Source organism: Ovis canadensis, chromosome 23 (assembly GCF_042477335.2).
Source record: "Ovis canadensis isolate MfBH-ARS-UI-01 breed Bighorn chromosome 23, ARS-UI_OviCan_v2, whole genome shotgun sequence".
NCBI lineage: Eukaryota > Metazoa > Chordata > Mammalia > Artiodactyla > Bovidae > Ovis > Ovis canadensis.
The window spans coordinates 6,820,030-6,890,850 of record NC_091267.1 but is presented as its reverse complement, the minus strand read 5'-3'; positions in this window follow the sequence as shown (position 1 = coordinate 6,890,850).

Here is a 70,821-nt window from a genome sequence, read left to right as displayed (position 1 = left end):
GCATGCCCGCAATTGAGACGAGGACTGACTCCCCTGGGGAGACTCCAGAAGTACCCCAAGATCCATGTCAGCACTGGAGAGGAATCCTCAGGTTCCGGCCCCGACTCCACACAAGGTCTTGGCCCCGGCATCGACGGGAGAGTAATCCCGAGAGGCCGCTGAGGAATTCGCATGGGGACTGGGCTTTCCTGAGGCCACCAGAGCGGGTCCCTGAGGTCCCCGTCGTAAGTCGAGAGCACCTGCCGCAACTCGAGAAAATCCAGGAGGTTTTGCCCTCCAGGCGACATGAGGCCCATTTCCGCTGAGGCTTCTCGAGGCCAATCACATCTAACCACTGGAACTTCCAAAGGGTCCTTCACACCCTTGCTGCAACTCAAGAAGTTCCCCGACATACCCGTCTCCACTCGAGAGGAAGCACGTGGGGTCCCACACACATCCAGGGGAGCCCCGTTTCCGCCTCCTAGCTCGAGATGAGGGATCCTTTCCCTGTTTCGTAGGGAAAGAATTCCCGGCGTTCCCGTCGCATCTCAAGAGGAGGCGCTCTCCACAGGAAAGGCGAGAGGAACTCCAGGGTCGTGACACCATTCCAAGAGTCCCCCAGATGTGTCAGTCCATTCCAGAGGAACCTGTTTTCCCTGCACTGCCTTGACGTTCAAGCCGAGGATCGACTCCCACCACGTGTGCACGTGGGACAGCCCTGTGGGAAAGCCTCGTGGGAAAGCCTCGTGGGAAAGACTCGAGGGAAAACCATAGATCCTTTGATCCACGCGGCGGACTGCGTGACACTGCTGCTACCGCTCTGGAGGAAAGCGCAAGTGCATGCCCGCATTCGAGACGAGGACTGACTCCCCTGGGGAGACTCCAGAAGTACCCCAAGATCCATGTCAGCACTGGAGAGGAATCCTCAGGTTCCGGCCCCGACTCCACACAAGGTCTTAGGCCCCGGCATCGACGGGAGAGGAATCCCGAGAGGCCCCCGAGGAACTCGCATGGGGACTGTCCTTTCCTGAGGCCACCAGAGCGGGTCCCTGACGTCCCCGTCGTAAGTCGAGAGCACCTGCCGCAACTCGAGAAAATCCAGGAGGTTTTGCCCTCCAGGCGAGATGAGGCCCATTTCCGCTGAGGCTTCTCGAGGCTAATCACGTCTAAACACTGGAACTTCCAAAGGGTCCTTCACACCCTTGCTGCAACTCAAGAAGTTCCCCGACATACCCGTCTCCACTCGAGAGGAAGCACGTGGGGTCCCGCACACATCCAGGGGAGCCCCGTTTCCGCCTCCTAGCTCGAGATGAGGGATCCTTTCCCTGTTTCGTAGGGAAAGAATTCCCGGCGTTCCCGTCGCATCTCAAGAGGAGGCGCTCTCCACAGGAAAGGCGAGAGGAACTCCAGGGTCGTGCCACCATTCCAAGAGTCCCCCAGATGTGTCAGTCCATTCCAGAGGAACCTGTTTTCCCTGCACTGCCTAGACGTTCAAGCCGAGGATCCACTCCCACCACGTGTGCACGTGGGACAGCCCTGTGGGAAAGCCTCGTGTGAAAGCCTGGTGGGAAAGACTCGAGGGAAAACCATAGATCCTTTGATCCACGCGGCGGACTGCGTGACACTGCTGCTACCGCTCTGGAGGAAAGCGCAAGTGCATGCCCGCATTCGAGACGAGGACTGACTCCCCTGGGGAGACTCCAGAAGTACCCCAAGATCCATGTCAGCACTGGAGAGGAATCCTCAGGTTCCGGCCCCGACTCCACACAAGGTCTTAGGCCCCGGCATCGACGGGAGAGGAATCCCGAGAGGCCCCCGAGGAACTCGCATGTGGACTGGCCTTTCCTGAGGCCACCAGAGCGGGTCCCTGAGGTCCCCGTCGTAAGTCGAGTGCACCTGCCGCAACTCGAGAAAATCCAGGAGGTTTTGCCCTCCAGGCGAGATTAGGCCCATTTCCGCTGAGGCTTCTCGAGGCGAATCACGTCTAACCACCGGAACTTCCAAAGGGTCCTTCACACCCTTGCTGCAACTCAAGAAGTTCCCGACATACCCGTCTCCACTCGAGAGGAAGCACGTGGGGTCCCGCACACATCCAGGGGAGCCCCGTTTCCGCCTCCTAGCTCGAGATGAGGGATCCTTTCCCTGTTTCTTAGGGAAAGATTTCCCGGCGTTCCCGTCGCATCTCAAGAGGAGGGGCTCTCCACAGGAGAGGCGAGAGGAACTCCAGGGTCGTGCCACCATTCCAAGAGTCCCCCAGATGTGACAGTCCATTCCAGAGGAACCTGTTTTCCCTGCACTGCCTTGACGTTCAAGCCGAGGATCGACTCCCACCACGTGTGCACGTGGGACAGCCCTGTGGGAAAGCCTCGTGGGAAAGCCTCGTGGGAAAGACTCGAGGGAAAACCATAGATCCTTTGATGCACGCGGAGGACTGCGTGACACTACTGCTACCGCTCTGGAGGAAAGCGCAAGTGCATGCCCGCATTCGAGACGAGGACTGACTCCCCTGGGGAGACTCCAGAAGTACCCCAAGATCCATGTCAGCACTGGAGAGGAATCCTCAGGTTCCGGCCCCGACTCCACACAAGGTCTTAGGCCCCGGCATCGACGGGAGAGGAATCCCGAGAGGCCCCCGAGGAACTCGCATGGGGACTGGCCTTTCCTGAGGCCACCAGAGCGGGTCCCTGAGGTACCCGTCGTAAGTCGAGAGCACCTGCCGCAACTCGCGAAAATCCAGGAGGTTTTGCCCTCCAGGCGAGATGAGGCCCATTTCCGCTGAGGCTTCTCGAGGCTAATCACGTCTAACCACTGGAACTTCCAAAGGGTGCTTCACACCCTTGCTGCAACTCAAGAAGTTCCCCGACATACCCGTCTCCACTCGAGAGGAAGCACGTGGGGTCCCGCACACATCCAGGGGAGCCCCGTTTCCGCCTCCTAGCTCGAGATGAGGGATCCTTTCCCTGTTTCGTAGGGAAAGAATTCCCGGCGTTCCCGTCGCATCTCAAGAGGAGGCGCTCTCCACAGGAAAGGCGAGAGGAACTCCAGGGTCGTGCCACCATTCCAAGAGTCCCCCAGATGTGTCAGTCCATTCCAGAGGAACCTGTTTTCCCTGCACTGCCTTGACGTTCAAGCCGAGGATCGACTCCCAACACGTGTGCACGTGGGACAGCCCTGTGGGAAAGCCTCGTGGGAAAGCCTCGTGGGAAAGACTCGAGGGAAAACCATAGATCCTTTGATCCATGCGGCGGACTGCGTGACACTGCTGCTAACGCTCTGGAGGAAAGCGCAAGTGCATGCCCGCATTCGAGACGAGGACTGACTCCCCTGGGGAGACTCCAGAAGTACCCCAGGATCCATGTCAGCACTGGAGAGGAATCCTCAGGTTCCGGCCCCGACTCCACACAAGGTCTTAGGCCCCGGCATCGACGGGAGAGGAATCCCGAGAGGCCCCCGAGGAACTCGCATGGGGACTGGCCTTTCCTGAGGCCACCAGAGCGGGTCCCTGAGGTCCCCGTCGTAAGTCGAGAGCACCTGCCGCAACTCGAGAAAATCCAGGAGGTTTTGCCCTCCAGGCGAGATGAGGCACATTTCCGCTGAGGCTTCTCGAGGCGAATCACGTCTAACCCCTGGAACTTCCAAAGGGTCCTTCACACCCTTGCTGCAACTCAAGAAGTTCCCCGACATACCCGTCTCCACTCGAGAGGAAGCACGTGGGGTCCCGCACACATCCAGGGGAGCCCCGTTTCCGCCTCCTACCTCGAGATGAGGGATCCTTTCCCTGTTTCGTAGGGAAAGAATTCCCGGCGTTCCCGTCGCATCTCAAGAGGAGGGGCTCTCCACAGGAGAGGAGAGAGGAACTCCAGGGTCGTGCCACCATTCCAAGAGACGCCCAGATGTGTCAGTCCATTACAGAGGAACCTGTTTTCCCTGCACTGCCTTGACGTTCAAGCCGAGGATCGACTCCCACCACCTGTGCACGTGGGACAGCCCTGTGGGAAAGTCTCGTGGGAAAGCCTCGTGGGAAAGACTCGAGGGAAAACCATAGATCCTTTGATCCACGCGGCGGACTGCGTGACACTGCTGCTACCGCTTTGGAGGAAAGCGCAAGTGCATGCCCGCATTCGAGACGAGGACTGACTCCCCTGGGGAGACTCCAGAAGTACCCCAAGATCCATGTCAGCACTGGAGAGGAATCCTCAGGTTCCGGCCCCGACTCCACACAAGGTCTTAGGCCCCGGCATCGACGGGAGAGGAATGCCGAGAGGCCCCCGAGGAACTCGCATGGGGACTGGCCTTTCTTGAGCCCACCAGAGCGGGTCCCTGAGGTCCCCGTCGTAAGTCGAGAGCACCTGCCGCAACTCGAGAAAATCCAGGAGGTTTTGCCCTCCAGGCGAGATGAGGCCCATTTCCGCTGAGGCTTCTCGAGGCTAATCACGTCTAACCACTGGAACTTCCAAAGGGTGCTTCACACCCTTGCTGCAAATCAAGAAGTTCCCCGACATACCCGTCTCCACTCGAGAGGAAGCACGTGGGGTCCCGCACACATCCAGGGGAGCCCCGTTTCCGCCTCCTAGCTCGAGATGAGGGATCCTTTCCCTGTTTCGTAGGGAAAGAATTCCCGGCGTTCCCGTCGCATCTCAAGAGGAGGCGCTCTCCACAGGAAAGGCGAGAGGAACTCCAGGGTCGTGCCAACATTCCAAGAGTCCCCTAGATGTGTCAGTCCATTCCAGAGGAACCTGTTTTCCCTGCACTGCCTTGACGTTCAAGCCGAGGATCCACTCCCACCACGTGTGCACGTGGGACAGCCCTGTGGGAAAGCCTCGTGGGAAAGCCTCGTGGGAAAGACTCGAGGGAAAACCATAGATCCTTTGATCCAAGCGGCGGACTGCGTGACACTGCTGCTACCGCTCTCGAGGAAAGCGCAAGTGCATGCCCGCATTCGAGACGAGGACTGACTCCCCTGGGGAGACTCCAGAAGTACCCCAAGATCCATGTCAGCACTGGAGAGGAAACCTCAGGTTCCGGCCCCGACTCCACACAAGGTCTTAGGCCCCGGCATCGACGGGAGAGGAATCCCGAGAGGCCCCCGAGGAACTCGCATGGGGACTGGCCTTTCCTGAGGCCACTAGAGCGGGTCCCTGAGGTCCCCGTCGTAAGTCGAGAGCACCTGCCGCAACTCGAGAAAATCCAGGAGGTTTTGCCCTCCAGGCGAGATGAGGCCCATTTCCGCTGAGGCTTCTCGAGGCTAATCACGTCTAACCACTGGAACTTCCAAAGGGTCCTTCACACCCTTGCTGCAACTCAAGAAGTTCCCCGACATACCCGTCTCCACTCGAGAGGAAGCACGTGGGGTCCCGCACACATCCAGGGGAGCCCCGTTTCCGCCTCCTAGCTCGAGATGAGGGATCCTTTCCCTGTTTCGTAGGGAAAGAATTCCCGGCGTTCCCGTCGCATCTCAAGAGGAGGCGCTCTCCACAGGAAAGGCGAGAGGAACTCCAGGGTCGTGCCACCATTCCAAGAGTCCCCCAGATGTGTCAGTCCATTCCAGAGGAACCTGTTTTCCCTGCACTGCCTTGACGTTCAAGCCGAGGATCGACTCCCACCACGTGTGCACGTCGGACAGCCCTGTGGGAAAGCCTCGTGGGAAAGCCTCGGGGGAAAGACTCGAGGGAAAAACATAGATCCTTTGATCCACGCGGCGGACTGCGTGACACTGCTGCTACCTCTCTGGAGGAAAGCGCAAGTGCATGCCCGCATTCGAGACGAGGACTGACTCCCCTGGGGAGACTCCAGAAGTACCCCAAGATCCATGTCAGCACTGGAGAGGAATCCTCAGGTTCCGGCCCCGACTCCACACAAGGTCTTAGGCCCCGGCATCGACGGGAGAGGAATGCCGAGAGGCCCCCGAGGAACTCGCATGGGGACTGCCTTTCCTGAGGCCACCAGAGCGGGTCCCTGAGGTCCCCGTCGTAAGTCGAGAGCACCTGCCGCAACTCGAGAAAATCCAGGAGGTTTTGCCCTCCAGGCGAGATGAGGCCCATTTCCGCTGAGGCTTCTCGAGGCTAATCACGTCTAACCACTGGAACTTCCAAAGGGTCCTTCCCACCCTTGCTGCAACTCAAGAAGTTCCCGACATACCCGTCTCCACTCGAGAGGAAGCACGTGGGGTCCCGCACACATCCAGGGGAGCCCCGTTTCCGCCTCCTAGCTCGAGATGAGGGATCCTTTCCCTGTTTCGTAGGGAAAGAATTCCCGGCGTTCCCGTCGCATCTCAAGAGGCGGCGCTCTCTACCGGAAAGGCGAGAGGAACTCCAGGGTCGTGCCACCATTCCAAGAGTCCCCCAGATGTGTCAGTCCATTCCAGAGGAACCTGTTTTCCCTGCACTGCCTTGACGTTCAAGCCGAGGATCCACTCCCACCACGTGTGCACGAGGTACAGCCCTGTGGGAAAGCCTCGTGGGAAAGCCTCGTGGGAAAACTCGAGGGAAAACCATAGATCCTTTGATCCACGCGGCGGACTGCGTGACACTGCTGCTACCGCTCTGGAGGAAAGCGCAAGTGCATGCCCGCATTCGAGACGAGGACTGACTCCCCTGGGGAGACTCCAGAAGTACCCCAAGATCCATGTCAGCACTGGAGAGGAATCCTCAGGTTCCGGCCCCGACTCCACACAAGGTCTTAGGCCCCGGCATCGACGGGAGAGGAATGCCGAGAGGCCGCCGAGGAACTCGCATGGGGACTGTCCTTTCCTGAGGCCACCAGAGCGGGTCCCTGAGGTCCCCGTCGTAAGTCGAGAGCACCTGCCACAACTCGAGAAAATCCAGGAGGTTTTGCCCTTCAGACGAGATGAGGCCCATTTCCGATGAGGCTTCTCGAGGCTAATCACGTCTAACCACTGGAACTTCCAAAGGGTCCTTCACACCCTTGCTGCAACTCAAGAAGTTCCCCGACATACCCGTCTCCACTCGAGAGGAAGCACGTGGGGTCCGCACACATCCAGGGGAGCCCCGTTTCCGCCTCCTAGCTCGAGATGAGGGATCCTTTCCCTGTTTCGTAGGGAAAGAATTCCCGGCGTTCCCGTCGCATCTCAAGAGGAGGCGCTCTCCACAGGAAAGGCGAGAGGAACTCCAGGGTCGTGCCACCATTCCAAGAGTCCCCAGATGTGTCAGTCCATTCCAGAGGAACCTTTTTTCCCTGCACTGCCTTGACGTTCAAGCCGAGGATCCACTCCCACCACGTGTGCACGTGGGACAGCCCTGTGGGAAAGCCTCGTGGGAAAGCCTCGTGGGAAAGACTCGATGGAAAACCATAGATCCTTTGATCCACGCGGCGGAATGCGTGACACTGCTGCTACCGCTCTGGAGGAAAGCGCAAGTGCATGCCCGCATTCTAGACGAGGACTGACTCCCCTGGGGAGACTCCAGAAGTACCCCAAGATCCATGTCAGCACTGGAGAGGAATCCTCAGGTTCCGGCCCCGACTCCACACAAGGTCTTAGGCCCCGGCATCGACGGGAAAGGAATCCCGAGAGGCCCCCGAGGAACTCGCATGCGGACTGGCCTTTCCTGAGGCCACCAGAGCGGGTCCCTGAGGTCCCCGTCGTAAGTCGAGAGCACCTGCCGCAACTCGAGAAAATCCAGGAGGTTTTGCCCTCCAGGCGAGATGAGGCCCATTTCCGCTGAGGCTTCTCGAGGCTAATCACGTCTAACCACTGGAACTTCCAAAGGGTGCTTCACACCCTTGCTGCAACTCAAGAAATTCCCCGACATACCCGTCTCCTCTCGAGAGGAAGCACGTGGGTTCCCGCACACATCCAGGGGAGCCCCGTTTCCGCCTCCTAGCTCGAGATGAGGGATCCTTTCCCTGTTTCGTAGGGAAAGAATTCCCGGCGTTCCCGTCGCATCTCAAGAGGAGGCGCTCTCCACAGGAAAGGCGAGAGGAACTCCAGGGTCGTGCCACCATTCCAAGAGTCCCCAGATGTGTCAGTCCATTCCAGAGGAACCTTTTTTCCCTGCACTGCCTTGACGTTCAAGCCGAGGATCCACTCCCACCACGTGTGCACGTGGGACAGCCCTGTGGGAAAGCCTCGTGGGAAAGCTTCGTGGGAAAGACTCGAGGGAAAACCATAGATCCTTTGATCCACGCGGCGGACTGCGTGACACTGCTGCTACCGCTCTGGAGGAAAGCGCAAGTGCATGCCCGCATTCGAGACGAGGACTGACTCCCCTGGGGAGACTCCAGAAGTACCCCAAGATCCATGTCAGCACTGGAGAGGAATCCTCAGGTTCCGGCCCCGACTCCACACAAGGTCTTAGGCCCCGGCATCGACGGGAGAGGAATCCCGGGAGGCCCCCGAGGAACTCGCATGGGGACTGGCCTTTCCTGAGGCCACCAGAGCAGGTCCCTGAGGTCCCCGTTGTAAGTCGAGAGCACCTGCCGCACTCGAGAAAATCCAGGAGGTTTTGCCCTCCAGGCGAGATGAGGCCCATTTCCGCTGAGGCTTCTCGAGGCCAATCACATCTAACCACTGGAACTTCCAAAGGGTCCTTCACACCCTTGCTGCAACTCAAGCAGTTCCGCGACATACCCGTCTCCACTCGAGAGGAAGCACGTGGGGTCCCGCACACATCCAGGGGAGCCCCGTTTCCGCCTCCTAGCTCGAGATGAGTGATCCTTTCCCTGTTTCGAAGGGATAGAATTCCCGGCGTTCCCGTCGCATCTCAAGAGGAGGCGCTCTCCACAGGAAAGGCGAGAGGAACTCCAGGGTCGTGGCACCATTCCAAGAGACCCCCAGATGTGTCAGTCCATTCCAGAGGAACCTGTTTTCCCTGCACTGCCTTGACGTTCAAGCCGAGGATAGACTCCCACCACGTGTGCACGTGGGACAGCCCTGTGGGAAAGCCTCGTGGGAAAGCCTCGTGGGAAAGACTCGAGGGAAAATCATAGATCCTTTGATCCACGCGGCGGACTGCGTGACACTGCTGCTACCGCTCTGGAGGGAAGCGCAAGTGCATGCCCGCATTCGAGACGAGGACTGACTCCCCTGGGGAGACTCCAGGAGTACCCCAAGATCCATGTCAGCACTGGAGAGGAATCCTCAGGTTCCGGCCCCGACTCCACACAAGGTCTTAGGCCCCGGCATCGACGGGAGAGGAATCCCGAGAGGCCCCCGAGGAACTCGCATGGGGACTGGCCTTTCTTGAGGCCACCAGAGCGGGTCCCTGAGGTCCCCGTCGTAAGTCGAGAGCACCTGCCGCAACTCGAGAAAATCCAGGAGGTTTTGCCCTCCAGGCGAGATGAGGCCCATTTCCGCTGAGGCTTCTCGAGGCTAATCACATCTAACCGCTGGAACTTCCAAAGGGTCCTTCACACCATTGCTGCAACTCAAGCAGTTCCGCGACATACCCGTCTCCACTCGAGAGGAAGCAGGTGGGGTCCCGCACCCATCCAGGGGAGCCCCGTTTCCGCCTCCTAGCTCGAGATGAGGGATCCTTTCCCTGTTTCGTAGGGAAAGAATTCCCGGCGTTCCCGTCGCATCTCAAGAGGTGGCGCTCTCCACAGGAAAGGCGAGAGGAACTCCAGGGTCGTGTCACCATTCCAAGAGACCCCCAGATGTGTCAGTCCATTCCAGAGGAACCTGTTTTCCCTGCACTGCCTGACGTTCAAGCCGAGGATCGACTCCCACCACGTGTGCACGTGGGACAGCCCTGTGGTAAAGCCTCGTGGGAAAGCCTCGTGGGAAAGACTCGAGGGAAAACCATAGATCCTTTGATCCACGCGGCGGACTGCGTGACACTGCTGCTACCGCTCTGGAGGAAAGCGCAAGTGCATGTCCGCATTTGAGACGAGGACTGACTCCCCTGGGGAGACTCCAGAAGTACCCCAAGATCCATGTCAGCACTGGAGAGGAATCCTCAGGTTCCGGCCCCGACTCCACACAAGGTCTTACGCCCCGGCATCGACGGGAGAGAAATCCCGAGAGGCCCCCGAGGAACTCGCATGGGGACTGCCTTTCCTGAGGCCACCAGAGCGGGTCCCTGAGGTCCCCGTCGTAAGTCGAGAGCACCTGCCGCAACTCGAGAAAATCCAGGAGGTTTTGCCCTCCAGGCGAGATGAGGCCCATTTCCGCTGAGGCTTCTCGAGGCTAATCACGTCTAACCACTGGAACTTCCAAAGGGTCCTTCCCACCCTTGCTGCAACTCAAGAAGTTCCCGACATACCCGTCTCCACTCGAGAGGAAGCACGTGGGGTCCCGCACACATCCAGGGGAGCCCCGTTTCCGCCTCCTAGCTCGAGATGAGGGATCCTTTCCCTGTTTCGTAGGGAAAGAATTCCCGGCGTTCCCGTCGCATCTCAAGAGGCGGCGCTCTCTACCGGAAAGGCGAGAGGAACTCCAGGGTCGTGCCACCATTCCAAGAGTCCCCCAGATGTGTCAGTCCATTCCAGAGGAACCTGTTTTCCCTGCACTGCCTTGACGTTCAAGCCGAGGATCCACTCCCACCACGTGTGCACGAGGTACAGCCCTGTGGGAAAGCCTCGTGGGAAAGCCTCGTGGGAAAACTCGAGGGAAAACCATAGATCCTTTGATCCACGCGGCGGACTGCGTGACACTGCTGCTACCGCTCTGGAGGAAAGCGCAAGTGCATGCCCGCATTCGAGACGAGGACTGACTCCCCTGGGGAGACTCCAGAAGTACCCCAAGATCCATGTCAGCACTGGAGAGGAATCCTCAGGTTCCGGCCCCGACTCCACACAAGGTCTTAGGCCCCGGCATCGACGGGAGAGGAATGCCGAGAGGCCGCCGAGGAACTCGCATGGGGACTGTCCTTTCCTGAGGCCACCAGAGCGGGTCCCTGAGGTCCCCGTCGTAAGTCGAGAGCACCTGCCGCAACTCGAGAAAATCCAGGAGGTTTTGCCCTTCAGGCGAGATGAGGCCCATTTCCGATGAGGCTTCTCGAGGCTAATCACGTCTAACCACTGGAACTTCCAAAGGGTCCTTCACACCCTTGCTGCAACTCAAGAAGTTCCCCGACATACCCGTCTCCACTCGAGAGGAAGCACGTGGGGTCCGCACACATCCAGGGGAGCCCCGTTTCCGCCTCCTAGCTCGAGATGAGGGATCCTTTCCCTGTTTCGTAGGGAAAGAATTCCCGGCGTTCCCGTCGCATCTCAAGAGGAGGCGCTCTCCACAGGAAAGGCGAGAGGAACTCCAGGGTCGTGCCACCATTCCAAGAGTCCCCAGATGTGTCAGTCCATTCCAGAGGAACCTTTTTTCCCTGCACTGCCTTGACGTTCAAGCCGAGGATCCACTCCCACCACGTGTGCACGTGGGACAGCCCTGTGGGAAAGCCTCGTGGGAAAGCCTCGTGGGAAAGACTCGAGGGAAAACCATAGATCCTTTGATCCACGCGGCGGAATGCGTGACACTGCTGCTACCGCTCTGGAGGAAAGCGCAAGTGCATGCCCGCATTCGAGACGAGGACTGACTCCCCTGGGGAGACTCCAGAAGTACCCCAAGATCCATGTCAGCACTGGAGAGGAATCCTCAGGTTCCGGCCCCGACTCCACACAAGGTCTTAGGCCCCGGCATCGACGGGAGAGGAATCCCGGGAGGCCCCCGAGGAACTCGCATGGGGACTGGCCTTTCCTGAGGCCACCAGAGCAGGTCCCTGAGGTCCCCGTTGTAAGTCGAGAGCACCTGCCGCACTCGAGAAAATCCAGGAGGTTTTGCCCTCCAGGCGAGATGAGGCCCATTTCCGCTGAGGCTTCTCGAGGCCAATCACATCTAACCACTGGAACTTCCAAAGGGTCCTTCACACCCTTGCTGCAACTCAAGCAGTTCCGCGACATACCCGTCTCCACTCGAGAGGAAGCACGTGGGGTCCCGCACACATCCAGGGGAGCCCCGTTTCCGCCTCCTAGCTCGAGATGAGTGATCCTTTCCCTGTTTCGAAGGGATAGAATTCCCGGCGTTCCCGTCGCATCTCAAGAGGAGGCGCTCTCCACAGGAAAGGCGAGAGGAACTCCAGGGTCGTGGCACCATTCCAAGAGACCCCCAGATGTGTCAGTCCATTCCAGAGGAACCTGTTTTCCCTGCACTGCCTTGACGTTCAAGCCGAGGATAGACTCCCACCACGTGTGCACGTGGGACAGCCCTGTGGGAAAGCCTCGTGGGAAAGCCTCGTGGGAAAGACTCGAGGGAAAACCATAGATCCTTTGATCCACGCGGCGGACTGCGTGACACTGCTGCTACCGCTCTGGAGGGAAGCGCAAGTGCATGCCCGCATTCGAGACGAGGACTGACTCCCCTGGGGAGACTCCAGGAGTACCCCAAGATCCATGTCAGCACTGGAGAGGAATCCTCAGGTTCCGGCCCCGACTCCACACAAGGTCTTAGGCCCCGGCATCGACGGGAGAGGAATCCCGAGAGGCCCCCGAGGAACTCGCATGGGGACTGGCCTTTCTTGAGGCCACCAGAGCGGGTCCCTGAGGTCCCCACCGTAAGTCGAGAGCACCTGCCGCAACTCGAGAAAATCCAGGAGGTTTTGCCCTCCAGGCGAGATGAGGCCCATTTCCGCTGAGGCTTCTCGAGGCTAATCACATCTAACCGCTGGAACTTCCAAAGGGTCCTTCACACCATTGCTGCAACTCAAGCAGTTCCGCGACATACCCGTCTCCACTCGAGAGGAAGCAGGTGGGGTCCCGCACCCATCCAGGGGAGCCCCGTTTCCGCCTCCTAGCTCGAGATGAGGGATCCTTTCCCTGTTTCGTAGGGAAAGAATTCCCGGCGTTCCCGTCGCATCTCAAGAGGTGGCGCTCTCCACAGGAAAGGCGAGAGGAACTCCAGGGTCGTGTCACCATTCCAAGAGACCCCCAGATGTGTCAGTCCATTCCAGAGGAACCTGTTTTCCCTGCACTGCCTGACGTTCAAGCCGAGGATCGACTCCCACCACGTGTGCACGTGGGACAGCCCTGTGGTAAAGCCTCGTGGGAAAGCCTCGTGGGAAAGACTCGAGGGAAAACCATAGATCCTTTGATCCACGCGGCGGACTGCGTGACACTGCTGCTACCGCTCTGGAGGAAAGCGCAAGTGCATGTCCGCATTTGAGACGAGGACTGACTCCCCTGGGGAGACTCCAGAAGTACCCCAAGATCCATGTCAGCACTGGAGAGGAATCCTCTGGTTCCGGCCCCGACTCCACACAAGGTCTTACGCCCCGGCATCGACGGGAGAGAAATCCCGAGAGGCCCCCGAGGAACTCGCATGGGGACTGGCCTTTCCTGAGGCCACCAGAGCGGGTCCCTGAGGTTCCCGTCGTAAGTCGAGAGCACCTGCCGTAACTCGAGAAAATCCAGGAGGTTTTGCCCTCCAGGCGAGATGAGGCCCATTTCCGCTGAGGCTTCTCGAGGCCAATCACATCTAACCACTGGAACTTCCAAAGGGTCCTTCACACCCTTGCTGCTACTCAAGAAGTTCCCCGACATACCCGTCTCCACTCGATAGGAAGCACGTGGTGTCCCGCACACATCCAGGGGAGCCCCGTTTCCGCCTCCTAGCTCGAGATGAGGGATCCTTTCCCTGTTTCGCAGGGAAAGAATTCCCGGCGTTCCCGTCGCATCTCAAGAGGAGGCGCTCTCCACAGGAAAGGCGAGAGGAACTCCAGGGTCGTGCCACCATTCCAAGAGTCCCCCAGATGTGTCAGTCCATTCCAGAGGAACCTGTTTTCCCTGCACTGCCTTGACGTTCAAGCCGAGGATCGACTCCCACCACCTGTGCACGTGGGACAGCCCTTTGGGAAAGCCTCGAGGGAAAGCCTCGTGGGAAAGACTCGAGGGAAAACCATAGATCCTTTGATCCACGCGGCGGACTGCGTGACACTGCTGCTACCGCTCTAGAGGAAAGCGCAAGTGCATGCCCGCATTTGAGACGAGGACTGACTCCCCTGGGGAGACTCCAGAAGTACCCCAAGATCCATGTCAGCACTGGAGAGGAATCCTCAGGTTCCGGCCCCGACTCCACACAAGGTCTTGGCCCCGGCATCGACGGGAGAGTAATCCCGAGAGGCCGCTGAGGAATTCGCATGGGGACTGGGCTTTCCTGAGGCCACCAGAGCGGGTCCCTGAGGTCCCCGTCGTAAGTCGAGAGCACCTGCCGCAACTCGAGAAAATCCAGGAGGTTTTGCCCTCCAGGCGACATGAGGCCCATTTCCGCTGAGGCTTCTCGAGGCCAATCACATCTAACCACTGGAACTTCCAAAGGGTCCTTCACACCCTTCCTGCAACTCAAGAAGTTCCCCGACATACCCGTCTCCACTCGAGAGGAAGCACGTGGGGTCCCACACACATCCAGGGGAGCCCCGTTTCCGCCTCCTAGCTCGAGATGAGGGATCCTTTCCCTGTTTCGTAGGGAAAGAATTCCCGGCGTTCCCGTCGCATCTCAAGAGGAGGCGCTCTCCACAGGAAAGGCGAGAGGAACTCCAGGGTCGTGACACCATTCCAAGAGTCCCCCAGATGTGTCAGTCCATTCCAGAGGAACCTGTTTTCCCTGCACTGCCTTGACGTTCAAGCCGAGGATCGACTCCCACCACGTGTGCACGTGGGACAGCCCTGTGGGAAAGCCTCGTGGGAAAGCCTCGTGGGAAAGACTCGAGGGAAAACCATAGATCCTTTGATCCACGCGGCGGACTGCGTGACACTGCTGCTACCGCTCTGGAGGAAAGCGCAAGTGCATGCCCGCATTCGAGACGAGGACTGACTCCCCTGGGGAGACTCCAGAAGTACCCCAAGATCCATGTCAGCACTGGAGAGGAATCCTCAGGTTCCGGCCCCGACTCCACACAAGGTCTTAGGCCCCGGCATCGACGGGAGAGGAATCCCGAGAGGCCCCCGAGGAACTCGCATGGGGACTGTCCTTTCCTGAGGCCACCAGAGCGGGTCCCTGACGTCCCCGTCGTAAGTCGAGAGCACCTGCCGCAACTCGAGAAAATCCAGGAGGTTTTGCCCTCCAGGCGAGATGAGGCCCATTTCCGCTGAGGCTTCTCGAGGCTAATCACGTCTAACCACTGGAACTTCCAAAGGGTCCTTCCCACCCTTGCTGCAACTCAAGAAGTTCCCGACATACCCGTCTCCACTCGAGAGGAAGCACGTGGGGTCCCGCACACATCCAGGGGAGCCCCGTTTCCGCCTCCTAGCTCGAGATGAGGGATCCTTTCCCTGTTTCGTAGGGAAAGAATTCCCGGCGTTCCCGTCGCATCTCAAGAGGCGGCGCTCTCTACCGGAAAGGCGAGAGGAACTCCAGGGTCGTGCCACCATTCCAAGAGTCCCCCAGATGTGTCAGTCCATTCCAGAGGAACCTGTTTTCCCTGCACTGCCTTGACGTTCAAGCCGAGGATCCACTCCCACCACGTGTGCACGAGGTACAGCCCTGTGGGAAAGCCTCGTGGGAAAGCCTCGTGGGAAAACTCGAGGGAAAACCATAGATCCTTTGATCCACGCGGCGGACTGCGTGACACTGCTGCTACCGCTCTGGAGGAAAGCGCAAGTGCATGCCCGCATTCGAGACGAGGACTGACTCCCCTGGGGAGACTCCAGAAGTACCCCAAGATCCATGTCAGCACTGGAGAGGAATCCTCAGGTTCCGGCCCCGACTCCACACAAGGTCTTAGGCCCCGGCATCGACGGGAGAGGAATGCCGAGAGGCCGCCGAGGAACTCGCATGGGGACTGTCCTTTCCTGAGGCCACCAGAGCGGGTCCCTGAGGTCCCCGTCGTAAGTCGAGAGCACCTGCCACAACTCGAGAAAATCCAGGAGGTTTTGCCCTTCAGACGAGATGAGGCCCATTTCCGATGAGGCTTCTCGAGGCTAATCACGTCTAACCACTGGAACTTCCAAAGGGTCCTTCACACCCTTGCTGCAACTCAAGAAGTTCCCCGACATACCCGTCTCCACTCGAGAGGAAGCACGTGGGGTCCGCACACATCCAGGGGAGCCCCGTTTCCGCCTCCTAGCTCGAGATGAGGGATCCTTTCCCTGTTTCGTAGGGAAAGAATTCCCGGCGTTCCCGTCGCATCTCAAGAGGAGGCGCTCTCCACAGGAAAGGCGAGAGGAACTCCAGGGTCGTGCCACCATTCCAAGAGTCCCCAGATGTGTCAGTCCATTCCAGAGGAACCTTTTTTCCCTGCACTGCCTTGACGTTCAAGCCGAGGATCCACTCCCACCACGTGTGCACGTGGGACAGCCCTGTGGGAAAGCCTCGTGGGAAAGCCTCGTGGGAAAGACTCGATGGAAAACCATAGATCCTTTGATCCACGCGGCGGAATGCGTGACACTGCTGCTACCGCTCTGGAGGAAAGCGCAAGTGCATGCCCGCATTCTAGACGAGGACTGACTCCCCTGGGGAGACTCCAGAAGTACCCCAAGATCCATGTCAGCACTGGAGAGGAATCCTCAGGTTCCGGCCCCGACTCCACACAAGGTCTTAGGCCCCGGCATCGACGGGAAAGGAATCCCGAGAGGCCCCCGAGGAACTCGCATGCGGACTGGCCTTTCCTGAGGCCACCAGAGCGGGTCCCTGAGGTCCCCGTCGTAAGTCGAGAGCACCTGCCGCAACTCGAGAAAATCCAGGAGGTTTTGCCCTCCAGGCGAGATGAGGCCCATTTCCGCTGAGGCTTCTCGAGGCTAATCACGTCTAACCACTGGAACTTCCAAAGGGTGCTTCACACCCTTGCTGCAACTCAAGAAATTCCCCGACATACCCGTCTCCTCTCGAGAGGAAGCACGTGGGTTCCCGCACACATCCAGGGGAGCCCCGTTTCCGCCTCCTAGCTCGAGATGAGGGATCCTTTCCCTGTTTCGTAGGGAAAGAATTCCCGGCGTTCCCGTCGCATCTCAAGAGGAGGCGCTCTCCACAGGAAAGGCGAGAGGAACTCCAGGGTCGTGCCACCATTCCAAGAGTCCCCAGATGTGTCAGTCCATTCCAGAGGAACCTTTTTTCCCTGCACTGCCTTGACGTTCAAGCCGAGGATCCACTCCCACCACGTGTGCACGTGGGACAGCCCTGTGGGAAAGCCTCGTGGGAAAGCTTCGTGGGAAAGACTCGAGGGAAAACCATAGATCCTTTGATCCACGCGGCGGACTGCGTGACACTGCTGCTACCGCTCTGGAGGAAAGCGCAAGTGCATGCCCGCATTCGAGACGAGGACTGACTCCCCTGGGGAGACTCCAGAAGTACCCCAAGATCCATGTCAGCACTGGAGAGGAATCCTCAGGTTCCGGCCCCGACTCCACACAAGGTCTTAGGCCCCGGCATCGACGGGAGAGGAATCCCGGGAGGCCCCCGAGGAACTCGCATGGGGACTGGCCTTTCCTGAGGCCACCAGAGCAGGTCCCTGAGGTCCCCGTTGTAAGTCGAGAGCACCTGCCGCACTCGAGAAAATCCAGGAGGTTTTGCCCTCCAGGCGAGATGAGGCCCATTTCCGCTGAGGCTTCTCGAGGCCAATCACATCTAACCACTGGAACTTCCAAAGGGTCCTTCACACCCTTGCTGCAACTCAAGCAGTTCCGCGACATACCCGTCTCCACTCGAGAGGAAGCACGTGGGGTCCCGCACACATCCAGGGGAGCCCCGTTTCCGCCTCCTAGCTCGAGATGAGTGATCCTTTCCCTGTTTCGAAGGGATAGAATTCCCGGCGTTCCCGTCGCATCTCAAGAGGAGGCGCTCTCCACAGGAAAGGCGAGAGGAACTCCAGGGTCGTGGCACCATTCCAAGAGACCCCCAGATGTGTCAGTCCATTCCAGAGGAACCTGTTTTCCCTGCACTGCCTTGACGTTCAAGCCGAGGATAGACTCCCACCACGTGTGCACGTGGGACAGCCCTGTGGGAAAGCCTCGTGGGAAAGCCTCGTGGGAAAGACTCGAGGGAAAACCATAGATCCTTTGATCCACGCGGCGGACTGCGTGACACTGCTGCTACCGCTCTGGAGGGAAGCGCAAGTGCATGCCCGCATTCGAGACGAGGACTGACTCCCCTGGGGAGACTCCAGGAGTACCCCAAGATCCATGTCAGCACTGGAGAGGAATCCTCAGGTTCCGGCCCCGACTCCACACAAGGTCTTAGGCCCCGGCATCGACGGGAGAGGAATCCCGAGAGGCCCCCGAGGAACTCGCATGGGGACTGGCCTTTCTTGAGGCCACCAGAGCGGGTCCCTGAGGTCCCCGTCGTAAGTCGAGAGCACCTGCCGCAACTCGAGAAAATCCAGGAGGTTTTGCCCTCCAGGCGAGATGAGGCCCATTTCCGCTGAGGCTTCTCGAGGCTAATCACATCTAACCGCTGGAACTTCCAAAGGGTCCTTCACACCATTGCTGCAACTCAAGCAGTTCCGCGACATACCCGTCTCCACTCGAGAGGAAGCAGGTGGGGTCCCGCACCCATCCAGGGGAGCCCCGTTTCCGCCTCCTAGCTCGAGATGAGGGATCCTTTCCCTGTTTCGTAGGGAAAGAATTCCCGGCGTTCCCGTCGCATCTCAAGAGGTGGCGCTCTCCACAGGAAAGGCGAGAGGAACTCCAGGGTCGTGTCACCATTCCAAGAGACCCCCAGATGTGTCAGTCCATTCCAGAGGAACCTGTTTTCCCTGCACTGCCTGACGTTCAAGCCGAGGATCGACTCCCACCACGTGTGCACGTGGGACAGCCCTGTGGTAAAGCCTCGTGGGAAAGCCTCGTGGGAAAGACTCGAGGGAAAACCATAGATCCTTTGATCCACGCGGCGGACTGCGTGACACTGCTGCTACCGCTCTGGAGGAAAGCGCAAGTGCATGTCCGCATTTGAGACGAGGACTGACTCCCCTGGGGAGACTCCAGAAGTACCCCAAGATCCATGTCAGCACTGGAGAGGAATCCTCAGGTTCCGGCCCCGACTCCACACAAGGTCTTACGCCCCGGCATCGACGGGAGAGAAATCCCGAGAGGCCCCCGAGGAACTCGCATGGGGACTGCCTTTCCTGAGGCCACCAGAGCGGGTCCCTGAGGTCCCCGTCGTAAGTCGAGAGCACCTGCCGCAACTCGAGAAAATCCAGGAGGTTTTGCCCTCCAGGCGAGATGAGGCCCATTTCCGCTGAGGCTTCTCGAGGCTAATCACGTCTAACCACTGGAACTTCCAAAGGGTCCTTCCCACCCTTGCTGCAACTCAAGAAGTTCCCGACATACCCGTCTCCACTCGAGAGGAAGCACGTGGGGTCCCGCACACATCCAGGGGAGCCCCGTTTCCGCCTCCTAGCTCGAGATGAGGGATCCTTTCCCTGTTTCGTAGGGAAAGAATTCCCGGCGTTCCCGTCGCATCTCAAGAGGCGGCGCTCTCTACCGGAAAGGCGAGAGGAACTCCAGGGTCGTGCCACCATTCCAAGAGTCCCCCAGATGTGTCAGTCCATTCCAGAGGAACCTGTTTTCCCTGCACTGCCTTGACGTTCAAGCCGAGGATCCACTCCCACCACGTGTGCACGAGGTACAGCCCTGTGGGAAAGCCTCGTGGGAAAGCCTCGTGGGAAAACTCGAGGGAAAACCATAGATCCTTTGATCCACGCGGCGGACTGCGTGACACTGCTGCTACCGCTCTGGAGGAAAGCGCAAGTGCATGCCCGCATTCGAGACGAGGACTGACTCCCCTGGGGAGACTCCAGAAGTACCCCAAGATCCATGTCAGCACTGGAGAGGAATCCTCAGGTTCCGGCCCCGACTCCACACAAGGTCTTAGGCCCCGGCATCGACGGGAGAGGAATGCCGAGAGGCCGCCGAGGAACTCGCATGGGGACTGTCCTTTCCTGAGGCCACCAGAGCGGGTCCCTGAGGTCCCCGTCGTAAGTCGAGAGCACCTGCCGCAACTCGAGAAAATCCAGGAGGTTTTGCCCTTCAGGCGAGATGAGGCCCATTTCCGATGAGGCTTCTCGAGGCTAATCACGTCTAACCACTGGAACTTCCAAAGGGTCCTTCACACCCTTGCTGCAACTCAAGAAGTTCCCCGACATACCCGTCTCCACTCGAGAGGAAGCACGTGGGGTCCGCACACATCCAGGGGAGCCCCGTTTCCGCCTCCTAGCTCGAGATGAGGGATCCTTTCCCTGTTTCGTAGGGAAAGAATTCCCGGCGTTCCCGTCGCATCTCAAGAGGAGGCGCTCTCCACAGGAAAGGCGAGAGGAACTCCAGGGTCGTGCCACCATTCCAAGAGTCCCCAGATGTGTCAGTCCATTCCAGAGGAACCTTTTTTCCCTGCACTGCCTTGACGTTCAAGCCGAGGATCCACTCCCACCACGTGTGCACGTGGGACAGCCCTGTGGGAAAGCCTCGTGGGAAAGCCTCGTGGGAAAGACTCGAGGGAAAACCATAGATCCTTTGATCCACGCGGCGGAATGCGTGACACTGCTGCTACCGCTCTGGAGGAAAGCGCAAGTGCATGCCCGCATTCGAGACGAGGACTGACTCCCCTGGGGAGACTCCAGAAGTACCCCAAGATCCATGTCAGCACTGGAGAGGAATCCTCAGGTTCCGGCCCCGACTCCACACAAGGTCTTAGGCCCCGGCATCGACGGGAGAGGAATCCCGGGAGGCCCCCGAGGAACTCGCATGGGGACTGGCCTTTCCTGAGGCCACCAGAGCAGGTCCCTGAGGTCCCCGTTGTAAGTCGAGAGCACCTGCCGCACTCGAGAAAATCCAGGAGGTTTTGCCCTCCAGGCGAGATGAGGCCCATTTCCGCTGAGGCTTCTCGAGGCCAATCACATCTAACCACTGGAACTTCCAAAGGGTCCTTCACACCCTTGCTGCAACTCAAGCAGTTCCGCGACATACCCGTCTCCACTCGAGAGGAAGCACGTGGGGTCCCGCACACATCCAGGGGAGCCCCGTTTCCGCCTCCTAGCTCGAGATGAGTGATCCTTTCCCTGTTTCGAAGGGATAGAATTCCCGGCGTTCCCGTCGCATCTCAAGAGGAGGCGCTCTCCACAGGAAAGGCGAGAGGAACTCCAGGGTCGTGGCACCATTCCAAGAGACCCCCAGATGTGTCAGTCCATTCCAGAGGAACCTGTTTTCCCTGCACTGCCTTGACGTTCAAGCCGAGGATAGACTCCCACCACGTGTGCACGTGGGACAGCCCTGTGGGAAAGCCTCGTGGGAAAGCCTCGTGGGAAAGACTCGAGGGAAAACCATAGATCCTTTGATCCACGCGGCGGACTGCGTGACACTGCTGCTACCGCTCTGGAGGGAAGCGCAAGTGCATGCCCGCATTCGAGACGAGGACTGACTCCCCTGGGGAGACTCCAGGAGTACCCCAAGATCCATGTCAGCACTGGAGAGGAATCCTCAGGTTCCGGCCCCGACTCCACACAAGGTCTTAGGCCCCGGCATCGACGGGAGAGGAATCCCGAGAGGCCCCCGAGGAACTCGCATGGGGACTGGCCTTTCTTGAGGCCACCAGAGCGGGTCCCTGAGGTCCCCACCGTAAGTCGAGAGCACCTGCCGCAACTCGAGAAAATCCAGGAGGTTTTGCCCTCCAGGCGAGATGAGGCCCATTTCCGCTGAGGCTTCTCGAGGCTAATCACATCTAACCGCTGGAACTTCCAAAGGGTCCTTCACACCATTGCTGCAACTCAAGCAGTTCCGCGACATACCCGTCTCCACTCGAGAGGAAGCAGGTGGGGTCCCGCACCCATCCAGGGGAGCCCCGTTTCCGCCTCCTAGCTCGAGATGAGGGATCCTTTCCCTGTTTCGTAGGGAAAGAATTCCCGGCGTTCCCGTCGCATCTCAAGAGGTGGCGCTCTCCACAGGAAAGGCGAGAGGAACTCCAGGGTCGTGTCACCATTCCAAGAGACCCCCAGATGTGTCAGTCCATTCCAGAGGAACCTGTTTTCCCTGCACTGCCTGACGTTCAAGCCGAGGATCGACTCCCACCACGTGTGCACGTGGGACAGCCCTGTGGTAAAGCCTCGTGGGAAAGCCTCGTGGGAAAGACTCGAGGGAAAACCATAGATCCTTTGATCCACGCGGCGGACTGCGTGACACTGCTGCTACCGCTCTGGAGGAAAGCGCAAGTGCATGTCCGCATTTGAGACGAGGACTGACTCCCCTGGGGAGACTCCAGAAGTACCCCAAGATCCATGTCAGCACTGGAGAGGAATCCTCAGGTTCCGGCCCCGACTCCACACAAGGTCTTACGCCCCGGCATCGACGGGAGAGAAATCCCGAGAGGCCCCCGAGGAACTCGCATGGGGACTGGCCTTTCCTGAGGCCACCAGAGCGGGTCCCTGAGGTTCCCGTCGTAAGTCGAGAGCACCTGCCGTAACTCGAGAAAATCCAGGAGGTTTTGCCCTCCAGGCGAGATGAGGCCCATTTCCGCTGAGGCTTCTCGAGGCCAATCACATCTAACCACTGGAACTTCCAAAGGGTCCTTCACACCCTTGCTGCTACTCAAGAAGTTCCCCGACATACCCGTCTCCACTCGATAGGAAGCACGTGGTGTCCCGCACACATCCAGGGGAGCCCCGTTTCCGCCTCCTAGCTCGAGATGAGGGATCCTTTCCCTGTTTCGCAGGGAAAGAATTCCCGGCGTTCCCGTCGCATCTCAAGAGGAGGCGCTCTCCACAGGAAAGGCGAGAGGAACTCCAGGGTCGTGCCACCATTCCAAGAGTCCCCCAGATGTGTCAGTCCATTCCAGAGGAACCTGTTTTCCCTGCACTGCCTTGACGTTCAAGCCGAGGATCGACTCCCACCACCTGTGCACGTGGGACAGCCCTTTGGGAAAGCCTCGAGGGAAAGCCTCGTGGGAAAGACTCGAGGGAAAACCATAGATCCTTTGATCCACGCGGCGGACTGCGTGACACTGCTGCTACCGCTCTAGAGGAAAGCGCAAGTGCATGCCCGCATTTGAGACGAGGACTGACTCCCCTGGGGAGACTCCAGAAGTACCCCAAGATCCATGTCAGCACTGGAGAGGAATCCTCAGGTTCCGGCCCCGACTCCACACAAGGTCTTGGCCCCGGCATCGACGGGAGAGTAATCCCGAGAGGCCGCTGAGGAATTCGCATGGGGACTGGGCTTTCCTGAGGCCACCAGAGCGGGTCCCTGAGGTCCCCGTCGTAAGTCGAGAGCACCTGCCGCAACTCGAGAAAATCCAGGAGGTTTTGCCCTCCAGGCGACATGAGGCCCATTTCCGCTGAGGCTTCTCGAGGCCAATCACATCTAACCACTGGAACTTCCAAAGGGTCCTTCACACCCTTCCTGCAACTCAAGAAGTTCCCCGACATACCCGTCTCCACTCGAGAGGAAGCACGTGGGGTCCCACACACATCCAGGGGAGCCCCGTTTCCGCCTCCTAGCTCGAGATGAGGGATCCTTTCCCTGTTTCGTAGGGAAAGAATTCCCGGCGTTCCCGTCGCATCTCAAGAGGAGGCGCTCTCCACAGGAAAGGCGAGAGGAACTCCAGGGTCGTGACACCATTCCAAGAGTCCCCCAGATGTGTCAGTCCATTCCAGAGGAACCTGTTTTCCCTGCACTGCCTTGACGTTCAAGCCGAGGATCGACTCCCACCACGTGTGCACGTGGGACAGCCCTGTGGGAAAGCCTCGTGGGAAAGCCTCGTGGGAAAGACTCGAGGGAAAACCATAGATCCTTTGATCCACGCGGCGGACTGCGTGACACTGCTGCTACCGCTCTGGAGGAAAGCGCAAGTGCATGCCCGCATTCGAGACGAGGACTGACTCCCCTGGGGAGACTCCAGAAGTACCCCAAGATCCATGTCAGCACTGGAGAGGAATCCTCAGGTTCCGGCCCCGACTCCACACAAGGTCTTAGGCCCCGGCATCGACGGGAGAGGAATCCCGAGAGGCCCCCGAGGAACTCGCATGGGGACTGTCCTTTCCTGAGGCCACCAGAGCGGGTCCCTGACGTCCCCGTCGTAAGTCGAGAGCACCTGCCGCAACTCGAGAAAATCCAGGAGGTTTTGCCCTCCAGGCGAGATGAGGCCCATTTCCGCTGAGGCTTCTCGAGGCTAATCACGTCTAAACACTGGAACTTCCAAAGGGTCCTTCACACCCTTGCTGCAACTCAAGAAGTTCCCCGACATACCCGTCTCCACTCGAGAGGAAGCACGTGGGGTCCCGCACACATCCAGGGGAGCCCCGTTTCCGCCTCCTAGCTCGAGATGAGGGATCCTTTCCCTGTTTCGTAGGGAAAGAATTCCCGGCGTTCCCGTCGCATCTCAAGAGGAGGCGCTCTCCACAGGAAAGGCGAGAGGAACTCCAGGGTCGTGCCACCATTCCAAGAGTCCCCCAGATGTGTCAGTCCATTCCAGAGGAACCTGTTTTCCCTGCACTGCCTAGACGTTCAAGCCGAGGATCCACTCCCACCACGTGTGCACGTGGGACAGCCCTGTGGGAAAGCCTCGTGTGAAAGCCTCGTGGGAAAGACTCGAGGGAAAACCATAGATCCTTTGAACCACGCGGCGGACTGCGTGACACTGCTGCTACCGCTCTGGAGGAAAGCGCAAGTGCATGCCAGCATTCGAGACGAGGACTGACTCCCCTGGGGAGACTCCAGAAGTACCCCAAGATCCATGTCAGCACTGGAGAGGAATCCTCAGGTTCCGGCCCCGACTCCACACAAGGTCTTAGGCCCCGGCATCGACGGGAGAGGAATCCCGAGAGGCCCCCGAGGAACTCGCATGGGGACTGGCCTTTCCTGAGGCCACCAGAGCGGGTCCCTGAGGTCCCCGTCGTAAGTCGAGTGCACCTGCCGCAACTCGAGAAAATCCAGGAGGTTTTGCCCTCCAGGCGAGATTAGGCCCATTTCCGCTGAGGCTTCTCGAGGCGAATCACGTCTAACCACCGGAACTTCCAAAGGGTCCTTCACACCCTTGCTGCAACTCAAGAAGTTCCCGACATACCCGTCTCCACTCGAGAGGAAGCACGTGGGGTCCCGCACACATCCAGGGGAGCCCCGTTTCCGCCTCCTAGCTCGAGATGAGGGATCCTTTCCCTGTTTCTTAGGGAAAGATTTCCCGGCGTTCCCGTCGCATCTCAAGAGGAGGGGCTCTCCACAGGAGAGGCGAGAGGAACTCCAGGGTCGTGCCACCATTCCAAGAGTCCCCCAGATGTGACAGTCCATTCCAGAGGAACCTGTTTTCCCTGCACTGCCTTGACGTTCAAGCCGAGGATCGACTCCCACCACGTGTGCACGTGGGACAGCCCTGTGGGAAAGCCTCGTGGGAAAGCCTCGTGGGAAAGACTCGAGGGAAAACCATAGATCCTTTGATGCACGCGGAGGACTGCGTGACACTACTGCTACCGCTCTGGAGGAAAGCGCAAGTGCATGCCCGCATTCGAGACGAGGACTGACTCCCCTGGGGAGACTCCAGAAGTACCCCAAGATCCATGTCAGCACTGGAGAGGAATCCTCAGGTTCCGGCCCCGACTCCACACAAGGTCTTAGGCCCCGGCATCGACGGGAGAGGAATCCCGAGAGGCCCCCGAGGAACTCGCATGGGGACTGGCCTTTCCTGAGGCCACCAGAGCGGGTCCCTGAGGTACCCGTCGTAAGTCGAGAGCACCTGCCGCAACTCGCGAAAATCCAGGAGGTTTTGCCCTCCAGGCGAGATGAGGCCCATTTCCGCTGAGGCTTCTCGAGGCTAATCACGTCTAACCACTGGAACTTCCAAAGGGTGCTTCACACCCTTGCTGCAACTCAAGAAGTTCCCCGACATACCCGTCTCCACTCGAGAGGAAGCACGTGGGGTCCCGCACACATCCAGGGGAGCCCCGTTTCCGCCTCCTAGCTCGAGATGAGGGATCCTTTCCCTGTTTCGTAGGGAAAGAATTCCCGGCGTTCCCGTCGCATCTCAAGAGGAGGCGCTCTCCACAGGAAAGGCGAGAGGAACTCCAGGGTCATGCCACCATTCCAAGAGTCCCCCAGATGTGTCAGTACATTCCAGAGGAACCTGTTTTCCCTGCACTGCCTTGACGTTCAAGCCGAGGATCGACTCCCACAACGTGTGCACGTGGGACAGCCCTGTGGGAAAGCCTCGTGGGAAAGCCTCGGGGGAAAGACTCGAGGGAAAAACATAGATCCTTTGATCCACGCGGCGGACTGCGTGACACTTCTGCTACCGCTCTGGAGGAAAGCGCAAGTGCATGCCCGCATTCGAGACGAGGACTGACTCCCCTGGGGAGACTCCAGAAGTACCCCAAGATCCATGTCAGCACTGGAGAGGAATCCTCAGGTTCCGGCCCCGACTCCACACAAGGTCTTAGGCCCCGGCATCGACGGGAGAGGAATCCCGAGAGGCCCCCGAGGAACTCGCATGGGGACTGGCCTTTCCTGAGGCCACCAGAGCGGGTCCCTGAGGTCCCTGTCGTAAGTCGAGAGCACCTGCCGCAACTCGAGAAAATCCAGGAGGTTTTGCCCTCCAGGCGAGATGAGGCCCATTTCCGCTGAGGCTTCTCGAGGCTAATCACGTCTAACCACTGGAACTTCCAAAGGGTGCTTCACACCCTTGCTGCAACTCAAGAAGTTCCCCGACATACCCGTCTCCACTCGAGAGGAAGCACGTGGGGTCCCGCACACATCCAGGGGAGCCCCGTTTCCGCCTCTTAGCTCGAGATGAGGGATCCTTTCCCTGTTTCGTAGGGAAAGAATTCCCGGCGTTCCCGTCGCATCTCAAGAGGAGGGGCTCTCCACAGGAGAGGCGAGAGGAACTCCAGGGTCGTGCCACCATTCCAAGAGACGCCCAGATGTGTCAGTCCATTACAGAGGAACCTGTTTTCCCTGCACTGCCTTGACGTTCAAGCCGAGGATCGACTCCCACCACCTGTGCACGTGGGACAGCCCTGTGGGAAAGCCTCGTGGGAAAGCCTCGTGGGAAAGACTCGAGGGAAAACCATAGATCCTTTGATCCACGCGGCGGATTGCGTAACACTGCTGCTACCGCTCTAGAGGAAAGCGCAAGTGCATGCCCGCATTCGAGACGAGGACTGACTCCCCTGGGGAGACTCCAGAAGTACCCCAAGATCCATGTCAGCACTGGAGAGGAATCCTCAGGTTCCGGCCCCGACTCCACACAAGGTCTTAGGCCCCGGTATCGACGGGAGAGGAATCCCGAGAGGCCCCCGAGGAATTCGCATGGGGACTGGCCTTTCCTGAGGCCACCAGAGCGGGTCCCCGAGGTCCCCGTCGTAAGTCGAGAGCACCTGCCGCAACTCGAGAAAATCCAGGAGGTTTTGCCCTCCAGGCGAGATGAGGCCCATTTCCGCTGAGGCTTCTCGAGGCTAATCACGTCTAACCACTGGAACTTCCAAAGGGTCCTTCACACCCTTGCTGCAACTCAAGAAGTTCCCCGACATACCCGTCTCCACTCGAGAGGAAGCACGTGGGGTCCCGCACACATCCAGGGGAGCCCCGTTTCCGCCTCCTAGCTCGAGATGAGGGATCCTTTCCCTGTTTCGTAGGGAAAGAATTCCCGGCGTTCCCGTCGCATCTCAAGAGGAGGCGCTCTCCACAGGAAAGGCGAGAGGAACTCCAGGGTCGTGCCACCATTCCAAGAGTCCCCCAGATGTGTCAGTCCATTCCAGAGGAACCTGTTTTCCCTGCACTGCCTTGACGTTCAAACCGAGGATCGACTCCCACCACGTGTGCACGTGGGACAGCCCTGTGGGAAAGCCTCGTGGGAAAGCCTCGTGGGAAAGACTCGAGGGAAAACCATAGATCCTTTGATCCACGCGGCGGACTGCGTGACACTGCTGCTACCGCTCTGGAGGAAAGCGCAAGTGCATGCCCGCATTCGAGACGAGGACTGACTCCCCTGGGGAGACTCCAGAAGTACCCCAAGATCCATGTCAGCACTGGAGAGGAATCCTCAGGTTCCGGCCCCGACTCCACACAAGGTCTTAGGCCCCGGCATCGACGGGAGAGGAATCCCGAGAGGCCCCCGAGGAACTCGCATGGGGACTGGCCTTTCCTGAGGCCACCAGAGCGGGTCCCTGAGGTCCCAGTCGTAAGTCGAGAGCACCTGCCGCAACTCGAGAAAATCCAGGAGGTTTTGCCCTCCAGGCGAGATGAGGCACATTTCCGCTGAGGCTTCTCGAGGCGAATCACGTCTAACCCCTGGAACTTCCAAAGGGTCCTTCACACCCTTGCTGCAACTCAAGAAGTTCCCCGACATACCCGTCTCCACTCGAGAGGAAGCACGTGGGGTCCCGCACACATCCAGGGGAGCCCCGTTTCCGCCTCCTACCTCGAGATGAGGGATCCTTTCCCTGTTTCGTAGGGAAAGAATTCCCGGCGTTCCCGTCGCATCTCAAGAGGAGGGGTTCTCCACAGGAGAGGAGAGAGGAACTCCAGGGTCGTGCCACCATTCCAAGAGACGCCCAGATGTGTCAGTCCATTACAGAGGAACCTGTTTTCCCTGCACTGCCTTGACGTTCAAGCCGAGGATCGACTCCCACCACCTGTGCACGTGGGACAGCCCTGTGGGAAAGCCTCGTGGGAAAGCCTCGTGGGAAAGACTCGAGGGAAAACCATAGATTCTTTGATCCACGCGGCGGATTGCGTAACACTGCTGCTACCGTTCTAGAGGAAAGCGCAAGTGCATGCCCGCATTCGAGACGAGGACTGACTCCCCTGGGGAGACTCCAGAAGTACCCCAAGATCCATGTCAGCACTGGAGAGGAATCCTCAGGTTCCGGCCCCGACTCCACACAAGGTCTTAGGCCCCGGTATCGACGGGAGAGGAATCCCGAGAGGCCCCCGAGGAATTCGCATGGGGACTGGCCTTTCCTGAGGCCACCAGAGCGGGTCCCCGAGGTCCCCGTCGTAAGTCGAGAGCACCTGCCGCAACTCGAGAAAATCCAGGAGGTTTTGCCCTCCAGGCGAGATGAGGCCCATATCCGCTGAGGCTTCTCGAGGCGAATCACGTCTAACCACTGAAACTTCCAAAGGGTCCTTCACACCCTTGCTGCAACTCAAGAAGTTCCCCGACATACCCGTCTCCACTCGAGAGGAAGCACGTGTGGTCCCGCACACATCCAGCGGAGCCCCGTTTCCGCCTTCTAGCTCGAGATGAGGGATCCTTTCCCTGTTTCGTAGGGAAAGAATTCCCGGCGTTCCCGTCGCATCTCAAGAGGAGGAGCTCTCCACAGGAAAGGCGAGAGGAACTCCAGGGTCGTGCCACCATTCCAAGAGCCCCCAGATGTGTCAGTCCATTCCAGAGGAACCTGTTTTCCCTGCACTGCCTTGACGTTCAAGCCGAGGATCCACTCCCACCACGTGTGCACGTGGGACAGCCCTGTGGGAAAGCCTCGTGGGAAAGCCTCGTGGGAAAGACTCGAGGGAAAACCATAGATCCTTTGATCCACGCGGCAGACTGTGTGACACTGCTGCTACCGCTCTCTAGGAAAGCGCAAGTGCATGCCCGCATTCGAGACGAGGACTGACTCCCCTGGGGAGACTCCAGAAGTACCCCAAGATCCATGTCAGCACTGGAGAGGAATCCTCAGGTTCCGGCCCCGACTCCACACAAGGTCTTAGGCCCCGGCATCGACGGGAGAGGAATGCCGAGAGGCCGCCGAGGAACTCGCATGGGGACTGGCCTTTCCTGAGGCCACCAGAGTGGGTCCCTGAGGTCCCCGTCGTAAGTAGAGAGCACCTGCCGCAACTCGAGAAAATCCAGGAGGTTTTGCCCTCCAGGCGAGATGAGGCCCATTTCCGCTGAGGCTTCTCGAGGCTAATCACGTCTAACCACTGGAACTTCCAAACGGTCCTTCACACCCTTGCTGCAACTCAAGAAGTTCCCCGACATACCAGTCTCCACTCGAGAGGAAGCACGTGGGGTCCCGCAAACATCCAGGGGAGCCCCATTTCCGCCTCCTTGCTCGAGATGAGGGATCCTTTCCCTGTTTCGTAGGGAAAGAATTCCCGGCGTTCCCATCGCATCTCAAGAGGAGGCGCTCTCCACAGGAAAGGCGAGAGGAACTCCAGGGTCGTGCCACCATTCCAAGAGTCCCCCAGATGTGTCAGTCCATTCCAGAGGAACCTGTTTTCCCTGCACTGCCTTGACGTTCAAGCCGAGGATCGACTCCCACCACGTGTGCACGTGGGACAGCCCTGTGGGAAAGCCTCGTGGGAAAGCCTCGTGGGAAAGACTCGAGGGAAAACCATAGATCCTTTGATCCACGCGGCGGACTGCGTGACACTGCTGCTACCGCTCTGGAGGGAAGTGCAAGTGCATGCCCGCATTCGAGACGAGGACTGACTCCCCTGGGGAGACTCCAGGAGTACCCCAAGATCCATGTCAGCACTGGAGAGGAATCCTCAGGTTCCGGCCCCGACTCCACACAAGGTCTTAGGCCCCGGCATCGACGGGAGAGGAATCCCGAGAGGCCCCCGAGGAACTCGCATGGGGACTGGCCTTTCTTGAGGCCACCAGAGCGGGTCCCTGAGGTCCCCACCGTAAGTCGAGAGCACCTGCCGCAACTCGAGAAAATCCAGGAGGTTTTGCCCTCCAGGCGAGATGAGGCCCATTTCCGCTGAGGCTTCTCGAGGCTAATCACATCTAACCGCTGGAACTTCCAAAGGGTCCTTCACACCATTGCTGCAACTCAAGCAGTTCCGCGACATACCCGTCTCCACTCGAGAGGAAGCAGGTGGGGTCCCGCACCCATCCAGGGGAGCCCCGTTTCCGCCTCCTAGCTCGAGATGAGGGATCCTTTCCCTGTTTCGTAGGGAAAGAATTCCCGGCGTTCCCGTCGCATCTCAAGAGGTGGCGCTCTCCACAGGAAAGGTGAGAGGAACTCCAGGGTCGTGTCACCATTCCAAGAGACCCCCAGATGTGTCAGTCCATTCCAGAGGAACCTGTTTTCCCTGCACTGCCTGACGTTCAAGCCGAGGATCGACTCCCACCACGTGTGCACGTGGGACAGCCCTGTGGTAAAGCCTCGTGGGAAAGCCTCGTGGGAAAGACTCGAGGGAAAACCATAGATCCTTTGATCCACGCGGCGGACTGCGTGACACTGCTGCTACCGCTCTGGAGGAAAGCGCAAGTGCATGTCCGCATTTGAGACGAGGACTGACTCCCCTGGGGAGACTCCAGAAGTACCCCAAGATCCATGTCAACACTGGAGAGGAATCCTCAGGTTCCGGCCCCGACTCCACACAAGGTCTTACGCCCCGGCATCGACGGGAGAGAAATCCCGAGAGGCCCCCGAGGAACTCGCATGGGGACTGGCCTTTCCTGAGGCCACCAGAGCGGGTCCCTGAGGTTCCCGTCGTAAGTCGAGAGCACCTGCCGTAACTCGAGAAAATCCAGGAGGTTTTGCCCTCCAGGCGAGATGAGGCCCATTTCCGCTGAGGCTTCTCGAGGCCAATCACATCTAACCACTGGAACTTCCAAAGGGTCCTTCACACCCTTGCTGCTACTCAAGAAGTTCCCCGACATACCCGTCTCCACTCGATAGGAAGCACGTGGTGTCCCGCACACATCCAGGGGAGCCCCGTTTCCGCCTCCTAGCTCGAGATGAGGGATCCTTTCCCTGTTTCGCAGGGAAAGAATTCCCGGCGTTCCCGTCGCATCTCAAGAGGAGGCGCTCTCCACAGGAAAGGCGAGAGGAACTCCAGGGTCGTGCCACCATTCCAAGAGTCCCCCAGATGTGTCAGTCCATTCCAGAGGAACCTGTTTTCCCTGCACTGCCTTGACGTTCAAGCCGAGGATCGACTCCCACCACCTGTGCACGTGGGACAGCCCTTTGGGAAAGCCTCGAGGGAAAGCCTCGTGGGAAAGACTCGAGGGAAAACCATAGATCCTTTGATCCACGCGGCGGACTGCGTGACACTGCTGCTACCGCTCTAGAGGAAAGCGCAAGTGCATGCCCGCATTTGAGACGAGGACTGACTCCCCTGGGGAGACTCCAGAAGTACCCCAAGATCCATGTCAGCACTGGAGAGGAATCCTCAGGTTCCGGCCCCGACTCCACACAAGGTCTTGGCCCCGGCATCGACGGGAGAGTAATCCCGAGAGGCCGCTGAGGAATTCGCATGGGGACTGGGCTTTCCTGAGGCCACCAGAGCGGGTCCCTGAGGTCCCCGTCGTAAGTCGAGAGCACCTGCCGCAACTCGAGAAAATCCAGGAGGTTTTGCCCTCCAGGCGACATGAGGCCCATTTCCGCTGAGGCTTCTCGAGGCCAATCACATCTAACCACTGGAACTTCCAAAGGGTCCTTCACACCCTTCCTGCAACTCAAGAAGTTCCCCGACATACCCGTCTCCACTCGAGAGGAAGCACGTGGGGTCCCGCACACATCCAGGGGAGCCCCGTTTCCGCCTCCTAGCTCGAGATGAGGGATCCTTTCCCTGTTTCGTAGGGAAAGAATTCCCGGCGTTCCCGTCGCATCTCAAGAGGAGGCGCTCTCCAAAGGAAAGGCGAGAGGAACTCCAGGGTCGTGCCACCATTCCAAGAGTCCCCCAGATGTGTCAGTACATTCCAGAGGAACCTGTTTTCCCTGCACTGCCTTGACGTTCAAGCCGAGGATCGACTCCCACAACGTGTGCACGTGGGACAGCCCTGTGGGAAAGCCTCGTGGGAAAGCCTCGGGGGAAAGACTCGAGGGAAAAACATAGATCCTTTGATCCACGCGGCGGACTGCGTGACACTTCTGCTACCGCTCTGGAGGAAAGCGCAAGTGCATGCCCGCATTCGAGACGAGGACTGACTCCCCTGGGGAGACTCCAGAAGTACCCCAAGATCCATGTCAGCACTGGAGAGGAATCCTCAGGTTCCGGCCCCGACTCCACACAATGTCTTAGGCCCCGGCATCGACGGGAGAGGAATCCCGAGAGGCCCCCGAGGAACTCGCATGGGGACTGGCCTTTCCTGAGGCCACCAGAGCGGGTCCCTGAGGTCCCCGTCGTAAGTCGAGAGTTCCTGAAGCAACTCGAGAAAATCCAGGAGGTTTTGCCCTCCAGGCGAGATGAGGCCCATTTCCGCTGAGGCTTCTCGAGGCTAATCACGTCTAACCACTGGAACTTCCAAAGGGTGCTTCACACCCTTGCTGCAACTCAAGAAGTTCCCCGACATACCCGTCTCCACTCGAGAGGAAGCACGTGGGGTCCCGCACACATCCAGGGGAGCCCCGTTTCCGCCTCTTAGCTCGAGATGAGGGATCCTTTCCCTGTTTCGTAGGGAAAGAATTCCCGGCGTTCCCGTCGCATCTCAAGAGGAGGGGCTCTCCACAGGAGAGGCGAGAGGAACTCCAGGGTCGTGCCACCATTCCAAGAGACGCCCAGATGTGTCAGTCCATTACAGAGGAACCTGTTTTCCCTGCACTGCCTTGACGTTCAAGCCGAGGATCGACTCCCACCACCTGTGCACGTGGGACAGCCCTGTGGGAAAGCCTCGTGGGAAAGCCTCGTGGGAAAGACTCGAGGGAAAACCATAGATCCTTTGATCCACGCGGCGGATTGCGTAACACTGCTGCTACCGCTCTAGAGGAAAGCGCAAGTGCATGCCCGCATTCGAGACGAGGACTGACTCCCCTGGGGAGACTCCAGAAGTACCCCAAGATCCATGTCAGCACTGGAGAGGAATCCTCAGGTTCCGGCCCCGACTCCACACAAGGTCTTAGGCCCCGGTATCGACGGGAGAGGAATCCCGAGAGGCCCCCGAGGAATTCGCATGGGGACTGGCCTTTCCTGAGGCCACCAGAGCGGGTCCCCGAGGTCCCCGTCGTAAGTCGAGAGCACCTGCCGCAACTCGAGAAAATCCAGGAGGTTTTGCCCTCCAGGCGAGATGAGGCCCATTTCCGCTGAGGCTTCTCGAGGCTAATCACGTCTAACCACTGGAACTTCCAAAGGGTCCTTCACACCCTTGCTGCAACTCAAGAAGTTCCCCGACATACCCGTCTCCACTCGAGAGGAAGCACGTGGGGTCCCGCACACATCCAGGGGAGCCCCGTTTCCGCCTCCTAGCTCGAGATGAGGGATCCTTTCCCTGTTTCGTAGGGAAAGAATTCCCGGCGTTCCCGTCGCATCTCAAGAGGAGGCGCTCTCCACAGGAAAGGCGAGAGGAACTCCAGGGTCGTGCCACCATTCCAAGAGTCCCCCAGATGTGTCAGTCCATTCCAGAGGAACCTGTTTTCCCTGCACTGCCTTGACGTTCAAGCCGAGGATCGACTCCCACCACGTGTGCACGTGGGACAGCCCTGTGGGAAAGCCTCGTGGGAAAGCCTCGTGGGAAAGACTCGAGGGAAAACCATAGATCCTTTGATCCACGCGGCGGACTGCGTGACACTGCTGCTACCGCTCTGGAGGAAAGCGCAAGTGCATGCCCTCATTCGAGACGAGGACTGACTCCCCTGGGGAGACTCCAGAAGTACCCCAAGATCCATGTCAGCACTGGAGAGGAATCCTCAGGTTCCGGCCCCGACTCCACACAAGGTCTTAGGCCCCGGCATCGACGGGAGAGGAATCCCGAGAGGCCCCCGAGGAACTCGCATGGGGACTGGCCTTTCCTGAGGCCACCAGAGCGGGTCCCTGAGGTCCCCGTCGTAAGTCGAGAGCACCTGCCGCAACTCGAGAAAATCCAGGAGGTTTTGCCCTCCAGGCGAGATGAGGCACATTTCCGCTGAGGCTTCTCGAGGCGAATCACGTCTAACCCCTGGAACTTCCAAAGGGTCCTTCACACCCTTGCTGCAACTCAAGAAGTTCCCCGACATACCCGTCTCCACTCGAGAGGAAGCACGTGGGGTCCCGCACACATCCAGGGGAGCCCCGTTTCCGCCTCCTACCTCGAGATGAGGGATCCTTTCCCTGTTTCGTAGGGAAAGAATTCCCGGCGTTCCCGTCGCATCTCAAGAGGAGGGGCTCTCCACAGGAGAGGAGAGAGGAACTCCAGGGTCGTGCCACCATTCCAAGAGACGCCCAGATGTGTCAGTCCATTACAGAGGAACCTGTTTTCCCTGCACTGCCTTGACGTTCAAGCCGAGGATCGACTCCCACCACCTGTGCACGTGGGACAGCCCTGTGGGAAAGCCTCGTGGGAAAGCCTCGTGGGAAAGACTCGAGGGAAAACCATAGATTCTTTGATCCACGCGGCAGATTGCGTAACACTGCTGCTACCGTTCTAGAGGAAAGCGCAAGTGCATGCCCGCATTCGAGACGAGGACTGACTCCCCTGGGGAGACTCCAGAAGTACCCCAAGATCCATGTCAGCACTGGAGAGGAATCCTCAGGTTCCGGCCCCGACTCCACACAAGGTCTTAGGCCCCGGTATCGACGGGAGAGGAATCCCGAGAGGCCCCCGAGGAATTCGCATGGGGACTGGCCTTTCCTGAGGCCACCAGAGCGGGTCCCCGAGGTCCCCGTCGTAAGTCGAGAGCACCTGCCGCAACTCGAGAAAATCCAGGAGGTTTTGCCCTCCAGGCGAGATGAGGCCCATATCCGCTGAGGCTTCTCGAGGCGAATCACGTCTAACCACTGAAACTTCCAAAGGGTCCTTCACACCCTTGCTGCAACTCAAGAAGTTCCCCGACATACCCGTCTCCACTCGAGAGGAAGCACGTGTGGTCCCGCACACATCCAGCGGAGCCCCGTTTCCGCCTTCTAGCTCGAGATGAGGGATCCTTTCCCTGTTTCGTAGGGAAAGAATTCCCGGCGTTCCCGTCGCATCTCAAGAGGAGGAGCTCTCCACAGGAAAGGCGAGAGGAACTCCAGGGTCGTGCCACCATTCCAAGAGCCCCCAGATGTGTCAGTCCATTCCAGAGGAACCTGTTTTCCCTGCACTGCCTTGACGTTCAAGCCGAGGATCCACTCCCACCACGTGTGCACGTGGGACAGCCCTGTGGGAAAGCCTCGTGGGAAAGCCTCGTGGGAAAGACTCGAGGGAAAACCATAGATCCTTTGATCCACGCGGCAGACTGTGTGACACTGCTGCTACCGCTCTCTAGGAAAGCGCAAGTGCATGCCCGCATTCGAGACGAGGACTGACTCCCCTGGGGAGACTCCAGAAGTACCCCAAGATCCATGTCAGCACTGGAGAGGAATCCTCAGGTTCCGGACCCGACTCCACACAAGGTCTTAGGCCCCGGCATCGACGGGAGAGGAATGCCGAGAGGCCGCCGAGGAACTCGCATGGGGACTGGCCTTTCCTGAGGCCACCAGAGTGGGTCCCTGAGGTCCCCGTCGTAAGTAGAGAGCACCTGCCGCAACTCGAGAAAATCCAGGAGGTTTTGCCCTCCAGGCGAGATGAGGCCCATTTCCGCTGAGGCTTCTCGAGGCTAATCACGTCTAACCACTGGAACTTCCAAACGGTCCTTCACACCCTTGCTGCAACTCAAGAAGTTCCCCGACATACCAGTCTCCACTCGAGAGGAAGCACGTGGGGTCCCGCAAACATCCAGGGGAGCCCCATTTCCGCCTCCTTGCTCGAGATGAGGGATCCTTTCCCTGTTTCGTAGGGAAAGAATTCCCGGCGTTCCCGTCGCATCTCAAGAGGAGGCGCTCTCCACAGGAAAGGCGAGAGGAACTCGAGGGTCGTGCCACCATTCCAAGAGTCCCCCAGATGTGTCAGTCCATTCCAGAGGAACCTGTTTTCCCTGCACTGCCTTGACGTTCAAGCCGAGAATCGAGTCCCACCACGTGTGCACGTGGGACAGCCCTGTGGAAAGCCTCGTGGGAAAGCCTCGTGGGAAAGACTCGAGGGAAAACCATAGATCCTTTGATCCACGCGGCGGACTGCGTGACACTGCTGCTACCGCTCTGGAGGAAAGCGCAAGTGCATGCCCGCATTCGAGACGAGGACTGACTCCCCTGGGGAGACTCCAGAAGTACCCCAAGATCCATGTCAGCACTGGAGAGGAATCCTCAGGTCCCGGCCCCGACTCCACACAAGGTCTTAGGCCCCGGCATCGACGGGAAAGGAATCCCGAGAGGCCCCCGAGGAACTCGCATGGGGACTGGCCTTTCCTGAGGTCACCAGAGCGGGTCCCTGAGGTCCCCGTCGTAAGTCGAGAGCACCTGCCGCAACTCGAGAAAATCCAGGAGATTTTGCCCTCCAGGCGAGATGAAGCCCATTTCCGCTGAGGCTTCTCGAGGCTAATCACATCTAACCACTGGAACTTCCAAAGCGTCCTTCACACCCTTGCTGCAACTCTAGAAGTTCCCCGACATACCCGTCTCCACTCGAGAGGAAGCACGAGGGTCCCGCACACATCCAGGGGAGCCCCGTTTCCGACTCCTAGCTCGAGATGAGGGATCCTTTCCCTGTTTCGTAGGGAAAGAATTCCCGGCGTTCCCGTCGCATCTCAAGAGGAGGCACTCCCACAGGAAAGGCGAGAGGAACTCCAGGGTCGTGCCACCATTCCAAGAGACCCCATATGTGTCAGTCCATTACAGAGGAACCAGTTTTCCCTGCACTGCCTTGACGTTCAAGCCGAGGATCGACTCCCACCACGTGTGCTCGTGGGACAGCCCTGTGGGAAAGCCTCGTGGGAAAGCCTCGTGGGAAAGACTCGAGTGAAAACCCTAGATCCTTTGATCCACGCGGCGGACTGCGGGACACTGCTGCTACCGCTCTGGAGGAAAGCGCAAGTGCATGCCCGCATTCGAGACGAGGACTGACTCCCCTGGGGAGACTCCAGAAGTACCCCAAGATCCATGTCAGCACTGGAGAGGAATCCACAGGTTACGGCCCCGGCTCCACACAAGGTCTTAGGCCTCAGCATCGACGGGAGAGGAATCCCGAGGGGACCCGAGGAACTCGCATGGGGACTGGCCTTTCCTGAGGCCACCAGAGCGGGTCTCTGAGGTCCCCGTCGTAAGTCGAGAGTACCTGCCGCAACTCGAGAAAATCCAGGAGGTTTTGCTCTCCAGGAGAGATGAGGCCCATTTCCGCTGAGGCTTCTCGAGGCTAATCACTTCTAACCACTGGAACTTCCAAAGGGTCCTTCACACCCTTGCTGCAACTCAAGAAGTTCCCCGACATACCTGTCTCCACTCGAGAGGAAGCACGTGGGGTCCCGCACACATCCAGGGGAGCCCCATTTCCGCCTCCTAGCTCGAGATGAGGGATCCTTTCCCTGCTTCGTAGGGAAAGAATTCCCGGCGTTCCCGTCGCATTTCAAGAGGAGGCGCTGTCCACAGGAAAGGCGAAAGGAACTCCAGGGTCGTGCCACCATTCCAAGAGTCCCCCAGATGTGTCAGTCCATTCAAGAGGAACCTGTTTTCCCTGCACTGCCTTGACGTTCAAGCCGAGGATCCACTCCCACCACGTGTGCACGTGGGACAGCCCTGTGGGAAAGCCTCGTGGGAAAGCCTCGTGGGAAAGACACGAGGGAAAACAATAGATCCTTTGATCCACGCGGCGGACTGCTTGACACTGCTGCTACCGCTCTGGAGGATAGCGCAAGTGCATGCCCGCATTCCAGACGAGGACTGACTCCCCTGGGGAGACTCCAGAAGTACCCCAAGATCCATGTCAGCACTGGAGAGGAATCCTCAGGTTCCGGCCCCGACTCCACACAAGGTCTTAGGCCCCGGCATCGACGGGAGAGGAATGCCGAGAGGCCGCCGAGGAACTCGCATGGGGACTGGCCTTTTCTGAGGCCACCAGAGCGGGTCCCTGAGTCCCCGTCGTAAGTCGAGAGCACCTGCCACAACTCGAGAAAATCCAGGAGGTTTCGCCCTCCAGGCGAGATGAAGCCCATTTCCGCTGAGGCTTCTCGAGGCCAATCACATCTAACCACTGGAACTTCCAAACGGTCCTTCACACCCTTGCTGCAACTCAAGAAGTTCCCCGACATACCCGTCTCCACTCGAGAGGAAGCACGTGGGGTCCCGCACACATCCAGGGGAGCCCCGTTTCCGACTCCTAGCTCGAGATGAGGGATCCTTTCCCTGTTTCGTAGGGAAAGAATTTTCGGCGTTCCCGTCGCATCTCAAGAGGAGGCGCTCTCCACAGGAAAGGCGAGAGGAACTCCAGGGTCATGCCACCATTCCAAGAGTCCCCCAGATGTGTCAGTCCATTCCAGAGGAACCTGTTTTCCCTGCACTGCCTTGATGTTCAAGCCCAGGATCGACTCCCACCACGTGTGCTCGTGGGACAGCCCTGTGGGAAAGCTTCGGGGAAAGCCTCGTGGGAAAGACTCGAGGGAAAACCATAGATCCTTTGATCCACGCGGCGGACTGCGTGACACTGCTGCTACCGCTCTGGAGGAAAGCGCAAGTGCATGCCCGCATTCGAGACGAGTACGACTCCTCTTGGGAGACTCCAGAAGTACCCCAAGATCCATGTCAGCACTGGAGAGGAATCCTCAGGTTCCGGCCCCGACTCCACACAAGGTCTTAGGCCCCGGCATCGACGGGAGAGGAATCCCGAGAGGCCCCCGAGGAACTCGCATGGGGACTGGCCTTTCCTGAGGCCACCAGAGCGGGTCCCAGAGGTCCCCGTCGTAAGTCGAGAGCACCTGCCGCAACTCGAGAAAATCCAGGAGGTTTTGCCCTCCAGGCGAGTTGAGGCCCATTTCCGCTGAGGCTTCTCGAGGCTGATCACATCTAACCACTGGAGCTTCCAAAGGGTCCTTCACACCCTTGCTGCAACTCAAGCAGTTCTGCGACATACCCGTCTCCACTCGAGAGGAAGCACGTGGTGTCCCGCACACATCCAGGGGAGCCCCGTTTCCGCCTCCTAGCTCGAGATGAGTGATCCTTTCCCTGTTTCGTAGGGAAAGAATTCCCGGCGTTCCCGTCGCATCTCAAGAGGAGGCGCTCTCCACAGGAAAGGCGAGAGGAACTGAAGGGTCGTGCCACCATTCCAAGAGTCCCCCAGATGTGTCAGTCCATTTCAGAGGAACCTGTTTTCCCTGCACTGCCTTGACGTTCAAGCCGAGGATCGACTCCCACCACGTGTGCTCGTGGGACAGCCCTGTGGGAAAGCCTCGTGGGAAAGCCACGTGGGAAAGACTCGAGGGAAAACCATAGATCCTTTGATCCACGCGGCGGACTGCGTGACACTGCTGCTACCGCTCTGGAGGAAAGCGCAAGTGCATGCCCGCATTCGAGACGAGGACTGACTCCCCTGGGGAGACTCCAGAAGTACCCCAAGATCCATGTCAGCACTGGAGAGGAATCCTCAGGTTCCGGCCCCGACTCCACACAAGGTCTTAGGCCCCGGCATCGACGGGAGAGGAATACCGAGGGGCCCCCGAGGAACTCGCATGGGGACTGGCCTTTCCTGAGGCCACCAGAGCGGGTCCCAGAGGTCCGCGTCGTAAGTCGAGAGCACCTGCCGCAACTCGAGAAAATCCAGGAGGTTTTGCCCTCCAGGCGAGATGAGGCCCATTTCCGATGAGGCTTCTCGAGGCTAATCACATCTAACCACTGGAACTTCCAAAGGGTCCTTCACACCCTTGCTGCAACTCAAGCAGTTCCGGGACATACCCGTCTCCACTCGAGAGGAAGCACGTGGGGTCCCGCACACATCGAGGGGAGCCCGTTTTCCGCCTCCTAGCTCGAGATGAGGGATCCTTTCCCTGTTTCGCAGGGAAAGAATTCCCGGCGTTCCCGTCGCATCTCAAGAGGAGGCGCTCTCCACAGGAAAGGCGAGAGGAACTCCAGGGTCGTGCCACCATTCCAAGAGTCCCCCAGATGTGTCAGTCCATTCCAGAGGAACCTGTTTTCCCTGCACTGCCTTGACGTTCAAGCCGAGGATCGACTCCCACCACGTGTGCACGTGGGACAGCCCTGTGGGAAAGCCTCGAGGGAAAGCCTCGTGGGAAAGACTCGAGGGAAAACCATAGATCCTTTGATCCACGCGGCGGACTGCGTGACACTGCTGCTACCGCTCTGGAGGAAAGCGCAAGTGCATGCCCGCATTCGAGACGAGGACTGACTCCCCTGGGGAGACTCCAGAAGTACCCCAAGATCCATGTCAGCACTGGAGAGGAATCCTCAGGTTCCGGCCCCGACTCCACACAAGGTCTTAGCCGCGGCATCGAAGGGAGAGGAATCCCGAGAGGCCCCCGAGGAAGTCGCATGGGGACTGGCCTTTCCTGAGGTCACCAGAGCGGGTCCCTGAGGTCCCCGTCGTAAGTCGAGAGCACCTGCCGCAACTCGTGAAAATCCAGGAGGTTTTGCCCTCCAGGCGAGATGAGGCCCATTTCCGCTGAGGCTTCTCGAGGCCAAAAACATCTAACCACTGGAACTTCCAAAGGGTGCTTCACACCCTTGCTGCAACTCAAGAAGTTCCCCGACATACCCGTCTCCACTCGAGAGGAAGCACGTGGGGTCCCGCACACATCCAGGGTAGCCCCATTTCCGCCTCCTAGCTCGAGATGAGGGATCCTTTCCCTGTTTCGTAGGGAAAGAATTCCCGGCGTTCCCGTCGCATCTCAAGAGGAGGCGCTCTCCACAGGAAAGGCGAGAGGAACTCCAGGGTCGTGCAACCATTCCAAGGGTCCCCCAGATGTGTCAGTCCATTCCAGAGGAACCTGTTTTCCCTGCACTGCCTTGACGTTCAAGCCGAGGATCGAGTCACACCACGTGTGCACGTGGGACAGCCCTGTGGAAAGCCTCGTCGGAAAGCCTCGTGGGAAAGACTCGAGGGAAAACCATAGATCCTTTGATCCACGCGGCGGACTGCGTGACACTGCTGCTACCGCTCTGGAGGAAAGCGCAAGTGCATGCCGGCATTCGAGACGAGGACTGACTCCCCTGGGGAGACTCCAGAAGTACCCCAAGATCCATGTCAGCACTGGAAAGGAATCCTCAGGTTCCGGCCCCGACTCCACACAAGGTCTTAGGCCCCGGCATCGACGGGAGAGGAATCCCGAGACGCCCCCGAGGAACTCGCATGGGGACTGGCCTTTCCTGAGGTCACCAGAGCGGGTCCCTGAGGTCCCCGTCGTAAGTCGAGAGCACCTGCCGCAACTCGAGAAAATCCAGGAGATTTTACCCTCCAGGCGAGATGAAGTCCATTTCCGCTGAGGCTTCTCGAGGCTAATCACATCTAACCACTTGAACTTCCAAAGGGTCCTTCACACCCTTGCTGCAACTCTAGAAGTTCCCCGACATACCCGTCTCCACTCGAGAGGAAGCACGAGGGTCCCGCACACATCCAGGGGAGCCCCGTTTCCGCCTCCAAGCTCGAGATGAGGGATCCTTTCCCTGTTTCGTAGGAAAGAATTCCCGGCATTCCCGTCGCATCTCAAGAGGAGGCGCTCTCCACAGGAAAGGCGAGAGGAACTCCAGGGTCGTGCCACCATTCCAAGAGACCCCCAGATGTGTCAGTCCATTCCAGAGGAACCTGTTTTCCCTGCACAGCCTTGACGTTCAAGCCGAGGATCGACTCCCACCACGTGTGCACGTGGGACAGCCCTGTGGGAAAGCCTCGTGGGAAAGCCTCGTGGGAAAGCCTCGAGGGAAAACCATAGATCCTTTGATCCAGGCGGCGGACTGCGTGACACTGCTGCTACCGTTCTGGAGGATAGCGCAAGTGCATGCCCGCATTCCAGACGAGGACTGACTCCCCTGGGGAGACTCCAGAAGTACCCCAAGATCCATGTCAGCACTGGAGAGGAATCCTCAGGTTCCGACCCCGACTCCACACAAGGTCTTAGGCCCCAGCATCGACGGGAGAGGAATCCCGAGAGGACCCGAGGAAGTCGCATGGGGACTGGCCTTTCCTGAGGCCACCAGAGCGGGTCTCTGAGGTCCCCGTCGTAAGTCGAGAGCACCTGCCGCAACTCGAGAAAATCCAGTAGTTTTTGCCCTCCAGGCGAGATGAGGCCCATTTCCGCTGAGGCTTCTCGAGGCTAATCACATCTAACCACTGGAACTTCCAAAGGGTCCTTCACACCCTTGCTGCAACTCAAGAAGTTCCCCGACATACCTGTCTCCACTCGAGAGGAAGCACGTGGGGTCCCGAACACATCCAGGGGAGCCCCGTTTCTGCCTCCAAGCTCGAAAAGAGGGATCCTTTCCCTGTTTCGTAGGGAAAGAATTCCGGCGTTCCCGTCGCATCTCAGGAGGAGGCGCTCTCCACAGGAAAGGCGAGAGAACTCCAGGGTCGTGCCACCATTCCAAGAGTCCCCTAGATGTGTCAGTCCATTCCAGAGGAACCTGTTTTCCCTGCACTGCCTTGACGTTCAAGCCGAGGATCGACTCCCACCACGTGTGCACGTGGGACAGCCCTGTGGGAAAGCCTCGTGGGAAAGCCTCGTGGGAAAGACTCGAGGGAAAACCATAGATCCTTTGATGCACGCGGCGGACTGCTTGACACTGCTGCTACCGCTCTGGAGGATAGCGCAAGTGCATGCCCGCATTCCAGACGAGGACTGACTCCCCTGGGGAGACTCCAGAAGTACCCCAAGATCCATGTCAGCACTGGAGAGGAATCCTCAGGTTCCGGCCCCGACTCCACACAAGGTCTTCGGCCCCGGCATCGCTCGGAGAGGAATCCCGAGAGGCCCCCGAGGAAGTCGCATGGGGACTGGCCTTTCCTGAGGCCACCGGAGCGGGTCCCTGAGGTCCCCGTCGTAAGTCGAGAGCACCTGCCGCAACTCGAGAAAATCCAGGAGGTTTTGCCCTCCAGGCGAGATGAGGCCCATTTCCGCTGAGGCTTCTCGAGGCCAAAAACATCTAACGACTGGAACTTCCAAAGGGTCCTTCACACCATTGCTGCAACTCAAGAAGTTCCCCGACATACCCGTCTCCACTCGAGAGGAAGCACGTGGGGTCCTGCAAACATCCAGGGGAGCCCCATTTCCGCCTCCTAGCCCGAGATGAGGGATCCTTTCCCTGTTTCTTAGGGAAAGAATTCCCGGCGTTCCCGTCGCATCTCAAGAGGAGGCGCTCTCCACAGGAAAGGCGAGAGGAACTCCAGGGTCGTGCCACCATTCCAAGAGTCCCCCAGATGTGTCAGTCCATTCCAGAGGAACCTGTTTTCCCTGCACTGCCTTGACGTTCAAGCCGAGGATCGAGTCACACCACGTGTGCACGTGGGACAGCCCTGTGGAAAGCCTCGTCGGAAAGCCTCGTGGGGAAGACTCGAGGGAAAACCATAGATCCTTTGATCCACGCGGCGGACTGCGTGACACTGCTGCTACCGCTCTGGAGGAAAGCGCAAGTGCATGCCCGCATTCGAGACGAGGACTGACTCCCCTGGGGAGACTCCAGAAGTACCCCAAGATCCATGTCAGCACTGGAGAGGAATCCTCAGGTTCCGGCCCCGACTCCACACAAGGTCTTAGGCCCCGGCATCGACGGGAGAAGAATCCCGAGAGGCCCCCGAGGAACTCGCATGGGGACTGGCCTTTCCTGAGGTCACCAGAGCGGGTCCCTGAGGTCCCCGTCGTAAGTCGAGAGCACCTGCCGCAACTCGAGAAAATCCAGGAGATTTTGCACTCCAGGCGAGATGAAGTCCATTTCCGCTGAGGCTTCTCGAGGCTAATCACATCTAACCACTTGAACTTCCAAAGGGTCCTTCACACCCTTGCTGCAACTCTAGAAGTTCCCCGACATACCCGTCTCCACTCGAGAGGAAGCACGAGGGTCCCGCACACATCCAGGGTAGCCCCTTTCCGCCTCCTAGCTCGAGATGAGGGATCCTTTCCCTGTTTCGAAGGAAAGAATTCCCGGCATTCCCGTCGCATCTCAAGAGGAGGCGCTCTCCACAGGAAAGGCGAGAGGAACTCCAGGGTCGTGCCACCATTCCATGAGACCCCCAGATGTGTCAGTCCATTCCAGAGGAACCTGTTTTCCCTGCACTGCCTTGACGTTCAAGCCGAGGATCGACTCCCACCACGTGTGCACGTGGGACAGCCCTGTGGGAAAGCCTCGTGGGAAAGCCTCGTGGGAAAGACTCGAGGGAAAACCATAGATCCTTTGATCCACGCGGCGGACTGCGTGACACTGCTGCTACCGCTTTGGAGGAAAACGCAAGTGCATGCCCGCATTCGAGACGAGGACTGACTCCCCTGGGGAGACTCCAGAAGTACCCCAAGATCCATGTCAGCACTGGAGAGGAATCCTCAGGTTCCGGCCCCGACTCCACACAAGGTCTTAGGCCCCGGCATCGACGGGAGAGGAATCCCGAGAGGCCCCCGAGGAACTCGCAAGGGGACTGGCCTTTCCTGAGGCCACCGGAGCGGGTCCCTGAGGTCCCCGTCGTAAGTAGAGAGCACCTGCCGCAACTCGAGAAAATCCATTAGGTTTTGCCCTCCAGGCGAGATGAGGCCCATTTCCAAAGAGGCTTCTCGAGGCTAATCACATCTAACCACTGGAACTTCCAAAGTTTCCTTCACACCCTTGCTGCAACTCAAGAAGTTCTCCGACATACCCGTCTCCACTCGAGAGGAAGCACGTGGGTCCCGCACACATCCAGGGGTGTCCTGTTTCCGCCTCCTAGCTCGAGATGAGGGATCTTTTCCCTGTTTCGTATGGAAAGAATTCCCGGCGTTCCCGTCGCATCTCAAGAGGAGGCGCTCTCCACAGGAAAGACGAGAGGAACTCCAGGGTCGTGCCACCATTCCAAGAGTCCCCCAGATGTGTCAGTCCATTCAAGAGGAACCTGTTTTCCCTTCACTGCCTTGACGTTCAAGCCGAGGATCGACTCCCACCACGTGTGCACGTGGGACAGCCCTGTGGGAAAGCCTCGTGGGAAAGCCTCGTGGGAAAGACTCGAGGGAAAACCATAGATCCTTTGATCCACGTGGCGGACTGCGTGACACTGCTGCTACCGCTCTGGAGGAAAGCGCAAGTGCATGCCCGCATTCGAGACGAGGACTGACTCCCCTGGGGAGACTCCAGAAGTACCCCAAGATCCATGTCAGCACTGGAGAGGAAACCTCAGGTTCCGGCCCCGACTCCACACAAGGTCTTAGGCCCTGGCATTGACGGGAGAAGAATCCCGAGAGGCCCCCGAGGAACTCGCATGGGGACTGGCCTTTTCTGAGGCCACCAGAGCGGGTCCCTGAGTCCCCGTCGTAAGTCGAGAGCACCTGCCACAACTCGAGAAAATCCAGGAGGTTTCGCCCTCCAGGCGAGATGAGGCCCATTTCCGCTGAGGCTTCTCGAGGCCAATCACATCTAACCACTGGAACTTCCAAACGGTCCTTCACACCCTTGCTGCAACTCAAGAAGTTCCCCGACATACCCGTCTGCACTCGAGAGGAAGCACGTGAGGTCCCGCACACATCCAGGGGAGCCCCGTTTCCGACTCCTAGCTCGAGATGAGGGATCCTTTCCCTGTTTCGTAGGGAAAGAATTTTCGGCGTTCCCGTCGCATCTCAAGAGGAGGCGCTCTCCACAGGAAAGGCGAGAGGAACTCCAGGGTCATGCCACCATTCCAAGAGTCCCCCAGATGTGTCAGTCCATTCCAGAGGAACCTGTTTTCCCTGCACTGCCTTGATGTTCAAGCCCAGGATCGACTCCCACCACGTGTGCTCGTGGGACAGCCCTGTGGGAAAGCTTCGGGGAAAGCCTCGTGGGAAAGACTCGAGGGAAAACCATAGATCCTTTGATCCACGCGGCGGACTGCGTGACACTGCTGCTACCGCTCTGGAGGAAAGCGCAAGTGCATGCCCGCATTCGAGACGAGGACGACTCCTCTTGGGAGACTCCAGAAGTACCCCAAGATCCATGTCAGCACTGGAGAGGAATCCTCAGGTTCCGGCCCCGACTCCACACAAGGTCTTAGGCCCCGGCATCGACGGGAGAGGAATCCCGAGAGGCCCCCGAGGAACTCGCATGGGGACTGGCCTTTCCTGAGGCCACCAGAGCGGGTCCCTGAGGTCCCCGTCGTAAGTCGAGAGCACCTGCCGCAACTCGAGAAAATCCAGGAGGTTTTGCCCTCCAGGCGAGTTGAGGCCCATTTCCGCTGAGGCTTCTCGAGGCTGATCACATCTAACCACTGGAGCTTCCAAAGGGTCCTTCACACCCTTGCTGCAACTCAAGCAGTTCTGCGACATACCCGTCTCCACTCGAGAGGAAGCACGTGGTGTCCCGCACACATCCAGGGGAGCCCCGTTTCCGCCTCCTAGCTCGAGATGAGTGATCCTTTCCCTGTTTCGTAGGGAAAGAATTCCCGGCGTTCCCGTCGCATCTCAAGAGGAGGCGCTCTCCACAGGAAAGGCGAGAGGAACTGAAGGGTCGTGCCACCATTCCAAGAGTCCCCCAGATGTGTCAGTCCATTTCAGAGGAACCTGTTTTCCCTGCACTGCCTTGACGTTCAAGCCGAGGATCGACTCCCACCACGTGTGCTCGTGGGACAGCCCTGTGGGAAAGCCTCGTGGGAAAGCCACGTGGGAAAGACTCGAGGGAAAACCATAGATCCTTTGATCCACGGGGCGGACTGCGTGACACTGCTGCTACCGCTCTGGAGGAAAGCGCAAGTGCATGCCCGCATTCGAGACGAGGACTGACTCCCCTGGGGAGACTCCAGAAGTACCCCAAGATCCATGTCAGCACTGGAGAGGAATCCTCAGGTTCCGGCCCCGACTCCACACAAGGTCTTAGGCCCCGGCATCGACGGGAGAGGAATCCCGAGAGGCCCCCGAGGAACTCGCATGGGGACTGGCCTTTCCTGAGGCCACCAGAGCGGGTCCCAGAGGTCCGCGTCGTAAGTCGAGAGCACCTGCCGCAACTCGAGAAAATCCAGGAGGTTTTGCCCTCCAGGCGAGATGAGGCCCATTTCCGATGAGGCTTCTCGAGGCTAATCACATCTAACCACTGGAACTTCCAAATGGTCCTTCACACCCTTGCTGCAACTCAAGCAGTTCCGGGACATACCCGTCTCCACTCGAGAGGAAGCACGTGGGGTCCCGCACACATCCAGGTGAGCCCCGTTTCCGACTCCTAGCTCGAGATGAGGGATCCTTTCCCTGTTTCGCAGGGAAAGAATTCCCGGCGTTCCCTTCGCATCTCAAGAGGAGGCGCTCTCCACAGGAAAGGCGAGAGGAACTCCAGGGTCGTGCCACCATTCCAAGAGTCCCCCAGATGTGTCAGTCCATTCCAGAGGAACCTGTTTTCCCTGCACTGCCTTGACGTTCAAGCCGAGGATCGAGTCACACCACGTGTGCACGTGGGACAGCCCTGTGGAAAGCCTCGTCGGAAAGCCTCGTGGGAAAGACTCGAGGGAAAACCATAGATCCTTTGATCCACGCGGCGGACTGCGTGACACTGCTGCTACCGCTCTGGAGGAAAGCGCAAGTGCATGCCCGCATTTGAGACGAGGACTGACTCCCCTGGGGAGACTCCAGAAGTACCCCAAGATCCATGTCAGCACTGGAGAGGAATCCTCAGGTTCCGGCCCCGACTCCACACAAGGTCTTAGGCCCCGGCATCGACGGGAGAGGAATCCCGAGAGGCCCCCGAGGAACTCGCATGGGGACTGGCCTTTCCTGAGGTCACCAGAGCGGGTCCCTGAGGTCCCCGTCGTAAGTCGAGAGCACCTGCCGCAACTCGAGAAAATCCAGGAGATTTTGCCCTCCAGGCGAGATGAAGTCCATTTCCGCTGAGGCTTCTCGAGGCTAATCACATCTAACCACTTGAACTTCCAAAGGGTCCTTCACACCCTTGCTGCAACTCTAGAAGTTCCCCGACATAACCGTCTCCACTCGAGAGGAAGCACGAGGGTCCCGCACACATCCAGGGGAGCCCCGTTTCCGCCTCCTATCTCGAGATGAGGGATCCTTTCCCTGTTTCGTAGGAAAGAATTCCCGGCATTCCCGTCGCATCTCAAGAGGAGGCGCTCTCCACAGGAAAGGCGAGAGGAACTCCAGGGTCGTGCCACCATTCCAAGAGACCCCCAGATGTGTCAGTCCATTCCAGAGGAACCTGTTTTCCCTGCACTGCCTTGACGTTCAAGCCGAGGATCGACTCCCACCACGTGTGCACGTGGGACAGCCCTGTGGGAAAGCCTCGTGGGAAAGCCTCGTGGGAAAGCCTCGAGGGAAAACCATAGATCCTTTGATCCACGCGGCGGACTGCGTGACACTGCTGCTACCGCTCTGGATGAAAGCGCAAGTGCATGCCCGCATTCGAGACGAGGACTGACTCCCCTGGGGAGACTCCAGAAGTACCCCAAGATCCATTGCAGCACTGGAGAGGAATCCTCAGGTTCCGGCCCCGACTCCACACAAGGTCTTAGGCCCCAGCATCGACGGGAGAGGAATCCCGAGAGGACCCGAGGAAGTCGCATGGGGACTGGCCTTTCCTGAGGCCACCAGAGCGGGTCTCTGAGGTCCCCGTCGTAAGTCGAGAGCACCTGCCGTAACTCGAGAAAATCCAGGAGGTTTTGCCCTTCAGGCGAGATGAGGCCCATTTCCGCTGAGGCTTCTCGAGGCTAATCACATCTAACCACTGCAACTTCCAAAGGGTCCTTCACACCCTTGCTGCAACTCAAGAAGTTCCCCGACATACCTGTCTCCACTCGAGAGGAAGCACGTGGGGTCCCGCACACATCCAAGGGATCCCCGTTTCTGCCTCCAAGCTCGAAATGAGGGATCCTTTCCCTGTTTCGTAGGGAAAGAATTCCGGCGTTCCCGTCGCATCTCAAGAGGAGGCGCTCTCAACAGGAAAGGCGAGAGGAACTCCAGGGTCGTGCCACCATTCCAAGAGTCCCCCAGATGTGTCAGTCCATTCCAGAGGAACCTGTTTTCCCTGCACTGCCTTGACGTTCAAGCCGAGGATCGACTCCCACCACGTGTGCACGTGGGACAGCCCTGTGGGAAAGCCTCGTGGGAAAGCCTCGTGGGAAAGACTCGAGGGAAAACCATAGATCCTTTGATGCACGCGGCGGACTGCTTGACACTGCTGCTACCGCTCTGGAGTATAGCGCAAGTGCATGCCCGCATTCCAGACGAGGACTGACTCCCCTGGGGAGACTCCAGAAGTACCCCAAGATCCATGTCAGCACTGGAGAGGATTCCTCAGGTTCCGGCCCCGACTCCACACAAGGTTTTCGGCCCCGGCATCGACGGGAGAGGAATCCCGAGAGGCCCCCGAGGAAGTCGCATGGGGACTGGCCTTTCCTGAGGCCACCAGAGCGGGTCCCTGAGGTCCCCGTCGTAAGTCGAGAGCACCTGCCGCAACTCGAGAAAATCCAGGAGGTTTTGCCCTCCAGGCGAGATGAGGCTCATTTCCGCTGAGGCTTCTCGAGGCCAAAGACATCTAACCACTGGAACTTCCAAAGGGTCCTTCACACCCTTGCTGCAACTCAAGAAGTTCCCCGACATACCCGTCTCCACTCGAGAGGAAGCACGTGGGGTCCCGCACACATCCAGGGGAGCCCCGTTTCCGCCTCCTAGCTCGAGATGAGGGATCCTTTCCCTGTTTCGTAGGGAAAGAATTCCCGGCGTTCCCGTCGCATCTCAAGAGGAGGCGCTCTGCACAGCAAAGGCGAGAGGAACTCCAGGATCGTGCCACCATTCCAAGAGTCCCCCAGATGTGTCAGTCCATTCCAGAGGAACCTGTTTTCCCTGCACTGCCTTGACGTTCAAGCCGAGGATCGAGTCACACCACGTGTGCACGTGAGACAGCCGTGTGGAAAGCCTCGTTGGAAAGCCTCGTGGGAAAGACTCGAGGGAAAACCAAAGATCCTTTGATCCACGCGGCGGACTGCGTGACACTGCTGCTACCGCTCTGGAGGAAAGCGCAAGTGCATGCCCGCATTCGAGACGATGACTGACTCCCCTGGGGAGACTCCAGAAGTACCCCAAGATCCATGTCAGCACTGGAGAGGAATCCTCAGGTTCCGGCCCCGACTCCACACAAGGTCTTAGGCCCCGGCATCGACGGGAGAGGAATCCCGAGAGGCCCCCGAGGAACTCGCATGGGGACTGGCCTTTCCTGAGGTCACCAGAGCGGGTCCCTGAGGTCCCCGTCGTAAGTCGAGAGCACCTGCCGCAACTCGAGAAAATCCAGGAGGTTTTGCCCTCCAGGCGAGATGAAGTCCATTTCCGCTGAGGCTTCTCGAGGCTAATCACATCTAACCACTTGAACTTCCAAAGGGTCCTTCACACCCTTGCTGCAACTCTAGAAGTTCCCCGACATACCCGTCTCCACTCGAGAGGTAGCACGTGGGTCCCGCCCACATGCAGGGGAGCCCCGTTTCCGCCTCCTAGCTCGAGATGAGGGATCCTTTCCCTGTTTCGTAGGAAAGAATTCCCGGCATTCCCGTCGCATCTCAAGAGGAGGCGCTCTCCACAGGAAAGGCGAGAGGAACTCCAGGGTCGTGCCACCATTCCAAGAGACCCCCAGATGTGTCAGTCCATTTCAGAGGAACCTGTTTTCCCTGCACTGCCTTGACGTTCAAGCCGAGGATCGACTCCCACCACGTGTGCACGTGGGACAACCCAGTGGGAAAGCCTCGTGGGAAAGCCTCGTGGGAAAGACTCGAGGGAAAACCATAGATCCTTTGATCCACGCGGCGGACTGCGTGACACTGCTGCTACCGCTCTGGAGGAAAGCGCAAGTGCATGCCCGCATTCGAGACGAGGACTGACTCCCCTGGGGAGACTCCAGAAGTACCCCAAGATCCATGTCAGCACTGGAGAGGAATCCTCAGGTTCCGGCCCCGACTCCACACAAGGTCTTAGGCCCCAGCATCGATGGGAGAGGAATCCCGAGAGGACCCGAGGAACTCGCATGGGGACTGGCCTTTCCTGAGGCCACCAGAGCGGGTCTCTGAGGTCCCCGTCGTAAGTCGAGAGCACCTGCCGCAACTCGAGAAAATCCAGGAGGTTTTGCCCTCCAGGCGAGATGAGGCCCATTTCCGATGAGGCTTCTCGAGGCTAATCACATCTAACCACTGGAACTTCCGAAGGGTCCTTCACACCCTTGCTGCAACTCAAGAAGTTCCCCGACATACCTGTCTCCACTCGAGAGGAAGCACGTGGGGTCCCGCACACATCCAGGGGAGCCCCGTTTCTGCCTCCAAGCTCGAAATGAGGGATCCTTTCCCTGTTTCGTAGGAAAAGAATTCCCGTCGTTCCCGTCGCATCTCAAGAGGAGGCGCTCTCCACAGGAAAGGCGAGAGGAACTCCAGGGTCGTACCACCATTCCAAGAGTCCCCCAGATGTGTCAGTCCATTCCAGAGGAACCTGTTTTCCCGGCACTGCCTTGACGTTCAAGCCGAGGATCGACTCCCACCACGTGTGCACGTGGGACAGCCCTGTGGGAAAGCCTCGTGGGAAAGCCTCGTGGGAAAGACTCGAGGGAAAACCATAGATCCTTTGATGCACGCGGCGGACTGCTTGACACTGCTGCTACCGCTCTGGAGTATAGCGCAAGTGCATGCCCGCATTCCAGACGAGGACTGACTCCCCTGGGGAGACTCCAGAAGTACCCCAAGATCCATGTCAGCACTGGAGAGGATTCCTCAGGTTCCGGCCCCGACTCCACACAAGGTTTTCGGCCCCGGCATCGACGGGAGAGGAATCCCGAGAGGCCCCCGAGGAAGTCGCATGGGGACTGGCCTTTCCTGAGGCCACCAGAGCGGGTCCCTGAGGTCCCCGTCGTAAGTCGAGAGCACCTGCCGCAACTCGAGAAAATCCAGGAGGTTTTGCCCTCCAGGCGAGATGAGGCTCATTTCCGCTGAGGCTTCTCGAGGCCAAAGACATCTAACCACTGGAACTTCCAAAGGGTCCTTCACACCCTTGCTGCAACTCAAGAAGTTCCCCGACATACCCGTCTCCACTCGAGAGGAAGCACGTGGGGTCCCGCACACATCCAGGGGAGCCCCGTTTCCGCCTCCTAGCTCGAGATGAGGGATCCTTTCCCTGTTTCGTAGGAAAGAATTCCCGGCATTCCCGTCGCATCTCAAGAGAAGGCGCTCTCCACAGGAAAGGCGAGAGGAACTCCAGGGTCGTGCCACCATTCCAAGAGACCCCCAGATGTGTCAGTCCATTCCAGAGGAACCTGTTTTCCCTGCACTGCCTTGACGTTCAAGCCGAGGATCGACTCCCACCACGTGTGCACGTGGGACAACCCAGTGGGAAAGCCTCGTGGGAAAGCCTCGTGGGAAAGACTCGAGGGAAAACCATAGATCCTTTGATCCACGCGGCGGACTGCGTGACACTGCTGCTACCGCTCTGGAGGAAAGCGCAAGTGCATGCCCGCATTCGAGACGAGGACGACTCCCCTTGGGAGACTCCAGAAGTACCCCAAGATCCATGTCAGCACTGGAGAGGAATCCTCAGGTTCCGGCCCCGACTCCACACAAGGTCTTAGGCCCCGGCATCGACGGGAGAGGAATCCCGAGAGGCCCCCGAGGAACTCGCATGGGGACTGGCCTTTCCTGAGGCCACCAGAGCGGGTCCCTGAGGTCCCCGTCGTAAGTCGAGAGCACCTGGCTCAACTCGAGAAAATCCAGGAGGTTTTGCCCTCCAGGCGAGTTGAGGCCCATTTCCGCTGAGGCTTCTCGAGGCTGATCACATCTAACCACTGGAGCTTCCAAAGGGTCCTTCACACCCTTGCTGCAACTCAAGCAGTTCTGCGACATACCCGTCTCCACTCGAGAGGAAGCACGTGGTGTCCCGCACACATCCAGGGGAGCCCCGTTTCCGCCTCCTAGCTCGAGATGAGTGATCCTTTCCCTGTTTCGTAGGGAAAGAATTCCCGGCGTTCCCGTCGCATCTCAAGAGGAGGCGCTCTCCACAGGAAAGGCGAGAGGAACTGAAGGGTCGTGCCACCATTCCAAGAGTCCCCCAGATGTGTCAGTCCATTCCAGAGGAACCTGTTTTCCCTGCACTGCCTTGACGTTCAAGCCGAGGATCGACTCCCACCACGTGTGCACGTGGGACAGCCCTGTGGGAAAGCCTCGTGGGAAAGCCTCGTGGGAAAGACTCGAGGGAAAACCATAGATCCTTTGATCCACGTGGCGGACTGCGTGACACTGCTGCTACTGCTCTGGAGGAAAGCGCAAGTGCATGCCCGCATTCGAGACGAGGACTGACTCCCCTGGGGAGACTCCAGAAGTACCCCAAGATCCATGTCAGCACTGGAGAGGAAACCTCAGGTTCCGGCCCCGACTCCACACAAGGTCTTAGGCCCTGGCATTGACGGGAGAGGAATCCCGAGAGGCCCCCGAGGAAATCGCATGGGGACTGGCCTTTTCTGAGGCCACCAGAGCGGGTCCCTGAGGTCCCCGTCGTAAGTCGAGAGCACCTGCCACAACTCGAGAAAATCCAGGAGGTTTCGCCCTCCAGGCGAGATGAGGCCCATTTCCGCTGAGGCTTCTCGAGGCCAATCACATCTAACCACTGGAACTTCCAAACGGTCCTTCACACCCTTGCTGCAACTCAAGAAGTTCCCCGACATACCCGTCTCCACTCGAGAGGAAGCACGTGGGGTCCCGCACACATCCAGGGGAGCCCCGTTTCCGACTCCTAGCTCGAGATGAGGGATCCTTTCCCTGTTTCGTAGGGAAAGAATTTTCGGCGTTCCCGTCGCATCTCAAGAGGAGGCGCTCTCCACAGGAAAGGCGAGAGGAACTCCAGGGTCATGCCACCATTCCAAGAGTCCCCCAGATGTGTCAGTCCATTCCAGAGGAACCTGTTTTCCCTGCACTGCCTTGATGTTCAAGCCCAGGATCGACTCCCACCACGTGTGCTCGTGGGACAGCCCTGTGGGAAAGCTTCGGGGAAAGCCTCGTGGGAAAGACTCGAGGGAAAACCATAGATCCTTTGATCCACGCGGCGGACTGCGTGACACTGCTGCTACCGCTCTGGAGGAAAGCGCAAGTGCATGCCCGCATTCGAGACGAGGACGACTCCCCTTGGGAGACTCCAGAAGTACCCCAAGATCCATGTCAGCACTGGAGAGGAATCCTCAGGTTCCGGCCCCGACTCCACACAAGGTCTTAGGCCCCGGCATCGACGGGAGAGGAATCCCGAGAGGCCCCCGAGGAACTCGCATGGGGACTGGCCTTTCCTGAGGCCACCAGAGCGGGTCCCTGAGGTCCCCGTCGTAAGTCGAGAGCACCTGCCGCAACTCGAGAAAATCCAGGAGGTTTTGCCCTCCAGGCGAGTTGAGGCCCATTTCCGCTGAGGCTTCTCGAGGCTGATCACATCTAACCACTGGAGCTTCCAAAGGGTCCTTCACACCCTTGCTGCAACTCAAGCAGTTCTGCGACATACCCGTCTCCACTCGAGAGGAAGCACGTGGTGTCCCGCACACATCCAGGGGAGCCCCGTTTCCGCCTCCTAGCTCGAGATGAGTGATCCTTTCCCTGTTTCGTAGGGAAAGAATTCCCGGCGTTCCCGTCGCATCTCAAGAGGAGGCGCTCTCCACAGGAAAGGCGAGAGGAACTGAAGGGTCGTGCCACCATTCCAAGAGTCCCCCAGATGTGTCAGTCCATTCCAGAGGAACATGTTTTCCCTGCACTGCCTTGACGTTCAAGCCGAGGATCGACTCCCACCACGTGTGCTCGTGGGACAGCCCTGTGGGAAAGCCTCGTGGGAAAGCCTCGTGGGAAAGACTCGAGGGAAAACCATAGATCCTTTGATCCACGCGGCGGACTGCGTGACACTGCTGCTACCGCTCTGGAGGAAAGCGCAAGTGCATGCCCGCATTCGAGACGAGGACTGACTCCCCTGGGGAGACTCCAGAAGTACCCCAAGATCCATGTCAGCACTGGAGAGGAATCCTCAGGTTCCGGCCCCGACTCCACACAAGGTCTTAGGCCCCGGCATCGACGGGAGAGGAATCCCGAGAGGCCCCCGAGGAACTCGCATGGGGACTGGCCTTTCCTGAGGCCACCAGAGCGGGTACCAGAGGTCCGCGTCGTAAGTCGAGAGCACCTGCCGCAACTCGAGAAAATCCAGGAGGTTTTGCCCTCCAGGCGAGATGAGGCCCATTTCCGATGAGGCTTCTCGAGGCTAATCACATCTAACCACTGGAACTTCCAAAGGGTCCTTCACACCCTTGCTGCAACTCAAGCAGTTCCGGGACATACCCGTCTCCACTCGAGAGGAAGCACGTGGGGTCCCGCACACATCGAGGGGAGCCCGGTTTCCGCCTCCTAGCTCGAGATGAGGGATCCTTTCCCTGTTTCGCAGGGAAAGAATTCCCGGCGTTCCCGTCGCATCTCAAGAGGAGGCGCTCTCCACAGGAAAGGCGAGAGGAACTCCAGGGTCGTGCCACCATTCCAAGAGTCCCCCAGATGTGTCAGTCCATTCCAGAGGAACCTGTTTTCCCTGCACTGCCTTGACGTTCAAGCCGAGGATCGACTCCCACCACGTGTGCACGTGGGACAGCCCTGTGGGAAAGCCTCGTGGGAAAGCCTCGTGGGAAAGACTCGAGGGAAAACCATAGATCCTTTGATCCACGCGGCGGACTGCGTGACACTGCTGCTACCGCTCTGGAGGAAAGCGCAAGTGCATGCCCGCATTCGAGACGAGGACTGACTCCCCTGGGGAGACTCCAGAAGTACCCCAAGATCCATGTCAGCACTGGAGAGGAATCCTCAGGTTCCGGCCCCGACTCCACACAAGGTCTTAGCCGCGGCATCGAAGGGAGAGGAATCCCGAGAGGCCCCCGAGGAACTCGCATGGGGACTGGCCTTTCCTGAGGTCACCAGAGCGGGTCCCTGAGGTCCGCGTCGTAAGTCGAGAGCACCTGCCGCAACTCGAGAAAATCCAGGAGATTTTGCACTCCAGGCGAGATGAAGTCCATTTTCGCTGAGGCTTCTCGAGGCTAATCACATCTAACCACTTGAACTTCCAAAGGGTCCTTCACACCCTTGCTGCAACTCTAGAAGTTCCCCGACATACCCGTCTCCACTCGAGAGGAAGCACGAGGGTCCCGCACACATCCAGGGTAGCCCCTTTCCGCCTCCTAGCTCGAGATGAGGGATCCTTTCCCTGTTTCGAAGGAAAGAATTCCCGGCATTCCCGTCGCATCTCAAGAGGAGGCGCTCTCCACAGGAAAGGCGAGAGGAACTCCAGGGTCGTGCCACCATTCCAAGAGACCCCCAGATGTGTCAGTCCATTCCAGAGGAACCTGTTTTCACTGCACTGCCTTGACGTTCAAGCCGAGGATCGACTCCCACCACGTGTGCACGTGGGACAGCCCTGTGGGAAAGCCTCGTGGGAAAGCCTCGTGGGAAAGACTCGAGGGAAAACCATAGATCCTTTGATCCACGCGGCGGACTGCGTGACACTGCTGCTACCGCTTTGGAGGAAAGCGCAAGTGCATGCCCGCATTCGAGACGAGGACTGACTCCCCTGGGGAGACTCCAGAAGTACCCCAAGATCCATGTCAGCACTGGAGAGGAATCCTCAGGTTCCGGCCCCGACTCCACACAAGGTCTTAGGCCCCGCCATCGACGGGAGAGGAATCCCGAGAGGCCCCCGAGGAACTCGCAAGGGGACTGGCCTTTCCTGAGGCCACCAGAGCGGGTCCCTGAGGTCCCCGTCGTAAGTCGAGAGCACCTGCCGCAACTCGAGAAAATCCAGGAGGTTTTGCCCTCCAGGCGAGATGAGGCCCATTTCCAAAGAGGCTTCTCGAGGCTAATCACATCTAACCACTGGAACTTCCAAAGTTTCCTTCACACCCTTGCTGCAACTCAAGAAGTTCTCCGACATACCCGTCTGCACTCGAGAGGAAGCACATGGGGTGCCGCACACATCCAGGGGAGCCCCGTTTCCGACTCCTAGCTCGAGATGAAGGATCCTTTCCCTGTTTCGTAGGGAAAGAATTTTCGGCGTTCCCGTCGCATCTCAAGAGGAGGCGCTCTCCACAGGAAAGGCGAGAGGAACTCCAGGGTCATGCCACCATTCCAAGAGTCCCCGAGATGTGTCAGTCCATTCCAGAGGAACCTGTTTTCCCTGCACTGCCTTGATGTTCAAGCCCAGGATCGACTCCCACCACGTGTGCTCGTGGGACAGCCCTGTGGGAAAGCTTCGGGGAAAGCCTCGTGGGAAAGACTCGAGGGAAAACCATAGATCCTTTGATCCACGCGGCGGACTGCGTGACACTGCTGCTACCGCTCTGGAGGAAAGCGCAAGTGCATGCCCGCATTCGAGACGAGGACGACTCCCCTTGGGAGACTCCAGAAGTACCCCAAGATCCATGTCAGCACTGGAGAGGAATCCTCAGGTTCCGGCCCCGACTCCACACAAGGTCTTAGGCCCCGGCATCGACGGGAGAGGAATCCCGAGAGGCCCCCGAGGAACTCGCATGGGGACTGGCCTTTCCTGAGGCCACCAGAGCGGGTCCCTGAGGTCCCCGTCGTAAGTCGAGAGCACCTGCCGCAACTCGAGAAAATCCAGGAGGTTTTGCCCTCCAGGCGAGTTGAGGCCCATTTCCGCTGAGGCTTCTCGAGGCTGATCACATCTAACCACTGGAGCTTCCAAAGGGTCCTTCACACCCTTGCTGCAACTCAAGCAGTTCTGCGACATACCCGTCTCCACTCGAGAGGAAGCACGTGGTGTCCCGCACACATCCAGGGGAGCCCCGTTTCCGCCTCCTAGCTCGAGATGAGTGATCCTTTCCCTGTCTCGTAGGGAAAGAATTCCCGGCGTTCCCGTCGCATCTCAAGAGGAGGCGCTCTCCACAGGAAAGGCGAGAGGAACTGAAGGGTCGTGCCACCATTCCAAGAGTCCCCCAGATGTGTCAGTCCATTCCAGAGGAACCTGTTTTCCCTGCACTGCCTTGACGTTCAAGCCGAGGATCGACTCCCACCACGTGTGCTCGTGGGACAGCCCTGTGGGAAAGCCTCGTGGGAAAGCCTCGTGGGAAAGACTCGAGGGAAAACCATAGATCCTTTGATCCACGCGGCGGACTGCGTGACACTGCTGCTACCGCTCTGGAGGAAAGCGCAAGTGCATGCCCGCATTCGAGATGAGGACTGACTCCCCTGGGGAGACTCCAGAAGTACCCCAAGATCCATGTCAGCACTGGAGAGGAATCCTCAGGTTCCGGCCCCGACTCCACACAAGGTCTTAGCCGCGGCATCGAAGGGAGAGGAATCCCGAGAGGCCCCCGAGGAACTCGCATGGGGACTGGCCTTTCCTGAGGTCACCAGAGCGGGTCCCTGAGGTCCCCGTCGTAAGTCGAGAGCACCTGCCGCAACTCGAGAAAATCCAGGAGATTTTGCACTCCAGGCGAGATGAAGTCCATTTCCGCTGAGGCTTCTCGAGGCTAATCACATCTAACCACTTGAACTTCCAAAGGGTCCTTCACACCCTTGCTGCAACTCAAGCAGTTCCGGGACATACCCGTCTCCACTCGAGAGGAAGCACGAGGGTCCCGCACACATCCAGGGTAGCCCCTTTCCGCCTCCTAGCTCGAGATGAGGGATCCTTTCCCTGTTTCGTAGGGAAAGAATTCCCGGCGTTCCCGTCGCATCTCAAGAGGAGGCGCTCTCCACAGGAAAGGCGAGAGGAACTCCAGGGTCGTGCCACCATTCCAAGAGACCCCCAGATGTGTCAGTCCATTCCAGAGGAACCTGTTTTCCCTGCACTGCCTTGACGTTCAAGCCGAGGATCGACTCCCACCACGTGTGCACGTGGGACAGCCCTGTGGGAAAGCCTCGTGGGAAAGCCTCGTGGGAAAGACTCGAGGGAAAACCATAGATCCTTTGATCCACGCGGCGGACTGTGTGACACTGCTGCTACCGCTTTGGAGGAAAGCGCAAGTGCATGCCCGCATTCGAGACGAGGACTGACTCCCCTGGGGAGACTCCAGAAGTACCCCAAGATCCATGTCAGCACTGGAGAGGAATCCTCAGGTTCCGGCCCCGACTCCACACAAGGTCTTAGGCCCCGGCATCGACGGGAGAGGAATCCCGAGAGGCCCCCGAGGAACTCGCAAGGGGACTGGCCTTTCCTGAGGCCACCAGAGCGGGTCCCTGAGGTCCCCGTCGTAAGTCGAGAGCACCTGCCGCAACTCGAGAAAATCCAGGAGGTTTTGCCCTCCAGGCGAGATGAGGCCCATTTCCAAAGAGGCTTCTCGAGGCTAATCACATCTAACCACTGGAACTTCCAAAGTTTCCTTCACACCCTTGCTGCAACTCAAGAAGTTCTCCGACATACCCGTCTCCACTCGAGAGGAAGCACGTGGGTCCCGCACACATCCAGGGGAGTCCCGTTTCCGCCTCCTAGCTCGAGATGAGGGATCCTTTCCCTGTTTCGTATGGAAAGAATTCCCGGCGTTCCCGTCGCATCTCAAGAGGAGGCGCTCTCCACAGGAAAGACGAGAGGAACTCCAGGGTCGTGCCACCATTCCAAGAGTCCCCCAGATGTGTCAGTCCATTCAAGAGGAACCTGTTTTCCCTTCACTGCCTTGACGTTCAAGCCGAGGATCGACTCCCACCACGTGTGCACGTGGGACAGCCCTGTGGGAAAGCCTCGTGGGAAAGCCTCGTGGGAAAGACTCGAGGGAAAACCATAGATCCTTTGATCCACGTGGCGGACTGCGTGACACTGCTGCTACCGCTCTGGAGGAAAGCGCAAGTGCATGCCCGCATTCGAGACGAGGACTGACTCCCCTGGGGAGACTCCAGAAGTACCCCAAGATCCATGTCAGCACTGGAGAGGAAACCTCAGGTTCCGGCCCCGAATCCACACAAGGTCTTAGGCCCTGGCATTGACGGGAGAGGAATCCCGAGAGGCCCCCGAGGAACTCGCATGGGGACTGGCCTTTTCTGAGGCCACCAGAGCGGGTCCCTGAGGTCCCCGTCGTAAGTCGAGAGCACCTGCCACAACTCGAGAAAATCCAGGAGGTTTCGCCCTCCAGGCGAGATGAGGCCCATTTCCGCTGAGGCTTCTCGAGGCCAATCACATCTAACCACTGGAACTTCCAAACGGTCCTTCACACCCTTGCTGCAACTCAAGAAGTTCCCCGACATACCCGTCTCCACTCGAGAGGAAGCACGTGGTGTCCCGCACACATCCAGGGGAGCCCCGTTTCCGCCTCCTAGCTCGAGATGAGGGATCCTTTCCCTGTTTCGTAGGGAAAGAATTCCCGGCGTTCCCGTCGCATCTCAAGAGGAGGCGCTCTCCACAGGAAAGGCGAGAGGAACTGAAGGGTCGTGCCACCATTCCAAGAGTCACCCAGATGTGTCAGTCCATTCCAGAGGAACCTGTTTTCCCTGCACTGCCTTGACGTTCAAGCCGAGGATCGACTCCCACCACGTGTGCTCGTGGGACAGCCCTGTGGGAAAGCCTCGTGGGAAAGCCTCGTGGGAAAGACTCGAGGGAAAACCATAGATCCTTTGATCCACGCGGCGGACTGCGTGACACTGCTGCTACCGCTCTGGAGGAAAGCGCAAGTGCATGCCCGCATTCGAGATGAGGACTGACTCCCCTGGGGAGACTCCAGAAGTACCCCAAGATCCATGTCAGCACTGGAGAGGAACTCTCAGGTTCCGGCCCCGTCTCCACACAAGGTCTTAGGCCCCGGCATCGACGGGAGAGGAATCCCGAGAGGCCCCCGAGGAACTCGCATGGGAACTGGCCTTTCCTGAGGCCACCAGAGCGGGTCCCTGAGGTCCCCGTCGTAAGTCGAGAGCACCTGCCGCAACTCGAGAAAATCCAGGAGATTTTGCACTCCAGGCGAGATGAAGTCCATTTCCGCTGAGGCTTCTCGAGGCTAATCACATCTAACCACTTGAACTTCCAAAGGGTCCTTCACACCCTTGCTGCAACTCTAGAAGTTCCCCGACATACCCGTCTCCACTCGAGAGGAAGCACGAGGGTCCCGCACACATCCAGGGTAGCCCCTTTCCGCCTCCTAGCTCGAGATGAGGGATCCTTTCCCTGTTTCGTAGGGAAAGAATTCCCGGCGTTCCCGTCGCATCTCAAGAGGAGGCGCTCTCCACAGGAAAGGCGAGAGGAACTCCAGGGTCGTGCCACCATTCCAAGAGACCCCCAGATGTGTCAGTCCATTCCAGAGGAACCTGTTTTCCCTGCACTGCCTTGACGTTCAAGCCGAGGATCGACTCCCACCACGTGTGCACGTGGGACAGCCCTGTGGGAAAGCTTCGGGGAAAGCCTCGTGGGAAAGACTCGAGGGAAAACCATAGATCCTTTGATCCACGCGGCGGACTGCGTGACACTGCTGCTACCGCTCTGGAGGAAAGCGCAAGTGCATGCCCGCATTCGAGACGAGGACGACTCCCCTTGGGAGACTCCAGAAGTACCCCAAGATCCATGTCAGCACTGGAGAGGAATCCTCAGGTTCCGGCCCCGACTCCACACAAGGTCTTAGGCCCCGGCATCGACGGGAGAGGAATCCCGAGAGGCCCCCGAGGAACTCGCATGGGGACTGGCCTTTCCTGAGGCCACCAGAGCGGGTCCCTGAGGTCCCCGTCGTAAGTCGAGAGCACCTGCCGCAACTCGAGAAAATCCAGGAGGTTTTGCCCTCCAGGCGAGTTGAGGCCCATTTCCGCTGAGGCTTCTCGAGGATGATCACATCTAACCACTGGAGCTTCCAAAGGGTCCTTCACACCCTTGCTGCAACTCAAGCAGTTCTGCGACATACCCGTCTCCACTCGAGAGGAAGCACGTGGTGTCCCGCACACATCCAGGGGAGCCCCGTTTCCGCCTCCTAGCTCGAGATGAGTGATCCTTTCCCTGTTTCGTAGGGAAAGAATTCCCGGCGTTCCCGTCGCATCTCAAGAGGAGGCGCTCTCCACAGGAAAGGCGAGAGGAACTGAAGGGTCGTGCCACCATTCCAAGAGTCCCCCAGATGTGTCAGTCCATTCCAGAGGAACCTGTTTTCCCTGCACTGCCTTGACGTTCAAGCCGAGGATCGACTCCCACCACGTGTGCTCGTGGGACAGCCCTGTGGGAAAGCCTCGTGGGAAAGCCTCGTGGGAAAGACTCGAGGGAAAACCATAGATCCTTTGATCCACGCGGCGGACTGCGTGACACTGCTGCTACCGCTCTGGAGGAAAGCGCAAGTGCATGCCCGCATTCGAGATGAGGACTGACTCCCCTGGGGAGACTCCAGAAGTACCCCAAGATCCATGTCAGCACTGGAGAGGAATCCTCAGGTTCCGGCCCCGACTCCACACAAGGTCTTAGGCCCCGGCATCGACGGGAGAGGAATCCCGAGAGGCCCCCGAGGAACTCGCCTGGGGACTGGCCTTTCCTGAGGCCACCAGAGCGGGTCCCTGAGGTCCCCGTCGTAAGTCGAGAGCACCTGCCGCAACTCGAGAAAATTCAGGAGGTTTTGCCCTCCAGGCGAGATGAGGCCCATTTCCGATGAGGCTTCTCGAGGCTAATCACATCTAACCACTGGAACTTCCAAAGGGTCCTTCACACCCTTGCTGCAACTCAAGCAGTTCCGGGACATACCCGTCTCCACTCGAGAGGAAGCACGTGGGGTCCCGCACACATCGAGGGGAGCCCGGTTTCCGCCTCCTAGCTCGAGATGAGGGATCCTTTCCCTGTTTCGCAGGGAAAGAATTCTCGGCGTTCCCGTCGCATCTCAAGAGGAGGCGCTCTCCACAGGAAAGGCGAGAGGAACTCCAGGGTCGTGCCACCATTCCAAGAGACCCCAGATGTGTCAGTCCATTCCAGAGGAACCTGTTTTCCCTGCACTGCCTTGACGTTCAAGCCGAGGATCGACTCCCACCACGTGTGCACGTGGGACAGCCCTGTGGGAAAGCCTCGTGGGAAAGCCTCGTGGGAAAGACTCGAGGGAAAACCATAGATCCTTTGATCCATGCGGCGGACTGCGTGACACTGCTGCTACCGCTCTGGAGTAAAGCGCAAGTGCATGCCCGCATTCGAGACGAGGTCTGACTCCCCTGGGGAGACTCCAGAAGTACCCCAAGATCCATGTCAGCACTGGAAAGGAATCCTCAGGTTCAGGCCCCGACTCCACACAAGGTCTTAGCCGCGGCATCGAAGGGAGAGGAATCCCGAGAGGCCCCCGAGGAACTCGCATGGGGACTGGCCTTTCCTGAGGTCACCAGAGCGGGTCCCTGAGGTCCCCGTCGTAAGTCGAGAGCACCTGCCGCAACTCGAGAAAATCCAGGAGATTTTGCCCTCCAGGCGAGATGAAGTCCATTTCCGCTGAGGCTTCTCGAGGCTAATCACATCTAACCACTTGAACTTCCAAAGGGTCCTTCACACCCTTGCTGCAACTCTAGAAGTTCCCCGACATACCCGTCTCCACTCGAGAGGAAGCACGAGGGTCCCGCACACATCCAGGGTAGCCCCTTTCCGCCTCCTAGCTCGAGATGAGGGATCCTTTCCCTGTTTCGTAGGGAAAGAATTCCCGGCGTTCCCGTCGCATCTCAAGAGGAGGCGCTCTCCACAGGAAAGGCGAGAGGAACTCCAGGGTCGTGCCACCATTCCAAGAGACCCCCAGATGTGTCAGTCCATTCCAGAGGAACCTGTTTTCCCTGCACTGCCTTGACGTTCAAGCCGAGGATCGACTCCCACCACGTGTGCACGTGGGACAGCCCTGTGGGAAAGCCTCGTGGGAAAGCCTCGTGGGAAAGACTCGAGGGAAAACCATAGATCCTTTGATCTACGCGGCGGACTGTGTGACACTGCTGCTACCGCTTTGGAGGAAAGCGCAAGTGCATGCCCGCATTCGAGACGAGGACTGACTCCCCTGGGGAGACTCCAGAAGTACCCCAAGATCCATGTCAGCACTGGAGAGGAATCCTCAGGTTCCGGCCCCGACTCCACACAAGGTCTTAGGCCCCGGCATCGACGGGAGAGGAATCCCGAGAGGCCCCCGAGGAACTCGCAAGGGGACTGGCCTTTCCTGAGGCCACCAGAGCGGGTCCCTGAGGTCCCCGTCGTAAGTCGAGAGCACCTGCCGCAACTCGAGAAAATCCAGGAGGTTTTGCCCTCCAGGCGAGATGAGGCCCATTTCCAAAGAGGCTTCTCGAGGCTAATCACATCTAACCACTGGAACTTCCAAAGTTTCCTTCACACCCTTGCTGCAACTCAAGAAGTTCTCCGACATACCCGTCTCCACTCGAGAGGAAGCACGTGGGTCCCGCACACATCCAGGGGAGTCCCGTTTCCGCCTCCTAGCTCGAGATGAGGGATCCTTTCCCTGTTTCGTATGGAAAGAATTCCCGGCGTTCCCGTCGCATCTCAAGAGGAGGCGCTCTCCACAGGAAAGACGAGAGGAACTCCAGGGTCATGCCACCATTCCAAGAGTCCCCCAGATGTGTCAGTCCATTCAAGAGGAACCTGTTTTCCCTTCACTGCCTTGACGTTCAAGCCGAGGATCGACTCCCACCACGTGTGCACGTGGGACAGCCCTGTGGGAAAGCCTCGTGGGAAAGCCTAGTGGGAAAGACTCGAGGGAAAACCATAGATCCTTTGATCCACGTGGCGGACTGCGTGACACTGCTGCTACCGCTCTGGAGGAAAGCGCAAGTGCATGCCCGCATTCGAGACGAGGACTGACTCCCCTGGGGAGACTCCAGAAGTACCCCAAGATCCATGTCAGCACTGGAGAGGAAACCTCAGGTTCCGGCCCCGACTCCACACAAGGTCTTAGGCCCTGGCATTGACGGGAGAGGAATCCCGAGAGGCCCCCGAGGAACTCGCATGGGGACTGGCCTTTTCTGAGGCCACCAGAGCGGGTCCCTGAGGTCCCCGTCGTAAGTCGAGAGCACCTGCCACAACTCGAGAAAATCCAGGAGGTTTCGCCCTCCAGGCGAGATGAGGCCCATTTCCACTGAGGCTTCTCGAGGCCAATCACATCTAACCACTGGAACTTCCAAACGGTCCTTCACACCCTTGCTGCAACTCAAGAAGTTCCCCGACATACCCGTCTGCACTCGAGAGGAAGCACGTGGGGTCCCGCACACATCCAGGGGAGCCCAGTTTCCGACTCCTAGCTCGAGATGAGGGATCCTTTCCCTGTTTCGTAGGGAAAGAATTTTCGGCGTTCCCGTCGCATCTCAAGAGGAGGCGCTCTCCACAGGAAAGGCGAGAGGAACTCCAGGGTCATGCCACCATTCCAAGAGTCCCCCAGATGTGTCAGTCCATTCCAGAGGAACCTGTTTTCCCTGCACTGCCTTGATGTTCAAGCCCAGGATCGACTCCCACCACGTGTGCTCGTGGGACAGCCCTGTGGGAAAGCTTCGGGGAAAGCCTCGTGGGAAAGACTCGAGGGAAAACCATAGATCCTTTGATCCACGCGGCGGACTGCGTGACACTGCTGCTACCGCTCTGGAGGAAAGCGCAAGTGCATGCCCGCATTCGAGACGAGGACGACTCCCCTTGGGAGACTCCAGAAGTACCCCAAGATCCATGTCAGCACTGGAGAGGAATCCTCAGGTTCCGGCCCCGACTCCACACAAGGTCTTAGGCCCCGGCATCGACGGGAGAGGAATCCCGAGAGGCCCCCGAGGAACTCGCATGGGGACTGGCCTTTCCTGAGGCCACCAGAGCGGGTCCCTGAGGTCCCCGTCGTAAGTCGAGAGCACCTGCCGCAACTCGAGAAAATCCAGGAGGTTTTGCCCTCCATGCGAGTTGAGGCCCATTTCCGCTGAGGCTTCTCGAGGCTAATCACATCTAACCACTGGAGCTTCCAAAGGGTCCTTCACACCCTTGCTGCAACTCAAGCAGTTCTGCGACATACCCGTCTCCACTCGAGAGGAAGCACGTGGTGTCCCGCACACATCCAGGGGAGCCCCCTTTCCGCCTCCTAGCTCGAGATGAGTGATCCTTTCCCTGTTTCGTAGGGAAAGAATTCCCGGCGTTCCCGTCGCATCTCAAGAGGAGGCGCTCTCCACAGGAAAGGCGAGAGGAACTGAAGGGTCGTGCCACCATTCCAAGAGTCCCCCAGATGTGTCAGTCCATTCCAGAGGAACCTGTTTTCCCTGCACTGCCTTGACGTTCAAGCCGAGGATCGACTCCCACCACGTGTGCTCGTGGGACAGCCCTGTGGGAAAGCCTCGTGGGAAAGCCTCGTGGGAAAGACTCGAGGGAAAACCATAGATCCTTTGATCCACGCGGCGGACTGCGTGACACTGCTGCTACCGCTCTGGAGGAAAGTGCAAGTGCATGCCCGCATTCGAGATGAGGACTGACTCCCCTGGGGAGACTCCAGAAGTACCCCAAGATCCATGTCAGCACTGGAGAGGAATCCTCAGGTTCCGGCCCCGACTCCACACAAGGTCTTAGGCCCCGGCATCGACGGGAGAGGAATCCCGAGAGGCCCCCGAGGAAGTCGCATGGGGACTGGCCTTTCCTGAGGCCACCAGAGCGGGTCCCTGAGGTCCCCGTCGTAAGTCGAGAGCACCTGCCGCAACTCGAGAAAATCCAGGAGGTTTTGCCCTCCAGGCGAGATGAGGCCCATTTCCGATGAGGCTTCTCGAGGCTAATCACATCTAACCACTGGAACTTCCAAAGGGTCCTTCACACCCTTGCTGCAACTCAAGCAGTTCCGGGACATACCCGTCTCCACTCGAGAGGAAGCACGTGGGGTCCCGCACACATCGAGGGGAGCCCGGTTTCCGCCTCCTAGCTCGAGATGAGGGATCCTTTCCCTGTTTCGCAGGGAAAGAATTCCCGGCGTTCCCGTCGCATCTCAAGAGGAGGCGCTCTCCACAGGAAAGGCGAGAGGAACTCCAGGGTCGTGCCACCATTCCAAGAGTCCCCCAGATGTGTCAGTCCATTCCAGAGGAACCTGTTTTCCCTGCACTGCCTTGACGTTCAAGCCGAGGATCGACTCCCACCACGTGTGCACGTGGGTCAGCCCTGTGGGAAAGCCTCGTGGGAAAGCCTCGTGGGAAAGACTCGAGGGAAAACCATAAATCCTTTGATCCATGCGGCGGACTGCGTGACACTGCTGCTACCGCTCTGGAGTAAAGCGCAAGTGCATGCCCGCATTCGAGACGAGGACTGACTCCCCTGGGGAGACTCCAGAAGTACCCCAAGATCCATGTCAGCACTGGAGAGGAATCCTCAGGTTCCGGCCCCGACTCCACACAAGGTCTTAGCCGCGGCATCGAATAGAGAGGAATCCCGAGAGGCCCCCGAGGAACTCGCATGGGGACTGGCCTTTCCTGAGGTCACCAGAGCGGGTCCCTGAGGTCCCCGTCGTAAGTCGAGAGCACCTGCCGCAATTCGAGAAAATCCAGGAGATTTTGCACTCCAGGCGAGATGAAGTCCATTTCCGCTGAGGCTTCTCGAGGCTAATCACATCTAACCACTTGAACTTCCAAAGGGTCCTTCACACCCTTGCTGCAACTCTAGAAGTTCCCCGACATACCCGTCTCCACTCTAGAGGAAGCACGAGGGTCCCGCACACATCCAGGGTAGCCCCTTTCCGCCTCCTAGCTCGAGATGAGGGATCCTTTCCCTGTTTCGTAGGGAAAGAATTCCCGGCGTTCCCGTCGCATCTCAAGAGGAGGCGCTCTCCACAGGAAAGGCGAGAGGAACTCCAGGGTCGTGCCACCATTCCAAGAGACCCCCAGATGTGTCAGTCCATTCCAGAGGAACCTGTTTTCCCTGCACTGCCTTGACGTTCAAGCCGAGGATCGACTCCCACCACGTGTGCACGTGGGACAGCCCTGTGGGAAAGCCTCGTGGGAAAGCCTCGTGGGAAAGACTCGAGGGAAAACCATAGATCCTTTGATCCACGCGGCGGACTGTGTGACACTGCTGCTACCGCTTTGGAGGAAAGCGCAAGTGCATGCCCGCATTCGAGACGAGGACTGACTCCCCTGGGGAGACTCCAGAAGTACCCCAAGATCCATGTCAGCACTGGAGAGGAATCCTCAGGTTCCGGCCCCGACTCCACACAAGGTCTTAGGCCCCGGCATCGACGGGAGAGGAATCCCGAGAGGCCCCCGAGGAACTCGCATGGGGACTGGCCTTTCCTGAGGCCACCAGAGCGGGTCCCAGAGGTCCGCGTCGTAAGTCGAGAGCACCTGCCGCAACTCGAGAAAATCCAGGAGGTTTTGCCCTCCAGGCGAGATGAGGCCCATTTCCAAAGAGGCTTCTCGAGGCTAATCACATCTAACCACTGGAACTTCCAAAGTTTCCTTCACACCCTTGCTGCAACTCAAGAAGTTCTCCGACATACCCGTCTCCACTCGAGAGGAAGCACGTGGGTCCCGCACACATCCAGGGGAGTCCCGTTTCCGCCTCCTAGCTCGAGATGAGGGATCCATTCCCTGTTTCGTATGGAAAGAATTCCCGGCGTTCCCGTCGCATCTCAAGAGGAGGCGCTCTCCACAGGAAAGACGAGAGGAACTCCAGGGTCGTGCCACCATTCCAAGAGTCCCCCAGATGTGTCAGTCCATTCAAGAGGAACCTGTTTTCCCTTCACTGCCTTGACGTTCAAGCCGAGGATCGACTCCCACCACGTGTGCACGTGGGACAGCCCTGTGGGAAAGCCTCGTGGGAAAGCCTCGTGGGAAAGACTCGAGGGAAAACCATAGATCCTTTGATCCACGTGGCGGACTGCGTGACACTGCTGCTACCGCTCTGGAGGAAAGCGCAAGTGCATGCCCGCATTCGAGTCGAGGACTGACTCCCCTGGGGAGACTCCAGAAGTACCCCAAGATCCATGTCAGCACTGGAGAGGAAACCTCAGGTTCCGGCCCCGACTCCACACAAGGTCTTAGGCCCTGGCATTGACGGGAGAGGAATCCCGAGAAGCCCCCAGGAACTCGCATGGGGACTGGCCTTTTCTGAGGCCACCAGAGCGGGTCCCTGAGGTCCCCGTCGTAAGTCGAGAGCACCTGCCACAACTCGAGAAAATCCAGGAGGTTTCGCCCTCCAGGCGAGATGAGGCCCATTTCCGCTGAGGCTTCTCGAGGCCAATCACATCTAACCACTGGAACTTCCAAACGGTCCTTCACACCCTTGCTGCAACTCAAGAAGTTCCCCGACATACCCGTCTGCACTCGAGAGGAAGCACGTGGGGTCCCGCACACATCCAGGGGAGCCCCGTTTCCGACTCCTAGCTCGAGATGAGGGATCCTTTCCCTGTTTCGTAGGGAAAGAATTTTCGGCGTTCCCGTCGCATCTCAAGAGGAGGCGCTCTCCACAGGAAAGGCGAGAGGAACTCCAGGGTCATGCCACCATTCCAAGAGTCCCCGAGATGTGTCAGTCCATTCCAGAGGAACCTGTTTTCCCTGCACTGCCTTGATGTTCAAGCCCAGGATCGACTCCCACCACGTGTGCTCGTGGGACAGCCCTGTGGGAAAGCTTCGGGGAAAGCCTCGTGGGAAAGACTCGAGGGAAAACCATAGATCCTTTGATCCACGCGGCGGACTGCGTGACACTGCTGCTACCGCTCTGGAGGAAAGCGCAAGTGCATGCCCGCATTCGAGACGAGGACGACTCCCCTTGGGAGACTCCAGAAGTACCCCAAGATCCATGTCAGCACTGGAGAGGAATCCTCAGGTTCCGGCCCCGACTCCACACAAGGTCTTAGGCCCCGGCATCGACGGGAGAGGAATCCCGAGAGGCCCCCGAGGAACTCGCATGGGGACTGGCCTTTCCTGAGGCCACCAGAGCGGGTCCCTGAGGTCCCCGTCGTAAGTCGAGAGCACCTGCCGCAACTCGAGAAAATCCAGGAGGTTTTGCCCTCCAGGCGAGTTGAGGCCCATTTCCGCTGAGGCTTCTCGAGGCTGATCACATCTAACCACTGGAGCTTCCAAAGGGTCCTTCACACCCTTGCTGCAACTCAAGCAGTTCTGCGACATACCCGTCTCCACTCGAGAGGAAGCACGTGGTGTCCCGCACACATCCAGGGGAGCCCCGTTTCCGCCTCCTAGCTCGAGATGAGGGATCCTTTCCCTGTTTCGTAGGGAAAGAATTCCCGGCGTTCGCGTCGCATCTCAAGAGGAGGCGCTCTCCACAGGAAAGGCGAGAGGAACTCCAGGGT